We start from the raw sequence: 72,089 nt of genomic DNA on the forward strand, positions 1-72,089 counted from the left end.
CCATTGTCTGAAACAAGTTTCTTAAGGACATCAGGGACCATTGTATCGAACGGCTAGAGCAAATGGGGCCTGATCATATTTGGAGATTAAAGCTGCACATGAAGAACTTTATCTGAAGGCTTGAGCAAATATGATCCGAAACCCAAAACAAAATGAACCGACACTGACCTGAATCAACCAATTTACCCCAAACTGAAAGCAACCCCAGTTAACCTTTTAATGCATTAAATCATTGTCTTTAAATATATTTTTCACAATACACACTGAAATAAATCATTGCTTACTGAAATAAATCATTTCTTTTTCTCTGCATTGCAAATTCTGTTTATCTTGTTGACGTTTTAGTTGTGCCTCCGTTTTACATAAGTTTTGAGGTTTTACATCTAAGCCTTGAGCAGAGAAAGCATGTCATGACATCGTAAGTCAAATACATACATTATAAAAATTCAAAATGTGACGATGAGGTCATTCATCTGCACCCAACCAAAGGAACACCGGTCTCGAATTCTTTGAACTGTGTTTGCAGCCAAACCAACCACTGGCCGAACCTTGGCCAACTCTTTCTCAACTGCTATCCTCCCACTTGTCTCCATCTACATACAACAAACACTTAAATACAACCCACAACCTCAACAGCTAATATCCACTGTAAACCAAAAATGAACTACCTTCTCTACACAGCGTGTGGTATCCAAGAGATGACAAAAATAAGCTAGTTGCTTGTAAAGATCTGCTTCCGTGTACTACATATTTCAAGGAAAAACAATTGTCAGCTTAAATATAAAAAGCTTGTTATGGGGCAAAAATTGTTTAAAGGATTGTCATGAAACCTTTCTCACAAGACGACCATTACAGCGGGGATAGTTTGGACAAACCGTTCCTTTTTCAGAATCACCAAACAGCAGCAGGTTGACACTTCGAGTAGTATGTTTGCAAGTTTCATCATCACACTGAAAGCAAAGTCAAACATGCCATCAGGTCTAATTACTGCTAAACTTGAGTTTTTTATATGTTGTATATATGAAGTTCTATTACCGTCATTAAGCCTTTGTAGTACATTGAAATAAACCCCTCCACTTGTCGTTTAACCTGACAGAGAGGACAAAGCACACATCTTTTACCATGACTATATATTGCATGCAATGTATGTCATCTTTGAGCATGTTAGGGAATGAATGTCATGTTAGAGCAACATTCAAGTCAAAAAAATCAACAAATACCTGGTTTGCTATCATTCCAGGAGACATTCTACCCATGTCACCTTCTTCTGGACATTTGGGGCAGCGCAGCGTTCGCCAGAAATTGCAAGTGGATTCCTCTTGTTGCATTTTTGCTGGTTTCTCACCTACCGCACAGATTGAGCTGAATACAGCAGGGCAGTTAAAAGTGCCTGAACAGCTTGGACATGACAATATCAGTGGCTCACATCCCTGATATCTGCGACACAAACCAATACATATATTATTTCATGGAAGTACATACATTGTCACCGTACTCGATTAGTCAATTTCAATGAGAATTTTTATATATGATCTGGGATGATAAACTATAAGTTATTATGAAATTCATTTGTGCAGGAATAATAAATATAATAGAATATTGCCAAAATTGACAGGATTAACAATATTAAAATGTTTTTTAAAATTATGGAGAAAAGAGCAAAGTAGGAGAAAATAGTTACCTCTCCTCATCATCTACAGCAAACAAGAGAGCATTTCCAGTGTCATTGCTGACAGCCTCACTTGATTTACTTTGGAACTGAAAAAAGAAGAAGATAATATCATTGTTGAACTATCTGCAAGATAGAACATTGATGTACTTCAAAATCAAGCTAGCATGTAGGGATTACCTTTGATGAGTCAAGTCCTAAGCAATCAGCCAACCGCCCTGGGCTTGTTCCTTGTATTGAAGCACATAACCGAGATACAACTGGATGGATCTGCTGTGACAAGTAATAATCAATGTCAATCATCCATTTCCCCTCATCTTTTGTCAACTCATCAGGATGCCTTGCTCGGTAAGCTATTCCCATTGAATTGCTTGAACTAGACCCCTGTCCAAGACAGAACAAAATGGGAAAAGGAAAATCAGATTGAGATGAAATAAAATGGAAGGATCTGAATGCAGCCTATACTCAAAGTTCATATATAGTTCATAAAGAAATTGAAGCACAAACCTGTTCACAGCAAATTATATATGGAATAGTATCACCAGCAGAGCATCCAGTAGAATAACCACTTTGCTTCATTCTGAGGGCCACCTATAAATTGATCCAAGTAACATACATCGAATGAATTAGATACATGGAAGGGAAAATTATACAAGATTAGATAGAGTAAAAATGCATGAAAGACCAGTTATTGTTTGTTGAACTCACCTGAACATGAGGTTGGTTTTTGGCATCTGGGTAGACTTCAGGTGGTTTAGTCAATGTCTTTGTGATAATGTACTTCTCAAGTACTGTTTGTCCATTCCTCATTTCCTCTTGGACCTGTTACAAGTAAACAAGTCGATTATATAATAGCAGTCTAAGCACACTTCACCTTACAAAGTTAAGAAGAATGATGAGTGTAATAAACCATAAGCAGTAGCACCTTCAAACCTTTGCATTGGTGAATGATTCCAAGGAGCTAAGGCTTTCAGCCCAGCACCAAATACAACCAAAAGAACAAAATTAAACTAGAACGCGAATTATATGTATCTACTTACCTTCATGAGAGAGTTATGTATTGATTCAACGACATCCTCACAAGACCTGTGAAATAAGACCCACACTGACAAATGCTCAGTGGCCAAGTTCCGCAGAGATTGCCAACTTGATATAAAAATTAACACAACTTAAAATTAAAAAAATATATAGAATATCACATTACCCTCCTGACAGGATTTGTGTGAGACAGAAGTCACCTAATTCCTTTGACAGTAAGCTCCAGTCACGACGAACTATATCAAGACCTTTCCGCTCAATAACCTATAACTAAAATGTTATCTCTCCAATTCTCTTAAGAGTCAATAGTGAATGTATTTAAAAAATCAAGACTACCTCATATGGTATACCATCCTTGAATTGCACCTTCACAGCGGCATACTTTTTCTTCTTCAGAAGCAACATTCTCTTGTACAGGCCATCAAGGTCAATTTCTAGGCACCTATATTTCTTGTTCACCTTGAAATAAAGAGACGGAGAAGTCATTTTGCAGAAGGTAACAAAAAGAAGAGTTTAAATTCAAAATGCATGGCACATTAAAGCCAGGAAATCAAAATTGACATCAAATTCTAAGGACTATAACAAAACGGCCTACACAGTAATAACTGATGGGGCTATTTTCTACTTTATTAAAGGTTTTAGGATTAAAGCCTTGCAACAAATCTTATAAACCACATTCCTAGCAACATTTAATGTACTTGCATCACATTACAAGCGCAGCAGAGAATGCAAGACGTAACCCACATAAGTGAGAACAAATTGAATACTCAGAGCCTCACCTCCTGGATGACTTTTCCTGCAATTGCTTTTGCTTTTGCAATGTCATCTAATCCACTATAAACCATAATAGAATCTGTATCACCATAGATCACCTGCCAATTACAAAAAATCCCATCTTCAGGAGCATAATTCATTAACATAGACATGATATTGGCACTATTCATGGAGTCTGAATATCAAAGCCCAAGTAATAATAAAAATACCTCTAAGTTTAAATTATTCTGAACAAGATCAACAGTACTTTGTAGAATCTCCCTTCCCTAATCAACAGCAATATAACTTGCATCAAATCACAAGAATATAACCCACAACAAACTGTCTTTTTCTTTGCATTTGTTTGTATGCTACATATAGCTTACTTGTTGCGTTATAAGCTCTGCAAGAGGTTTTGCATAAAATCTTGAATTGGAAAACCCAAGGCATCCATACATACTGCACAATAAACATTATTAGGTCAAGGAACAGTGATGGTTACACCTGTCCTATATGGTTTAACCAAATGAACCTTAAAGAATACGACCAATAATTAAAATATACAACCTATTTGCAGTGAGCTTAAGTGCTTGCTGCTGAATATCAAGTTGCTGAACCTTGATACCAGATGAATTTTTCATCCATGACTTTACCATTCTCCTCCTCTGAACCAAATTTTTCAGCAACTACAGAAGGTTATGAAAAACAAATTATCTATTAATATTTACTCAAGAAGAATTGGAAGCAAATAGACTGTAAAGACGCATCTTTGATGGAGAATCCTAATTTGAACAAGCAGAAGCATTTGAGAGAATAGCTCTTCAAACAATGATCAGGCAGATCACTCATGAGTATCAATACTCATCTCAGATTTCCTTTTATCATAATTTATTGATCACTTAAAATAGTAACAATAATCTGTGATCATAAATAGTTATAAATCATACAATTTCAAAATTCCTTTTAGTTTCAAAATCATCAATACATCAAGTGATTACTTATTCAAACTCCTCAGAGTTTCTCTGTGTTTTCTCAAGATACAACTCAAAACACTATTCAATTTTGAAGACCTCAAACATTTTGGAATTACTAAAAGGAAAATGTCTTCAATTCTAGTGTACACTTTATCATGAATCATAACAAGAGAAAACATCAATGCAATTAAAATGTCTAAAGGGCAAAGGCAACAACCCTCATTAAACTTAAAGCCTTTATATTGGGGATTCACAATTCCAGACAGTTGGAGCATTTACTTAAAGGAGAACTATATTGACAGCTATAACACAAATAAAGAAGCAGATTGTAATAAAGTATCGACAGAACTTGGAAAATCCAGCTGTTCAAATCAGCAAAACAAAGAGGAAATTTTACCTCAGGTAAAACCCCAGTTGTTTTACTAGAGGGTAAACAAGGAACTAATCCATCAGGAAATCTTTCAGCCGTTGTGAAGCATATATTGTATTCCTGTTGGATCAAATTAGTAGCTCATACTAATTAGAAGAGTATACAAAAGAAGAAAATACCACAACCCTGAACATGCGGCAAAAAAATCTGATTGTAAAGAGAAGAGACATGAGGTAGTTATTTTAACTTGAATTATGGATGGGTAAAGGCTATTGAAATCCAGTAACAATACGTATTTGTCATACAATCCTCTTTTTGGCTCCAAAACCAATCCGCCTGCATAGCCAGGACCCTTTTTGCCTTTTCCACGTTCATTATGAGCTTCCTCTTCAAGGTTCACATCATTGTTATCCACATCATCCCTATTCCCATCCTCAACACCATGAGTTATCCTCCTTTTCAAAACTTTTGTTTCCTTAGTGTGAGGTGTAGACTTGTCTGGGACAATGTACTTTTTTGCATGAAATGCGTGCAACAAAAGATACTCTACTCTTTGTGCCCTAGCACCCTGAAAAGGAACATGCTTTTATGTCAAGTCAATGAACAGATATTGAAACAAATGCACACAGGGTATCAAACAGTACTCACCTGGAGAGTCTTTCCCCATAGGTTACCACTGATATTGGTCAGCTGGCGGGTAAGGGGAAGAACACTCAGATGAAACATTAGTTCCATAGATAACCATGCATCAGTCTCGCCATATTCAATCTGAACATGTCACAAGATATAATTAGAAGCATGATAGCTGAGAATAGAAGCACATTCCCTGAGTTTTATTATCCTCAATATCAAACAGTACGGTCCACTAGAAGCTCTTAGCCAGGACTTGACAAATCATTAATTCACTTACAACATATATTGAACACTTCAAGAAAAACATCAAACAGTCATCATGCAAGTTGGGCCCTTAATATCTAATTACAGCTAAGATTTATATTCTCAAATACGTGTTTAACAATGACCTCTATCAAATTTTTTAAAGGTATGACCCCTATAAATGTTATTGAAATTTAGATGTTACCTAATTGAAATGTAATTATACATTACAAAAAGAAAAAGAAAAGTTCAAAACCATACTACTGTAAGACATAGTTACCAGAACCTACAAGTTCCATGAGCAATTCAGATGTTTGGAACATTCTGGGAATATCTTGTGAAGCAATTTCCTTGCGATCTTTGTTGAGTTGAGTCTTTGACAGTTGTGTCAAAGAATAGCTAACCTGAGAACAAAAATTACATGTTTAATAAGCAAAGGTTTCTATTATCTAAAGTTCACATACTGCATGAAGGGTGTAATGAACCAGTTGTCATGCCTCCTTTAATAAGTCACGGGAACACAAATATGTATCACATAAAAGACGACCAGCAATGCATGCCATTATCCCGAGGCTGGCTCCAGACCCAAAGATGGTACTTCCTTTTGTTAACTTGGGCATCACAGAGCGCTTCAGACGACCAATTTTGGACCACATGCTGCTTGGCACTTTACAAGCCTGACTAAGAGCAAATTATTAGTGCTATAAGATTAATGACAAATCATCATATGGGCATTTGATAGGTTTCGAGGCAGATTGCATTTAAAGAATAGGATCAGGAAAGTTGAAGCAACCTATATACGGTTATTGCTATCTAAAGATTTGATAATGCAGAGAACTATAACATCAGGAAAATGAAAATCTAATGGTGGCAAAATACTGAATGCTAGTAGGAGACTCTAGTGTGCATACTGAAATATTTATTAATAGTGATTCAATAGTCATGGGCCTACTAGGTTGTATTAGTTATGCAAATAAGGAACTGCATTAAAATATCATCAAATGCCAACTCTTGCTTAAATATACTTATGGACAGCTGATTGAACCTGCCCAAGATCATTTACCAGTGGCTAAGAACACACACACACACACATATATATATAAAGTAGCTTTAAATTTCTTTTACAGTAAAGCACTTTGTTGAGATTCCCACCTGGGCTCTATGCAGGAGAATATCCAAGTCAAAACCAGATATATTATGCCCAACAAGAACATCGCTGTCCAGCTTGTATAACTCAATCATCAATCGATTTAATAAAGCTCTTTCACTGCAACATCATGTGAAAAAATGCTTCAACAATAGCCACTAAATATAATCATTCAAAGACAATATCATGTCAACAGGCAACAGTTAAAAGGCTTGATGGAAGATAACATATACAACTTACCTGCTTTCAGAGACTAAAACATTTGATCCCACTTTTGAGTTTCTATCTGTCACCTCTTTGGTAAAACCCATTGGAAAAATGCCTCCATCAAGTTTGCGGACAACAGTAAAGTGGCTCAGTAGGCCAGGTTTCTTCCACTCTGAAGCCAACATGGGAGTGTCTATCTGAAAGCCCAAACCACATATAAGACATTATTTTCTTAGGTCAACGCAGCAGTTTCTTTGATAACTAAGCCAGCATATAACATACTTGACTAATATTAATGGAGTTTGAGTATATCAATGATGACATCTTTCTCCTACTTGGATTAAAGATGGACCAAGAAAAAAGAGCATAGAAAACTGTAACAGTAAGTTCTGAGTGTTTTCCTAAATAAGCCTGAAGGGAGATTGAATTATACTAGCAAAACCACTTTAAAAAGTTTTTCACAAAATTGTACCTAAATTCACTACGCAGAGCCTTAAACAGAAAAAGCCTCAACACACACCTTAGCCCAGTGACAGCAGATAATCGATGCCGAGACAATTTCATTTACATTCTGCCTCTCATTGATGACAGTCTTCAAATTTATGGCTGAAACAACTATGGGGGGAATTTCTGTTGTTTTCTTTGATGAAGTTGAAACCCTAATGTCTTTGGGAGAATCAACAACAATTTCATACTTGCACCAGCTGACCTGTAAAAGATTAACCAAACTGGCAACATAAGAATTGAAAACATGCTCAAAGAATTTGCAAAATTAGCTAAAATAGCACTACATATGCTTATGTTCAAGAATCTCACCCTCTGGGGAGCTGGACAAGTAGAATACTTTGAAACTAACAGCCAAGAAGGTCCTTTTACTTTCCTTTTAACAAGGAAAAGCTCCAATGCACTGCAAGTGACAATAACAGACGGTAATCAATCCAGTTTTTCAAGTAAAGAACTCATAGGTCATTGCATTATCTAATCCTTGAAAATATACTTTGGTTAAACGGGAAACTCATCAAGAATACATGTTCTGGAAGATAATTAAGTCAAATCAATTTTAAATTACAAAAATAGCTTAATAACATTATCGTTGCATTTCATAGAAAAACTATTAAGGTTATCACTAGCCAATCAATCTAGTTTATATCAAATAACTGAGTCAATCACCAAAAGCACGTTGACTCAACGCCCAACGGTTTCCCCACAACGTAAGTTAAAAAGGCATTGCAAAAACTAGATGCTAGAGCAACACTAAAGAATCAAGAAAACTTAACAAACAGCCATAACAATTCATATCACTGCATTGGGAAGACTAGAATGAGAAGATTGTACATTCAGCTACAATCCATTACTTTTTCCCTTTTAAGAAAAATGTTCCAACTACTTAACCTGCTGTGAGTACCAAGCAGAGCACAGAACTTTTCTCCTTTTAAATCTGATGGAAGTGGTGGATCCTGAAAAAAGAATAATGAGGACAAAAACAATTTTAAACAAGAGGAAATAATCGACGATGGAGTAACTAGTTTATCTATTTGTGACAAAGGAATCATGGTCTGTGAAAGCTTGCCAGACTCCAAATTCACTTTTAAATACAAAACAAAACATAGTTCACCAACAAAATGTGTGAAAATAAACTCTAGGAGAAACCATGTTATTGTTTGATTTACAGCTCCAGTGATGTACCTTGAATGGGTAGTTAATTTTGAGGACATAATTCTCTCCAACGGGAACATCTGATCTCTCAAATGCATACCGCCTCTGTAATTTGATCACCAATTCAACAAACCAAACAGAACAAGAATGTGAGGAAATAGAAACGGTGGACAAGTACGAAAAGTCAGATTGTTTGAATCTACAAACCTTAACCGGTGCCATGGTAAAACCTGAAACATTAAGGTTTAACAAGTGTTTTGCAACTTCATTCTTCAACCCTGATGCCATGTCCTTGAAGAACAAAATAGGAGAGGCATCAAACGTTCAGTCAGGATCCAAAGAGGTAAAAAAACAAAGAGAGACAATAAGCACAGAGAAAAACTTACATGCAACTTAGTTCGGAAACTGGAAAGAGAAATCTTTGATTCTTCTGCATCTTTCTCAAGTTTCACAATCTCATCATTGTGAAATATAGAATCGTCGGGGATTGCATAAGCACATCTCTGAATATTCTTTACAACCACACAGCAACTTTGGTATCCACTCCCAACTTTGACCTAAATTTATTTCCCATTTCAGACCACAAATAGCATTCTCCATGCTAATAAACAATGAACACAGAATTCACATCAAAATTTAAGTCAATAACAATACAGTTACCTTCCCGAAGAGATAAACAGTACCCATATTAGCGCCATAAAACTCCTCGTGAGCATCAAGTATATAAAATGGCATTGAGCCATCTACGTCAAGCTCAAATTCTGACTGTCTTTCACTACTAAAGCCATTTATACCTACCTCAGAGTCATTGGCATTCCCTTCTCTCTTCACTGCCTTCCACCCAGCCATTGCACTCAAAGCATCGTCCTTCTTCTCCTCCAAAATCTTTGCATTTAATTTACGCACGTTCTCCTCTTTCACTTCCTTCCTTTCCTCGGCGGGCTCTACATTCAATTCAACCTCAGGCTCCAGTTTTTCAACCTCGAGTTCACTGGATTCTACAACCGCCACTTCAATGGTCTCAATGCACTTCTCAACAAATGTCGCCAAACCTTCGGAAACCAACTCATCTTCACTCTTAACATAATTAACCACCGTGGGAGCCACTTTGGAGGGCCTAACAGAAGCCAAAAGACTGCTTTGGCCTCGTCTACGATGTTCCCTGTCAGATTCATCAGGGGCAAACTGCTTGATCACATCATCAACAATGCTTTCGCATTTTACCTTATCAGTTTCTTTACCCTTCTTATTAAAAGCTGATGAAGTAAACATCGAAGAAACCCTCTGTTTCCCCATCATTGCCGCCGCTGCCGACAAGGAAGCGCTGCTTTTGCTTACTATGTTACCATTCTTGTTATTTTCCTTCTTTTCCTTTTTCTCAACCTTTTTTTTCCTCGAAAATCTACCGCCTTCGGAACCATCATCATCTGAAGACAGATAATGACTCGCCTGAGTCCAGTCAACTTCATTCCCGTCATCGCCGTAGCCAAAGTCTCCATATTCATCGTCATTCTCGATGAAATCTTCAGCCTCTTTTCGCCTCTTGTTTACGATCTCCTGGTAAGCATCTTCGTCGCAATTATCGAAAACCGGTTCATCGAGCTTGACGTAGTAAGCAGGCGCGGAGTAGTCAGAGCGACGCCCGCCTTGGCGTAAGGCTTTTAAGCGTTCTAGGGCTCCCGCACGCTTCTCCGCCTCTGCTCCTCGGCCACGGCGGCGACCTCCAGTGTCTGTCGGGTGATCATTCGGCCGTTCAACGTCCATTGATGTACTAGATTTTTTTCTCTTTTTTCTTACGAGGAAAGAGTTTCTGAGTGCCTTTGATTTCAATATTTTTCAGTGAAATTGGGAATATAATTATATATTTTAATATTAATATTATGAATGGCGGGAAAGTTTTAGGGTTTTGGCGCCAAATGCCCTTTGATTTTGATGTTCTTTTCCTTATATTCTCTCACATCCCAATGTTCGCCATCTAACTGATAGTTTTAGGGCAAGCAAAGAGCTGGGCATGGATTCGTTTTCGGTTTTTTTAATTCGACTAAAAAATTATGTATTTTTATCTGACTTCAAAAATATATTGACTCTAATCTAACATGACTTTTAAAAATAAAATTTGAACCTAACTAAACCCAACCCGAAGTAGTATACTTATTAAAAATATAATTTTTATTTAATAAAATTGTAGATTTAATTAAAAAATTAATATATATATAAAGGGATATTATTGTAATTATCTCTAAATAAATAAGTTAAAAATATTTTTTTGGTCAGTTCGGATATTTTTCACTCTAAACTCGAACCTGACCTAACCCAAACATAATCTCTAAACAATTCGATCGAACCTGAGACCTATTAGATTTGAGTCGCATTCCCATCCTTAACGAGAAATGTCAAATAAGGTGATGATAAATATTATTGAATTATATTATTATAATGTTATAATATTTTTGTATAATAATTTATAGCTTTAATATAAAAAAAATGTTGAAATTATACCAATTTTTTCATTTAGGTGTTTAAATTTTTTTCGATCAATCCAGGTGTTTAACGTTACAAACGTTACTGTTTTAAGTATCCGATCGTAATGGTCATTAAAAAATTCTGTTAATTGACATGTGTCTTGTTTATATTTTTAGATAAATTACACAAATGATATGATTATAAAATATTAATTTATTGAGTCTCGAATATTAAAAGTTACAAAATAGTTTCTCGATTATAGAGAGCTTTGTTAAGTCTCTCGACTATTAAAAGTTATAAAACAACCACTCAATTATTCATTATGTTCCAAACTCGTCATTTTTCGTTAAAAATTTAATGACAATCTGAGTTGGACATTTAACATGCTAAATGAGATGTGATAAAATTTGATTTTATAATCACAAATGACTATCATATCTCAGTTAGCATGTTAACATCCAACTCAGACGTCCGTTAAATTTTTAACGAAAAAATATGAGTTTGGAACATAATGAATAGTCAAATGATCATTTTATAATTTTTAATATTCAAGGGACTCAACAAATCATTATCCTATAATCAGATGACTACTTATGTATTTTATCATATATTTTTTAAAAATAATAATAATCTAATGTCCCCTTCTCCCTCGCTGTTGAACTTCCACCCATTAAATTGAGAGTTAGGAATTTAAGATCCCCATATATTAAATTCAAGGTTAGAGATTTAGGGGTTTATATATTTAGGGGTTGAGAGGATGGAAAAGGTGATGATTGATCAGTAAGGGTGCGTTTGGTTCACGGAATGTAAGATTATCAGTGGGAATAAAAGATTACCAGGGAATAGAATTACTGGGAATGTTACATTACTGTGTTTGGTTGGTTTGTCATGAATGTAAGATTACAGTATTTGGCTGGAGGAATAAAAGATTATTGGAATGTATATTTTACCAAATTGTCCTTGTTCTATATTTGTTTTTTAATAAGTGAAATTATAAATATTTAAATAAAAATTATTTATATAAAAATTTTATTTTTTGATAATATATTACTTGAGTATTTAAATATATCATGTATTATTTTTATTTTAATTAATAATAAATTTTACATAATTTATGTAAAAATATATTAAAATTTTACATCAATATTTAACTAAATGTTTATATTGTGGAAATTCTTCATAGATATTCATAATAATAAAAAGATGTAAATTATTTTTGTTATCTAAGATATAATATTTATTATATCTTCTATATACAATAATTTATTTATTTATCTTTTATATTTATACTTAATTATGTATATTTTATCATTATTATTTATCTCATTAATTTATATTACAAAAACATAATTCAAATAAGTAAGAAAATATAACACTAAAAATCATATTGTCTATAATTTTATATTTCACCATCATCCATAATTATATTTGTTAATATTTTAATAAAATATTATTGTCTTCTCATTGTGCTTTAAAGTCCATTATTTTTTTGCAATGCTTAAATAAAATAAAATATTATTTTTTCTGTTGTCTCAATGGATCATGTGTAAATCTTGCATACAAAACAAATACGGTTTAGAGCTATAGAAGTTTTCTCCCTCTCTGGAAACGAAACTAATGGCAAATATGGGTTATGCCATTTTGTAATGTAGATTTCGTTTTTTTTTTCTTGGGATGTTTGCCTTTTATTTGTTAAATATGGTTATTTTATCTTTCGTTTAAGTAGATTCGTCTAAAGATCTAGCTATTTTCCCAGCCTGTATGAACCAAATCTTGGACAAAAGATTTACATATTGGATCCTGCCCCCAACTTGAGTTTGTACATCGTAAAGAAAATTGTTTTTTTTTTCAATTTAATTATAACATTTTGAAATAGTTTACTATTTGGTGAATAATGATTTGGGTACAAAAACCACAACCAAATCCATGGACAGATATGTTATCAGATGCAGGACATGGTAAAACAAATTATATTACACGGCTGGATTCGATTATTAGTTTAACTCTCGAGGTGCATGTCATTTTAATATATTCTATACATAAAAGAAAATTTAAGTACCAAAACAGAGCTATAAACATAATCTTTGGCCACCAGAATCATTTTGTATCGTGAAGTCTTCCTAAAGACAATTGTTGTCTCTCTAATCTAAAAAGGGAGAGGCAGTGTATTACTTTTCCAAGAAGTCAAAATTCATGCAATCAAGAAGGAATTGAAACATAGGATAAGCTGCATACTAACACCACATGTTTTTTGAGTTCAGGTCACAATGGAACCTATTCCCCCCCCCCGAACCAAATCCAATAGCAAAGAGACTAAAACAGACGAATCATGTTAATCTAACTTATCCAACAATTTTTCTTAGTTCAGGTCACAATGGAACCTATTCCATCGAACCCAATCCAATAGCAAAGAGACTAAAACATACGAATCATGTTAATCTAACTTATCCAACAATAGTTTAAACATGGAGAAAGCATCACCTATTTCCAAATTTCAATACTTCATCACACCAAGAACAAGAACAAAAACATCCAGAAACAAGGTTTCTGCAACTTCAAGAAGAAAATATCCCACAATAAGCATAAAAAAGACCATTGTGCTAAAATTCACCCAAAAAATACCCATTTTCATATAGAATCCAACGAAAACCCTTCAAAGAATCACCAGTCTTGCCAGATCTTGCATCAGTCCATGCTTTGGCAATTGTTCTTTTCATATCCTCATCCCCTTCCTCGTACATATTCTGCAATTTACACAAACCGGCAGTAATTTAGACATTGGGAATTTGTCAATAATACACACGCCATGAATAAATCATGGAATAAACTTTACCTTCATTAAGTCCATGATTCCGGCCATGGGATCTCGCTCTTTATCCAAGTTTGGCTTCAACTGTGTGAAAATGAAAAATATTATTAGTGTAGCTTAGTGGCAAAAAAAGATGGAAAGTAATCTTATGATAATCTAGGCAATTACCTTGTCCTCCTTGTAGTGTAGATCAGACCAGTTGCATTTACAAGCTTTGAACAATGTGATGATGACTCTTGTAGGCTTAACTATCACCTTGCACTTCTCTGGTTCGATTTCCTTGTTCAATTTTGGAATAGCACACCTATAGTTTTTACCTTTAATGTCGTGGAATTTAACATCAAAAGACATCGGCTTGAAATCTGCCTGGATTTTCTCCTGCTCGACTCCTTCCAGAGATACGTATATCTGTTGTATAAACACAAGATCAGCCAAAAAAACGAACAAGGCAGAGAATGCAATGAAAATACAGAATAATTACTGCTATCACAAAGTTTAAGAGAAATCTAAGAGAAGCTGCTAAAGGTGTTAATTGTTATCAATCCGAGAAGCTGCTAAAGGCGTTAATTGTTATCAATTCGAGCTCAAGAGAATCAAAATTTGGTTTGAAATAACAATTGAATTCACTTGGGATGTATTACATCCTTTTATTGTGTCAAAAAATTAATAAATTTATCAGAATTTGACCTTTTACTTTATTAAAACTGGAAGTCCATCTCTTGCTAAACACATAAAGTAGAACTATTGAGTTTTGCTAATCCGTGCAAATAAATTATTAAACTACTAGTCTACTACTAAAATTCGGATTAGATTAGCTTCTCATTTTTCATAAACTAGGATGACCAAATTCCAACAACTTAAATCGAAGTGACTAACTTCTCAAATTTCGTAAAGAAAAGATGGAATTAAAATCAGACCAGGATTTTGGGTTCAATAAGTCAAATGGATAATTTATCTTTTCAGGTTGCAAGGTTGCGGATTTGATATTTTATACTAGCGATGAAAATGTTCTAAATCTCTAAAAATATCGAAATTTCTTACCTTGACTTTATCGTTGTCTTGATCCCAGCTGAACGAGGCGAGTGTAACGTAACTCAGTGCTGGGTTAACCGGAGCCTTTGCTGAGGTTGCAATAGGAATTGGAATTTGTGGAGCAGCAGAAGGATAAGCTCCATTTGCATCCTCTTTCAATGTCTGCAACAGAAGAACTCAATAAACAACCAAGAAAAATGCCAATCACCATTGAATATGAAATCTTCTACACTGCGAAAGCAAACCCCGTGAAAAGCCTCCAAGAAAATCCCAGAAACTAGAAATGTTCAGGATATCTAAACTAGATTCAATATGAAGAATCGAATCAAAATAACATGATGATGTTTCATTCAAAACATCAAAATTTAAATATCCAAGAAAAAGGGGGGACCTTTTCCAAGTTTCGAATCTCAAAGGAAATAAAAGATAAAATGCGTGGCTTCTTCGCGATGCATTGAAGCTGCTTAAGCTCCTCCAAATCTAGCGCCAATTCTTCTGCCATTCTTTTCCAACCTTGAGAGAAATCCTGGGCTCTAAGCTTATTCTCGTCATCAGCAGGAGAAGGAATTATCGTCTTTAGAAGGGCTTCAAGCAAAACCTAATACGCCAGAAGTAGAAATCAACGTCAAATTGAAGAAGAAGAAAATTTTGTTTCAGCAGAACCAAGCGGGGAGAAGGATATTTTAGGAAGCAGTGGATGTGAATAAGAAAATACCTAAGGGAGATGGGGGAATAACATTCCCGGACAAACAGGAAAGAAAAACACTGTTGGTATTAATTTTTGACTGGAATTTGAGAATGTGGAGAAACCAAACGTGGGTATCTTCAACCCGGAAAAAAACATTCCCCCTAGTAATGAAATATTCTATGAACCAAACGGGGCCTAAGTGGATGGCGACAAAGGTTGTGGTTGAGATGATCGGCAACTGTTGCAAATAGGGATTGGAATTAGGAATTTTAGAAATGATTTTAGGATTTGAGGATTTTATTTTTTGTAATTTAAAAAATTGGGTTTTAAAATATAATAATGTTTTTTATTTTTATTTTTATTTTTAAATTAAAAAATTAAAATTATCAGACCATGGACCGTGTCACTAACAAAAAAATTTAACGTTGTTACGGTCGTGAAACTTAAAATGATAATATTTGTAACGTTAAGCATTTATATTGATCGAAAATAATTTAAACACCTAAATAGAAAAAATGTATAGTTTGAACACCTTTGTTTATACTAAACCTAATTTATATAATTTGATAATATTTTAATTAATTATCTCTTATAGTAAATTTATTTTAAGTTCCTTTATAATTGTTTCCCTTGGACCGACTCTCGAGTCCAAGGATAAACATGATTTGCTTTTCAATTTTTTTTTATTAATCGACAGAGAAAAGGGTGGCCATGAAGTGGAGCATAATGGTGAGTTTGTGACAACCATCTGCCAAATTTTTATTGCCATAGTTGGATGGTCTTATCGTTAATACAAATCAAGGTCCCTATATCAACTCACCTTTTATTCCTATCTTCATGAACACAGAAAACTCTAGTTGATAGTCGTGTTAAAATCTAAAAAAAATGAAACAAAAACAGGCAAACTAGTGATTTACCATATCTGTAACAAGAGGATTTTAGTCAAAATTGTGGCCAACAACCACCGCAGTTGGACAGGTCTGGCATCCATATTAGCTAAGTTTGAGCTGGACAGTGATGGATTTTCTATGGTCGTTGGAGTTGCAGTAGCAGCTGGAGGAGGCGACATTGGCGGTATTTCGCAGGTGCCAGATGTAGCATTGGCCTGCCAGATACAACAATCAACGGTTAAAGAAACATCAGTTGCAGCATATTAAATGTTTACAGACCTTGCAATAGGCTATATTGTCACATCCGCAAGTGATATGTCCGTTGGCGACATCCACAGCTTCTGCGGCTCCTCCACCATCACTCCTCTGCATCAAAATCAATGAAGTTGTTAAGATCGGTACATCTTATTAAATCGATCGTATAAGATTCAGTTTCAGCTGAAGAACCTGGTAAAAATCAACAGCGATGAAGTTTGGCCAGCGGTCTCCAGCTGCTTTATGGCAAGTGTTGAGCATCCTAACAAGTGGAGCTGAATTTTCTACGCAAGCTGCTGTCTCGTTCGGATTAGTAGGGAAATAGTTTTGAAGAACCAGAGATCTTGATTTGGTATTCATAGAAGATGATTCAGCACGGTTTGGACAGGAACCATTTTTCATCCCATCATCTCCATCTGCAAGTTCAGATTGAAAAAGCCTTTTACATCCAAAAGAATCTAAAATTTGCTTCTAATTCCCACCAAATACACACAGAGATAGGGGTTGAAAAGTGAAGGTGAAACTCACATTGGTTTTCTACAACATATCTCCATTCATAAGCAATCCCCTCGGAAGCCTCCTTAGCTGATTTGGAGGTGAAAAACGAGTTGCTCGTTCTGCTTAACCATATCGTCCACAGTTGGCCAATCTTCGCCGTTCTTCGGCATATTTGAAACCGGAAACCAGTATTGACTTAAGCCGGATGCATTGAAAACTCTTGTTAAGCCTCGTGTGGATACCACATAATCCTCAATAAATATGGTGATAATCTCAGATGGATTTGCCTCTAGAAACGCCTGTATCTCTTTGAGCACATTAATGGCAGGTTGCTGTAGGTAATTAACAAAAAAAATTACTGACAGTCAGCTAAAAACTTGAAAAAGGTAACTTTTTATCTTTGACAAGTACAGGAAACTTGAGAACCAATTGAACTTACAAATGTTGTGGCATTGAAGCATTGGCCACCAAAGGAATGGCATAACCATACATCACCATTGAAGTCATACATATCCAGCATAAGTCCACGAACCCCATTCTACAAGATGATTAATTTCTTCTAAATTAACACAATATTTAATAATAAAAAAGCAACAAAATTGAGTCTATACATTAAAAAATAATAAGTTGAATCAGTCCAAAGAAAGAAAACCAAATAAATCCAATTATAGTTTTTAATAAATTTAAAATAAAAATAAAGTGTTGTGATATGGTGTTGGGCAAATTGTATGCTCTGGGACCTTACTAATCATAGTGCATGTTAAATGTGAAATGCAGGGAAGGATTAGTTGGAAAGCTTATATATATATATATATATATATATATATATATATATATGATCAAAGGAAAGCTTATAATTTAATCAAAAGAATCGACAGCTCATCATGTCATATCAAATTATACTTAATTTTCAGGCGTTTTTCCCGAAAAATCATATTTTCCATTTAATATTTTCGATCAGACACCGTTCACACTATATTTTCCGATCTAACACCTTTTTGCAGAAAGGCGTGCCTCCTACAGCTCATTATACGTTGATTTGGTGTCACGTGAGATAAGGCGCGCCTCCTACAGCGCGCCTTATGGTGACATGGGATATACGTGTGTAAAACGCGGCCCATGGGGCACGCCTTAGGCCACGTAGGGGTATGCCTTAGGCCACGTAGAGGTATAGCGCGGGGCAGGGGTCGCGCCTTACCTGTAAATCTGTCACGCGTCAGAAAGGCGCGCCTCCTGCGACGCTTCAGAAAGGCTCGCCTTAGGTATAATTACCCACCTACCCCGACTCTTCACACCCCAATCTCTCCCTATAAATACCCCCATCCTCAATCACTTTCATCACATCAAATATTATCAGTTTTTCTCAACTTCTCTCAAATACTTTTATAATATCTGTCTAGTGTATATTTTATTATATTTTTTATATTTTGTATTTAATTTATTTAATATTTTACTTAATTAAATTTTTTTGCAGATATAAAATGGAAGACGGTCTACTTCGCTTGGATATAAATCATATATCTCGACACTTTGCTGATATGGTAACATTTTAACGTTTTAATTTAATTTAAATTATTAGTAATAATTTGTTGATTTATTTAATGCATGATTATTAGATTAAGAATTAATTTTTGTAATTATTTAATTTTAGGAGAATGACCGTGTATTAGATCCTTTTATTAGGAACCTTAAGTTAGTGATACCTAGCTGTGTCTTGCCGTATTTAGTAGAGGCTGGATTCGGTTACATAGGTAGATATCAGGGTCACTGTAAGATACAACCAAACCTTATTTCTACCTTAGTAGAGCGGTGGAGGCCGGAGACCCACACATTTCATATTCCGTGCGGAGAGTGCACGATTACACTTGAGGATGTTGCTATACACCTGGGGCTTCCAGTGGATGGAGATGTGATATCAGGGATCGCACAGGATTCTTGGACTACTTTGTGCCGGGAAAATTTAGGACGTGTCCCTGAAAATTTTAACGGTGGTCGGATACCGTTAAATTGGTTAGATGCCAATTTTTGGAAGTTGAGCGAGTATGCCTTTGACGATGAAGTTAAAATGTATGCACGGGCATGCATACTGCAGCTGATAATAGGGTTGCTGATGCCGGATAAATCGCGCAACCAAGTTCACTGCATGTGGTTGCGACATCTTGGCGACTTTTATCTGGCCGGATCACTCAGTTGGGGCTCGACAATTTTGGCTTTATTGTACAGGGAGATGTGTCGAGCCACTGACTACAGGAGAAATGCTATCGGCGGATGTCTCCTGCTGCTGCAGTCTTGGGCATGGTATCGATTGCCCTTTTTATGTCCCGTTGTCAAGAACTCATTCGTATTTCTGATACTATTGAGGTAATTATAAAACTGATTTCGTTTATTAATCATTTTATACAGTTTATAATAAAATTTGTTTTCCTTTAATAGGTGGTCTATTGATAGGAAAAATCATCAGGAGCTACCTGATGATTTAGAAAAAATTAGGGTGCTAATCGATCAGAAGGCTGACACACATGTATGCATTTTAATGTTTAAAAATCGATTTTAGATTATAGTTGTATAATTAGATGATTATTTTGATAAAAATTATATATATTTATTTTAGTTTGAATGGGTGTCATATTCTAATGATGATGTGAGGATGGTGATTCCACCTGAGTTTAGGGGCCCATTAGATGTTTGGATGGTGATGATCCCTTTGATCTGTTATGCGATCGTCGAGTGGCATTCCACTGATCGCGTGCTCCGACAATTTGGTTGTTTTCAACCAATTCCGAAAGAACCTCACAATATGGAGGAGTTGCATAGCATAGATAGACGCGACAAGACCGATACAGATTGGCTGGTGAGGCATCATGAGTGGGTCGTGCTGTGGGAGGATCGACATCGGCGCCTTCCCCTTATAGAGCTCATTTTTACTGACCTCTTGATGGTTGCTGACGGTTATTATGATGCTGACGGTTATTATGATTGGTTCAACAGTAACGGGAAACCGTTTCTGCTTCCCGATGATGCATGAGGGCGGACATTTCCATGACGTCGACAGAGACGTTCACCAACACAGCATCATCGTCCCCCGACTCGTGGACGGAGAGCAGGTGCTTCCGGTTCTTCCTCAGCTACACCAGCAGGACCTTCACAGCAGCCACCGTCTACAACGACTTACATACCGCAGCCATATGTTATGCCACCACCGCCTCCACCATCACCTGTTTTATGACCCCGCCGCCACCACCTTCACAAAGTTATATGACCCCTCCTAGAGGCTATTAATGGGTATATGTTTGTATATCCGACTTGGGGTTCATATGCTAGATATTTGGCGGGTTCAGCCTCATCACCTATGGCCGCAACACAGACACCTCCTGTACAGTTTTCACACTCAGCGATGTCTGGGTTTTATGAGTTTTTTTAGTTTTCGCAGGCCGGTGGGATAGTCAGTCATACACCTCCAAGGTCCTTATTCTATGGAGGTGCTTCATTGTCATCAGCTCCTAATCAACAAAATTTAGCTGCTCAGGACGAGGACGAGGACAATGATGATGGTGATGATGATGACAACGATGAGTCATAACCAGTGATACGAAGAAATCCCCCTTGAGACCGATAGCCACCGACATGCGGAACACATTCGCGTCACAGTCATCTATAGATTTTGTTTTTTTATTATATTTGTATTTAGTACTTTTTATTGTAGTTGTTTATTGGACTTTTTTATTGTAATTTTTTTATTTATAATTTAATACTTACTTTAATTTGTTAATATGGTTGGATTTATTTTAATTTATTTTGTTAAAATTGTTGGACTTTTTGTTAATTTATTTTGCTTAATTTTGTTTATTACCATTTAATAATAGTTTTTGTAATTTGGTTATCATTTACCACTTAATACTTATTGTATTGTTAATATCAGTTATTCGTTAATATAACGCCAACGTCCAATCTCGTATAATTGTATCATTTTTTAATCTTCATCAACGGTTATCGAATAACATTAACTTGAAGTAAATGCAAATTAAAGTACAATAATTATTATTTAATAAACAACTACATCATTTCCTCATCAATTGTTACTTTATGACAACAGAAGTGGACATGTTTTTCTAGTGTGTCATGGGTTTCTACAATGCACACATCTTCTGTCTTGTCTAGATCTTTCTTGAATATCCATATCGCAATGAATTCGATTGGATTTTGGACGACCATACTCCCTCAATAAACTCGGATTTGGTACAATCGGAAGTCAATCTTGAACCTCATCAGGGTCTTTGTCATTACCTATGAGGAAACTCATATTCGTATACCTTAAAAACTTCAGATAGTAGGTATACGAGATCCACAAAATGGTTATAGTCTTGACGTGTATGCGAGCAAGCTGCTATCACATGAGAGCATTGATACTTCAGAGCATGAATAGTCCAGTCTCAGCATCATCCGCACCAGGCTCACAAAACGGTTCTTCTGGTGGAGATGATGGTTCCTCCATGCTCTCCACATTTAGGTCGAAGAACCTACTACTTGCACGTCTTCCCCTTGAACTGGAAGGCATATCGACATTGAGATCAAAAAAGCGCGCAGTCAAATGCCTCCCCCTGGAGCTTGAAGTCATCGTGTCAAATGGAAACTGCACAGATTGTTACGTCGATGACATCTTCATATTAAGGTTAAAGGGATTTGCAGATGAATGCCTTCCCCTTGAACTGGACGCGATGTTGCTATACAAATTGTTCGTCGACCCACCTCGGTACATATCGTAAGGAGTTACGGATGAATGACTCCCTATTATGGCATTAAAATCATTATACATTATTGTCGTCAGGCTGTCAACTTGTTCAGCCAACCTATAGTGGGAGCTTAATGATTGACTCCGAACAACACACATTTGAACAAAATTTGCATATATCTCAATATCAGCGTCTAAATAATTACTTTGAGCTTCAACCATAATTTCAACATCATCATTGTTCAAAAGTTCAAACGTTGTATAAGTTAATGACAACAATGATGTTGGAAATCTGTACTGCAACGACAACATTATTCTATTACTTTCAACATGAATCTTCCTCGAAATCTTTGTTATCAGCTCCTCAAGAGTTATGTTTCTCTTGAATGATATTTTAACACGCTCATTTGATACGAAAACACCGGTTTCATCTTCTTGAATTTCACCATTATAATAAACAATAGCTGAAAATCGCGTCATTCTTTGAGTTTAAAAGTGCAACAATATTATATATGTAAAAAAAACAACTGAAACAAACCCGATTAAATAAATAATATATGAATGAAAATATAACACAATAAAATTTGTACACATAAACGTAAATAGTTTAAATAATATAATTTTATATTATTACTTGTACTGCAAAACTATTTCGACGTATGCTCCTGCTTTCTAATTTTACAAACACAGAAATTAATTGACAACAATTAATATAATATTGTTCAAATAATCATAATAAACAATAAGTATAATAAAAAAATTATCACAAAATTACCTTGTAACAAAAAATCGCACGAACTTCTGAATCAAATATGAGAAGATTGTCGGATTGTTGTATTAATTTTTTTTTGTTGAGAGGAGATATGAGGAGTTACCGAGGGAAAGGGTATTTATAGCCGGAAAAAGCTACAAGACGCGGTACCTGCACCGCGTCTTACATAATTATATCAGATAAAGCTATGACGCGGCCCCTGGTCAGCGCCTAATATAATTGTGTCATAATTAAAGGTAAGACGCGACCACTGTCCCGTGCTATACTCCTATGTGGCCTAAGACATGCCCTAGGGGCCGCGCTTTACACACGTGTATCCCATGTCAGCATAAGGCGCGCCTCAGGGGTCCCGTCTTACCCCACGTGACGTCAAATCAACGTATAACACGTTTCAGGGGCGCGCCTTTCTGCAAAGGGTGTTGGATCAATAAATATAATCTGAACAGTGCCTGATCGAGAATATTAAATGGAAAAGATGATTTTTCGAGAAAAACATCTCATTTTCAATCGAAACGCAGGCACAACTGTGACCGACGTGACATAAATTTAGGTGTGTAAATCTATATAATAATATGTATATTACGTAATAAAAGTTATATGAATGTGATATTTCCAAGATTTTTTTATAACTATAATTATTTGATCTATTACTAAATTAATTTAAATAGAATTGGATACTACATAACTTTAATATAAGATGTTCTTTGCAACTTTGTTTATTTGATTAGTAAGTATCATAATTTGAACCTTTAAATCTCGTCCACCAACTGATTATTGATTCAAATTATTTATTTTATTAACTTAAGGAAAAAGCAACCAATAGCCATGCATTGACCTTCATAAGAAGAAGGCGAAGACCTAATAAAAATAGATAAGCAAATAAAAGAAAAAAGTATTACGCGTGTTCATGGGAATAGAATTTACATTCTCTCGTTTGGTTGGTCGAGAATGTCATTTTCGGTAATTTTACATTATCAATAGTAGATTTTTTGTGTATATTACCGGAAATGTCATTATCTCTATTTCTTTAGGTATTGTTGGATTACCGACGTTTTGAACTAAAATGCCCTTAAATTTTTTTCTTTCAAAAAATATCCTTATTCTGTTATTGAATAATAAAAATTCTACGAATGTTAAATTACAAATTTATTCTTAAACTATTTTAGATTTACAAAAAAAATTATAATTAAATTTTTATATGAAATTTAGGGATTAAAATAAAATTTTACATTTCCATTAAACTTTTTTATATTTTTAATTTTGTAAAAAAATTATATAAATTATATAATTTTTTAAAAAAAAAATATATAAATATTTTTCAACTTGTTAAAAAAATAAATATATAAAAAGAACAATTTGATCAAATATACATTCCAATAATCTTTTATTCCTTTAACCAAACACAGTAATATTACATTCATGCTAAACCAACCAAACATAAAATACAACATTCCCAGTAATCTTATTCTCTGATAATCTTTTATTCTCACTGATAATCTTACATTCCGTGAACCAAACGGACCCTAAGTTAATCGGTGATAGAGTCCTCCTGGTTCGTAGGTGAAAGAATAGCAGATCCAGTCTCCGACTTTGCCCCTTTGAGCGCGAAAGAGTTATGAGCCAAGAATATTTGTTAAATGGCGGCCCATTTACCTAACCATTCACCAAATCCAATAAAGTTAAAAATAAAAGTCCTACAAGACGACATTAAGGGGAGGCTGCCTGCCTCTACCTTAGATTTAGGGGGGAGTGGTCGAATCCGAGTGCATCTGGGTCGGGTATTCCCATTGGCGGCGCAAGTTTGACATGTTAACCCGGAGTCACATGAAGAAGAAGAAGGGGGACATGTTTCTCCGATCTGTTTAAAGGTGAAAAAAAATGTAAAAAACAATCTTGGTTTTTTGTAAATAAAAAAAACAAGTTTGTTTTTTAAAAATTACCCGGAGACTGAAAGAGAAGGGGAAGATGAAAAAAACATGGAGGAGGATGAAACATGAAATATTTGAAGGACTCAATCTCTGCAAATAAGATTAAAACATGAAAGTCATCTGAAAGGGATTGGGGAGGGGATAGAATAAAGAAGAAAAACAAGGGTATCACAATTACATACCTTCATTTCAAGTGGAACCACAGAGAAAACAATTTTGATCTGCGTTGTGGGGAATTTGGCGACGGAGAAAGTGGAATAGCCGGAAAACAACACAGTACGTTTACTCTACTTATCTTAGGCAGCGGCTGTTTGCAATTTAAGCTGCTGCTGCTTTTGAGATTCTTTTTGCATTTAAGCTGATGTCTTAAAAACTAATAAAAAAAATACCCGCTACTTTTCCATCTTGTTTATTCATTCATATGCCAAAATACCATTTCTTTGTCTGGCTTTTTCAATAAAAAGAATGGGTAAAATTGAAAAAAAAATGTCACTATTTTTTTTAAGATTGATTTTTTTAAATTATAAGTTAAAAATTAAATTTTGTTATGGAAAAAATATTTATTTGGTATAGTGGGGTGAGGTTAGGGGTGTGCAAAAAAATCTGATTCGATCGATTTGATCCGTTGATTCGATCTGAAAATTTGGATATCCGATCCATTTTTCAATTTTTGGATAGTTCGGATCGGGTATCCGAATTTTTTTTCGGATTTTTAGATCGAATACGGATCGAGTAAAATCCGATTTCGGATTATCCGAAAATCCGAAAAAATATTGGGCTATATTATTAGCCCAGAACTGTTTGGAAAACCTTGTTCTATTATTGTCTGCCAGGTATCTAACCAGTCATTGAACAACTCCAGTTTATGACCAGGACTTGATTTTGGTCATTGAATTGAAGCGACTGCCCCAGAGATGGACACGACTTTTTTTAGGTTCCAAAGAAATAAGGGTGGGTACAATTTTCTATTTTAGAAAGAAATAGAAACCAAAATTCCTTAAATGCTCCGATTGGGAAATTGGATTTGGATTTTATTTGCAATGTAAATGATAAAAAAATAAAATATATACATTAGAGATAAATAGTTATGATTTAATACAATATAGTAAAAACGTGGAGTGAAGTGGAGCATTAATTTTATGCTTATTAAATGGGTTATTTTAGTATAAGATTGTGAATAACAATGGGATAATTTATGCGTTTAATATCTAAATTATCAATTTTAGTATTTAAATTTTTAATTTTATGTTGATTAATGCTTTTATTATTATGTTGTTTTTTTAATTTTTTGCAAAAAAAAAAAATTGGATTTGGATATCCAAAATTTTCGGATAGGATACAGATCATTACTTTAGGTATCCGAAAATTCGGATCGGATAATATCTGATATCCGATAATGCACACCCCTAGGTGAGGCACTAGGTCTTTTAAGCAAGGTCAGAGGTTCGAATCCTGACGTTTGCGAATTGAGCAAACTGGGTTGGGAGTCGCCCTCGCATCTACAGTATTTAATTTAGATTAGTCAATCAAATAGATCATATACCAATGATTAATTTAAAAAAATCATGTGACACATCTTCCAAATTTAATTAAAATTTGATTCCATCAAATGTCTCTAATAGTAAAAATATATTATTTTTATAGAGATTTTATATTCAAGAGTTACATTGGAAAGGTATATATTGTTAATCAGTTAAGAAAATTATGAATATATTATCTTGTAATTATCCTAAAATTATTGTAATATAATTCAATACTCGTATATATGATTTTTTTTTACATTTAAAAAATTTGAAAAAGTCAAGTCACTCTCGTTGAAGACTTTTATTACTATTCTACCTTGCTAGAAAGCAAAGAAAATTCCAATAGAAACGTCCTCCATAAAATTCTTATATTCCCCAGTACGATATTTACCACGTATGTAATGACATTTTTAAAAATCAATTTACATATGAATGCAGTTAGATCACGACTCTATTCATAATATTTTTTTTCTTCATATTCGGCAAAGTTATTTATTTTAGAAGTTTTTCATTAATAGATTAACTATGAAGGCATGCTGTGTTCAAATTTTATTTTTCATATTTATAATGTCAAAATTTAGATTTTAATTTATTCCTTGGGAAATCAGGAATAATTGATATGATTTTTAACGGTCAATGTGTCCTATTAGAGCCAAATCCATTATCATATGTCTATATTCACTTAGTCTATTAGTCTACGAGTAGTCATATAACTATATACTAACACACACTAAGGGTCACTATAAATTCTCTCGGTCTTGACCAAAAGAAGGATGCAAACTAAATGAAATCATCTCACTTATATTATCCTCTCTACCTCTTCTTGAAGATTGAAAACTTCGACACTGGCTAACAACTGATCCGCTATCAATTCAAACTCTCAGTCCAAATAAAAAATGATAAACCATCTATAGCATTAAATCCATTTGATCCTATTAACAAGTTTAAATTTTATACTTAACATTATACATATACAAAATATATTTTGGAGTTGAATAGTGTTGGTGTTTTAGTGCTAAACTTGTACTCGGCCCGAATCAAGCTTTGAAGAAAAAGAAGATTGAAAAGGTTATTGAATCACGACCCAATCCATCTTTCCTTTTTCATCGGTTGCTAACATGTTTGAGTCCAAAACCAAAGAATAAGCCAATTTATAGAAGTGTGGTTTGAAGGCCTAACCAACAACCCATCCATTCTCAATTTTAAGAGGGGAGAGAGGTCCATATTATTTTGAAGTACTTAATTGATCAACTAACCAAAACAAACCAGTGACGCGCATCACTTGTGCAAGAAGGAAAGCTTGTGAAACTAACTCAGATTGACTCGACTCGAGTTCTGAACGAGTCGTAATAAACTATCTTATACACGATTCGAAAAATTTACGAGCTATTCGAAAAAATATCATATTAATTTTTTATTTTAAAAAAATTTATTAATAATATTAACATTTGTGTTGACTTTTTTTAAAAAACAAATATAGTATAAATGTATTTAATATTATGGTTCTAGTTCGAGTTCGAGTTTGAGTTTTAACCGGGTAAGTTTAAATTTTTTTATATCGAGCTTTTTTTAGTTTTAATTCATGATTTTGAGTTCTAATCGAGTTTGAAAATTTTAAAGTCACAAATTTTGAGTCGATTCGAATTTCATTTCAAAGTTTTTAAATAGAGCCGAACTCAACAATACTCAAACTCAAATCAAATATTTTACTGCCCTAATCGGAACTGACTGCAAATTTCAATTTTCCGTACATGTGGGAAAAAGAAATGAAAAATTTGTCCAAGTCAAATTATAAAAAAGTAAAGAATTGACTGTACAGTATATAATACGAGTAGCCAATCAGAGTTCCCCTAATCATTTACATATAAAAAAAAGAAAAAATAACCTCAGTGACCAAAAATCCCATATAATATATGATTTTGACTAATTTTTTTGGATTTGCCAAAATGACCAACAAAATCGCAATGCGATTTCTAATTCGCAACGCGATCTCCAGTATCGCAAATTAGCCGCGTTGCGATAGTTGAAAATCGCATTGCGGTTTTCCATTTCGCGTTGCGATAGTCTACAGTGTCGTTGTGCGATAGTTTTAAAAATGATATTGCATTTGGTTCTTAAGAATTTTCTCTAAAAAGATAGTATTCGCGCGGACGTGTCGAAGACACGTATTACCACGACCACGACACGAGACGAGACGGCGGCGGCGGCGACGCGCGAGAGTCCCCCTTGTTCTCTTTCACTCAACAAGGAAGTGCAAAATCCAAACCTTAAATACCATTCTCAATAGTGTTTCCAAAACTATGTGGGATTGAGCATTACCAAACTTAGATAATAGAGTATATTATACAATGTTCAGCTCATTAATATGGTGAATACTATAGTAGTTTCAGCTTTTTATACATTCAAAGATAAGCCAAATTCTATATATTTAGTCTTTGCATTTTATTCGACTTAAATAATTACGTGTTGATATATAAAAAGATAGCGAGATCGAGATAATTTGTTTAATAAATTATGTTGTACAATGATTAGACTTAAGAGTGGAGAGAGGATGGTGAGGTGCTTGAAGGAGAGGTAGTGATTAGTAATTGAGTGAGACTAATGATCCTGAATGTTATGCTTGATGATCTTTCAAAATATTTAAAGAGACTCTATTATCTATGAATTGATAAAATAATTTATGAGTTGAACATTGTATAAATATATCTTCCTCATAGATTTTCTTATGTGATATAGTTTGATATGATACTGTAAGATCCGTGATATTACTATTGGGAATGCTCAATCCCACATAGTTTTGGAAACAATATTGGGAATGGTATTTAAGGTTTGGATTTTGTACTTCCTTGTTGAGTGAAAGAGAACAAGGGGGACTCTCGCGCGCCGCCGCTGTCTCGTCTCGGGTCGGGGTCGTTGTCGTGGTCGTGGTAATACGTGTCTTCGACACGTCCGCGCAGATACTACATTTTTAAAGAAAATTCTTAAGAAACAAATGCAATACCATTTTTAAAACTATCACAACGCGAAATGGAAAATCACAACGACACTATAAACTATCGCAACGCGAAATGGAAAATCGCAACGACACTGTAGACTATCGCAACGCGAAATGGAAAACCGCAACGACACTGTAGACTATCGCAACGCGAAATGGAAAACCGCAACGCGATTTTCAACTATCGCAACGCGAAATGAAAAACCGCAACGTGATTTTCAACTATCGCAACGCGAAATGAAACGCGAAATGCAGCGCGAATTTGCGATACTGGAGATCGCGTTGCGAATTAGAAATCGCATTGCGATTTTGTTGGTCATTTTGACAAATCCAAAAAAAATTGATCAAAATCGTATATTATATGAGATTTTTGGTCGATGTTATTTTCTCAAAAAAAAAATCATCACCAATTGCCCACACAACAAACAATTGGATCAGAGCCGTCAACTTTTTATCAAGGCAACTAAACTATTTTTTCTCTTTCTTCTACTTCAGGGTGATCCAGTTCTCGGAAATCGACCAGTCGAGTGGCCTGTTACAAGCCAATTCACGGATCCTTTCCATTGGTGATGAAACGCAACTTGAAAACGAAGAACCAAAGCTTGAATTCTCTTGAGAAGAAGCTGTTGACTGAGTTGAAACCCAGTCTGGAAATTGGAAAGGACATCTCGGTGACTCTGAAAATTCTTCAAACGAGCATCCCGGAGATATCGATGTTTCTTCATCTTCTTCATAACATCCATTCATTTCAATGGTGTCATCGTCATCACCAGCCACAAAAGGATGATCCAGGAGCATGTCTGCAGTCCACCGTTTCTTTGGGTCTTTAACAAAACACTTTCCCAGAAAATCTTTTCCTTTCTCGGATAACTCAGCTGGAATTCCAGGCAATTCATCATTAACTCCGATTTTAAACAACAAAGCCGCCACGCTTGTTCCTGGTTCGAGCTTCCAGGCTGGTTTCCCATTGATCATCTCAGCGACAGCACACCCAAGTGCCCATATATCCACCGGTGACTCGTACACGTTTCCGTTAGCCGACTCCGGTGCAATATTCAGAGGGGTTCCCCTGATTTCCACCGTCCTCTGTTTTTCTCCGTTTCTCTTCGCCAATCCAAAATCGGCTATCTTGACATCACCGTCATCAAATAAAAGAATGTTTTGAAGTTTAATATCACAGTGAGCAAACCCTTTTCCATGAACAAAGCTTAGCCCTTTAAGTATCGACCTTACATATCTTTTAACATCGGATTCCGCCAAGCTTCCGCCGCTTTTCTTAACATGGTCAGCCAAGCTTCCTTTTTTAGCGTACTCCAAGAACAAATTATACTTCTTCTCACCGTTCTCGACGGTAAACTCATCGCCAAAACAACTGATTATCTGTGGGCAAAAACCAAGCTGATCCAGCACTTGCTTCTCGTGCCGGAGAGAAAAAGAGCCGAGAGTTTGAGAAGACTTTACCACCATCAATGGAGATTTGAAAAAGCTTTTCTTCGGCATCATCAAATTGACAGTGCCGAAACTTCCAGAGCCAATCGTATCCCCTCGAACCCACTCCATTTCCAACTACACGATTTCAAATTGGGGTTTGTGGAAGAAATGGAAGGGTCGTTTTGCTTGGTTCTTCGAGAGAGAAAAGGAAGGCCAGGCAAAATGAGCAAAACGGGTGTTACATGGCATTATAGCGGTGGCGCAAACTCCTTTTATACAGAAACAAAGATCTTTTTTATTTATATGGTAGCCGTTCAATTTCACTGAATCAAATATGATTTCAATTTTTCCTCTAAATAATGCACGTGATAGGCAAGTATATATTATTTGTGTTTTTTTAATATTTTTTCCAAACTTGCATACGAAAGCTGAACCGTTGCTTATAAAACGTGGTCGACAGTCATATTATGGCCAGCCAATATGTAAAGTTTTTTATACCCACATGTATTGCGATTGATTGTAATTTACGGCTTAATGTATTAAACTCGTAGGAAGAAAAAATCTTTTTAAATTAACGTTTACATAATAAGTTAAATCAGGTTGAATTGATCGATAATTAAATAAAATATTTAAAAAAAAACGGTCGGAAAATATTTAGGGTTTAATGTATTAATAACCAAAAGATAATGGAAAATACTTATTTTTTTTTTGAAAAAAAAATCAAAGACTAAGAACGTGATTAGGCCAAATTTTAATTTATGAAGTTAATATATTTCAGCCTCCCAGCATATAATGTAGAAAAACAAAGCATGATATAAAATGAAAACTAATTAAAAACAAATTGAAGTTACCTAGTTTAGAGCTATGCAGGGTTGGCAATGGCCTGTGATACATGATATTTTCAAACTATTTAATTTATAAGCATCCGTGATGCAGATGTGAAACACCTTGGTGTCCCAAATATTTGCCTGTGAGACCACATGGCCCAACTCAATCCTACTATATTCAATTCATAACAATATTATAAAACGTGGATTTGATTAGCTTCCACTCACTCTTACAATTATGATTCGTTTCAGATTTATATAAAAGATCTTCTTCATATTTTATGAAAACATTCTGGCTGATTTTGATTTTCAAGAATCAGTGATAGTATATTTTAACAATTAAATTAATAATATATGCGCAAGGAAATGAAGGTAGCAATTAGCTGGCATGAGAAGGTGTGGGTTTCAGATCATATCCACCTGCTGTTTCATGATCCCATTATGACATTCAAAATTACAGTTCAAAATCAAAATTATGGATCAAATTACATTAAAATATTCAGGGGTCACACTATATATAGTGGCAGATGTATCTGGAATTCAAGGCGGACATAAGACCATCTTAAAATCTAATTTTATTTATGTTAATTATTCATTTTTTATAGTGTTTATTTTAAAATTTTATTTGTGTCCACCAATATGAAAAAAATATTCACTACAACAAAACAGGCTTTTTACGACATTTTTTTAACCTTTAGCGGCGTTTATAAGCGCCGCTAAAAACACATGCGGCGTTAAGACAAACGCCGCAAAAACCGTCGTTGAAAACAGCGCCGCTAAAGTTCGCGGCGTTATTTCACAAAAAACGCCGCAATAGGTATTGATATTTAGTGGCGTTTGTGTGACAAACGCCGCAATAAGTGTTGATATTTAGCGGCGTTTGTCATAAAAACGCCGCAATAGGTGTTGATATTTAGCAGCGTTTTTCAGATAAACGCTGCAATAGGTGTTGATATTTAACGGCGTTTGTCATAAAAACATCGCAATAGGTGTTAATATTTAGCAGCGTTTTTCAGACAAACGCCGCAATAGGTTATGATGTTTAGCGGCGTTTTTCGCTAAAACGCCGCAGTAGGTGTTGATGTCTTGCGACATTTTTTTCACAAACGCCGTAGTAGGTATTGATGATTTGCGGTGTTTCTGCTAAAAACGCCGGTACATGTCTGTATATAGCGGCGTTTGTAGGATAAAAACGCCGCTAAATGTATGGTATATTGCGGCATTTTTTTTACAAACGCCGCTAAATAACACATAATTTAACAATCCTAAAAATTATGCTTGATTACCCCAAAACTGTTTTTTCAACCTGTTCCATTATCCAACAAACACAATAATATCAAACTCTATATCCATAACAAACAACATCAAATCCAATATAATAAATAAAAGTTTTCATTAACGTAATATAAATTCAGTTACAGAAGGTTCAGTAGAATGCTCATAACATAAATGTGACTACAATGATGGATTCTGAGGTTGCGTTTTCTGAATCATCAGCATCATATCATTGAGTCGTTTTTCAAATTCTTCACATCTCTTCTGATATGCTGCTTCTCTCTGTACTGTCGTTGCTTCATTCTCTGCTTCCGCTGCTGCTCTGGCTGTTGCTCTCTCTGCTTCCCTTGCTTCATTAAGAAAGAAGATTAATTGGTGATTAATTTTATTTGATAAGTAAATATTTATAAGAAGTCTTGTGGAACTTGGTACAGATTCCTTTGCATCAATAGTTGCTACCAGAGAAGAGGTGAAAAAGAAAATCTAAACATGAACCTGATTCATCAGGACCAGAACAGTAGTTTTAGTGATGAAAAGTTTAGGGTTAGTATCCATTAAACAACTAATTTGTTTATTATACTAATATCCTTAACCACGATAGTGATGGCACAATAGTTCTGAAGAGTCATTCTATCCAAAGGATCAGCTCAAGATAGCCAAGAGAATAACTAATAGGATTTTTGCACAATCCTATTTTATAATTATAGTGTCCCAAAAGAATCCGAGACAGTCCCAAAACCGGACTGTAGAATTTAAATCATTTAAGTTCCAAGCATAAACATGGAAGAATAATTTAAGGTTTACATTTTTTTACATGATAAGATTTTAGGAAGCTCAGATGTTCTTCCACCAAAAATGCTAAAATATCCAATATGCACATGAACAGTCAAAACTGATAGTAAAAGAAAAACAAAATACGAGAAAACACATGAACAGTATGCACATAATTAAAAAGAGAGAAAATAACTGCTTCCTCACCTCAACACGGTATCTGTTTAAAAGGGTTAATATCCAGTTCAATGCTTCAATTCTAGTGGCCTCCCACTGACTATCTAGTTGCCTGATCAGTCAAAACATGGTAATTACTAAAAAATAATTGCAAAGTGAAATAATTTAAAAAGAATTAGAAACTCATTTAAAACACTTTTCTATAGCTCTTCATAATTCAGTATAGCTAAATATTCCTAAAGTGCAGACAACCAGTAACATTTTAAACATAGCATTTTCCCTAGGTAACAAAGACTACACCTCCTCACAATGGGAGAATGACACCCACATCAAAGTTTTCTATCGGATTAGCCCTCAATTGCACGAAGCGATTCTTTGGTTTCACGAGCACCTAATATAAGAATAGTTTATAAAGGAATTGCAGCTGGTTATTGAAGATGCATTAAGGAGACTATAGAAGAAATAAGCTAACCACACTATTTTTCTGTTCTTTATCAGATATACAGGGGAGAATGGCTCCCAGGATGTCAGCATATAACCCTGTTAGCTAATTTTATGTTGATAAAAAACTAACCATATGTTAGTATGTTATACAAGTCGTACATTGAGATATCATGCAAGAAGAAATTGCCATCTTACCTTCGCATGGGATGCATAGTGTGTGACAGATGAGCAAAGAGTTGATGTAGATATTACAACTAGTTGTATCAATAATAGTAAACGCTCAATTATAACCAGGTGCCTATTATTTCCATTTGCAGATGTATTAGCAGATGTAACTAAGGCCGGTTTGTTTTGGAAAATTTAGATTAAGTAATATCAAAATGGAGATCATATTCAATATAGGTAAGAATGAGAGTAATGGTAGAGTACTGGAGTTAGTAGAAAATCACGAAATTCCTTAAACCGATCGTTTTTAGTAACTTGCTTGATGGGCAAATAACAAAATATACAATTTTAAGATGGTAGGTGGTAATGATTGAAAATAATTTGAGCAAAAGGTGCTTAGAAGTTTCAATCTGTACAGTGTATAGAGATATGGATGATTTGGCACATAAAAGTTATTTGATTCAACTAGGTAGAATGAGAAGAGATAGAGTAGAGGCAGAATGACGATTATATTGATTGAACCACAAAGAAGGATTTGAATTGTTTATATCATTAAAAAATTTAGCCCTTAAAAGTGCAATGATGGATTTATTGAATAATATATCCTATGCCGACTAGGAAGTAGTATTTCCTCAAAGCCTATCCAAGCAATAGAAAGCAACACAGACATGGCAAGTGCATTAGTAAACTTTCGGTATAACTCCAATTTTGCCAAGTTTCTCCGCATCTACACCCAAGAAACAGTGGAACAAATGGAAATAAATAGATGTTTTAAAAGTTGTAGCTGGTATGAATAACTTGAAATTTCAAAAGAAAATCAACTCATTTATACAGAGCCTATTACAACCAGGAAATTTCTTGTAACTGAACACCCTACAAATACAGCAGTAAGGCACAGTGAATTTGATTTCCAATAGAGCTTCACACCATGTTGGCAGATACATAGATTTCGTATTAATGTCTATCTGTTTATCCATATATCATTGTGCATCTATATATTAAGTAATAATAGTTGCAAGTAAAAAGAATCATACCTGAAGTTTCTCCAAAGTTTTTGACAGTGATGAGAAAATCCATAGAATAAAACAAGCATCCAAAAGGCAACATGAAGCACCAAAATACTTTGCTTTTCCAGAAAAATCATTAATGTTCCCCAAATGTTCTACTAGCTCAAGTGCCTCCGTCGCAATGAAGTATATCAGACCAAGCAGAACTACTTTGGATGTTAAGCCACCAAGCGTTGGCCTCACTATACCAAAACCCATGGAAACCACCAGGCGAAATTTTTGATCCGAGTCTCAAGGAAGAAAGCTTAACAAGGAAGTAGGGTTAAGAAAAGGTGGGTTGGATTTGGATTTTAGTTATCAACCGAAGATTGTTGGAGAGAATGAGAAAGGCGTATTGAATTAGAGTTTGAATCAGATAACGGCGGGAATGAAAATTAGGTGGGAAAAAAATGGAAAGGGTTAAAGGGGCGTGGGACTTAGAAACTGTAAAATTGTGGCGTTTGTAATACAAACGCCACTAAAGTACGAGTCATTAGCAGCGTTTGTATTCAAAACGCCACTAAAGTACGAGTCTATAGCGGCGTTTGCATTCAAAATGCCACTAAAGTACGAGTCTATAGCGGCGTTTGTATAAAAATGCCACTAAAATACGAGTCATTAGCAGCGTTTGTATTCAAAACGCCACTAAAGTATGAGTCTATAGCGGCGTTTGTACAAAAACGCCACTAAAGTACTAGTCTATAGCGGCGTTTATATAAAAACGCTACTAAAGTACGAGTCTTTAGAGGCGTTTGCATTCAAAACGCCACTAAAGTAGAGTTTATAGTGGCGTTTTGGATACAAATGCCACAAATGTCATCTATAGCGGCGTTTCTAGATACAAACGCCGCTAATTACCTTTTATTTAGATAATATTAGTATATTTTACATATTTCATTTCTACTGTACATCAACTAAATTGACTGATATATGTATAAATAGTATATGGAGAAACATTAGTTGATTTTATGTTAGCTTTTTGGGTTTTCCCCATTTTCAGATAATACAAACGCCACTTAGACATTCCGTTGACTATAATTTCTCTTACTCAAGGCAACACCTGCTCTTTTTTTCTCAAATACGTTAGCTTTTTGGGTTTTCCCCATTTTCAGAAGACCAAAAAAATGAAAAGATCATTAATGATAAGAGGGATCAAACCGTGCAGTTGTGTTATAGTTCGTCGGTGAGAGGCCCGATTTGGTTGCCGGGACATACAAACGACGACGTCGTAGGAATCGTTTGAGAGCTATTGTTGTTCCAGAGAAGAAGCTTTGATGGAAGAAGAGTTTAAATGATTTTAGGGTTCGGGTAAGAAAAAAGGAGGACTATATATTTAACATTTTGCGGCGTTTATACAAAAAAACGCCACTATTGATTACATTATTGTGGCGTTTGTTAAAAAAACGCCACTATTGATTAAAACTATTGCGGCGTTTTTGTAAAAACGCCACTATTGATTAACACTATTGCGGCGTTTGTCTAAAACGCCACTATGCATTATAACTATTGCGGCGTTTTAAGAATAAATGCCACTATATGTGTAATCTATTGCGGCGTTTGTGGTATAAATGCCGCTAATTTACCGATCTATTGCGGCGTTTTGGCTAAAACGCCACTATATGTTAATCTATTGCGGCGTTTGTGGTATAAACGCCACTAATTTACCACTCTATTGCGGAGTTTATTGTAAAAACGCCGCTATATGTCAACTCTATTGCAGCGTTTTTACAACAAACGCCGCTAAAGTATCAATTTGTGGTGCTACGATTGTAAACGTTGCTATATGTTTAACTTTTGTTGCGTTTTCTCTCCAAACGCCGCTAACCGCTACATATCAGTTTTGCTGTAGTGATTATTAATATATATCCACCTCGAAAAATATTTTTGGATCGGTTTCTAATTACTATCAAAACTAAAGTACTCAGGGCCAAAAATACATTAATCCTAACTAAAATGTGAGTGCATGTCCGGCCATCCATTAAAGCAGTAGTTAGTAGCATTCACTTGGAATCCAGATCCTCCTTCTGCACAATGAGGGCGAAAGCCCTTTTCTTTTCTTACACTAAATTTCAAAATTTTATCCTTTTTTTCCTAATGGTTTTTAGTACTCTCTAATGATTCTAAGAATGCTTTGATTGTTCTGATTAATATCATGCAATTACTTATTTAGCTTTGATATAATTTTATATTTGACACAATATTAGTATCCAAATCTCACGAGCGATTAATGAATCATAGTTCTAACCTCATTAATGAATTTATTAGAGGATATGTAAACACAATTAACGAGGTGACATATTTTAATTCACTAATGATGCATGAGCCATGAGATTCATACATTTATACATCAAATATTAATATTTTTTTAGTAATATGAGTGATTATAAAGTAGTAATTGTTTTAAAAAAATTAACCTATTAATAATGTGTACACATCTTACGAATGTAATTGTTCGAACTTAAATTTTCTCTCTATTATTATTAAAACAACTCAATAGGTCTAATATTCACGTCAAGGTGACGAACGTGGTCGATGTAGAGATGGCTAACTGAGAGGACGAACAAACAGGGTTAGAGGCATAGAGGGGGTTAGTGCTCACTCTGAGGTTCAAGTTAATATGCATTCTATGAGTTTGATATTAGATGCAAAGAAACTAGAGATTGAAATATCGAGAATATATGTGAAATACAAAGAGGGCATAAAGGGAAAATAAATAATTTAAAGAGAATCAAAATATTAAAATGGAGAAGATAAAGAAGTTTTCAGAAAGAATTGAACATGTCCTTGTCCAATAACTTAAAGTTCTGTTTATAGGAATATCTCACCACTTGGGGTATGCAAGTGAACTCAATTTGCATGCTAAGTTCTTTTTTTTCAATATTTAAATTTAATATTTTTATTATAATTAATTATCAAAATTATTTTTTTTATCAAACCGGCTAAATATATAGGTTAAAATCAAATATTGATATATATATTTCATAGATAACATTACTTGTACATACTTTTTAAAACAACAAGTTATAGCATATTTAATACCAAACAGAAATAAGATAGTAATTTAAAATTAAACAATCGCAAACTTTCAAAAGAAAATGTATAATTTTAAAGATCATATAAAAAAATCATATAAATTCCAAAATTAAAATTAAATGTATAATCCGTAAAGCATGATATTAAACCTTCATTCAAAACTTGAAGGACGGTAGCACTGTGAGCGAGTTTACCAAAAGCGAAGTAATTTAATCTTGAAATATGTCAAACCTAATTCAATGTCAGTGCTCTCTAATTAAACGCATTACAATTTACAAAACTAACAGCTATATGCTTCTAAAGTGCTTCTCATGCTTTCAATTTAAGTCTCAAATATAGAGAATCGTGGTGGTGGAATGACGAAGTCCAAACTAAGGTAAAGACAAAGTAAACTTGCTTCAAGGAGTTGCTACAATACAATGACGACGAAGAAAGATTGAGAGCTAAACAAAGATACAAGGAGGCAAAGCGGGAAGCCAAGAAAACGGTGGCTAAAGTAAAGGATAAGGCATACGAGGATATGTAATAGAGATTAGACACCAAGGAAGGACAAAACGGCATCTTCAGGCTTGCAAAATCCAGAGAGAATAGGAAAAAAGATCTAGGTAGCACTAGGTTTATTAAGGATAACAATGGTGTTCTTTTAGTGAATGATCATGATATTAAGAGGGTTTGGGGTAGTTACTTCTTTGGCTTATTTAATGACGGTGCCTCTCATTGTAGAGATAGTACCGTTGATGGGTCAGCCGACCATCATACAACGGTCATTGACTACCCTACAAGTAGGATTGGGTTTGAGGAAGTCAAAATGGCTCTTAGAAAGATGGGGATGGACAAAGCTGTTGGTCAAGATCAAATTCTTATCACTGTGTGGTTGACCCTAGGAGAAGAGGGAGTTAAGTGGTTGACCAATAACTTTGATATTATTTTAGAGACTGCCAAGATGCCAGAGGAGTGGAGAGAGTCTACGGTGATACTAATCTATAAGAATAAAGGAGATCCCCAACGTTGTGGCAACTACAGAGGTATTAAACTACTCAACCATACCATGAAGCTATGGGAAAGGGTGATAGAGGCTAGGTTGAGACAGGTTACTAGGGTTTCGGAAAACCAATTTGGCTTTATGCCAGACATGTCTACTACGGAGGCGATTCATCTACTTCGACGGCTTATGGAGAAATATAGGGAAAAAATAGAGATCTTCACATGGCAGTCATTGACCTTGAGAAGGCGTATGATAGCGTTCCCCGCGATACAATCTGGAAGACCTTGGAAACGAGATGGATCCAACTGGTTATATCCGGGCGATCCGTGATATGTACTGTAGATCTACTACATACGTCAGGACTACAATTGGCGACACCAAGGCATTCCCGGTGGAAATCGAACTCCATCAGGGGTCGACTCTTAGGCCTTACATCTTCGCCTTGATTATGGACGACATCTATTGTGCGACACCAGTCAATATCGAAAGACATAGTATTTATGTTCAAACTTCAGTGGGAACCAAAACGATGAAGATGTAGAAATATTCATAGAAGGACACGTTCTCCCATCAAAGGTTATTTCAAGTACCTAGGGTCTATGATACATAAAGATGGGGGTGTAGATGATGACGTTTCACACCGTATAAAGCCGGGATGACTAAAGTGGAGGGTTGTTATTGGAGTTTTGTGTGGCAAGAAGGTGCCTCTAAAACTTAAGGGAAAATTTTATAGAATGAAAATAAGACCAGCACTGCTGTATGGATCAGAATGTTGGGCAATCAAGAAGGATCACGTAAGGAGGATGGAGGCCGCAGAAATGAGAATGCTTCGATGGGTATGTGGTAGGACTCTGTGGGACATGACACCAAACTCTGCTATTAGGATGTCCTTGGGGGTGGGGCCTGTATCCGAAAAATTGAGGGAAGGAAGACTACGGTGGTTTGGGCATGTCCTAAGGCGACATCCATCGGATGCGGTCAGGAGGGTAGAGTCGATTACAGTCGAAGGATTTAGCCCTTACCGAGGACATGACCTCTGATAGGAAATTATGGAGACTTAAGACTAGGGTAGTCGAGTAGTACATGTAACATCAATTGGGTGTATCATCTTTGTCTTCTTTTAATGCCTTTGTAGTAATTTCATGACTTATACTTTTTATATGTTTCTGTCATTGGAATTTATGAAGGCTTAGAACTAAGATAATGAAGTAGTGTTGCCTTAGTTTAGGTTTTAACCATTTGACTTTTTTCCTTCTCTTAGCCTACTATCGTTGAATTCTGTGTATACTGCTCATCATGTTTCCTCTTTTTAAATTTCGTCGGGTCTTACGTTTCTTTCTATATGCAGAGATTTTTACGCAGATATTTATTTGCAGGGATTACTTCCCATTACAGACGCGCATATGAAGACCGCATATGTATTTTATTTATTTATTTAAACATGCATTGCATTTTTTCAATATTCTTTGACTGCTGGAGGTCTTCCACGGAAGCTGCTCTCAACCTGGCGTTGAGGGGCAGCCTACTACCCTACCTCCCCCTTACCCTATTGCATATGTGTAGACACTCATTTTCGTCTCATATATATATATATATATTATAGTTTAAAAATATTTTTAAAACCTATATATAATATATAGTTTTGAAAACATGTTTGAAAACATTTTATTATATAGTTTTTAAAATATTTTGAAAATAAATATAATATACAGTTTTTAAATATTTTTGAAAATATATATATATTATATAGTTTTTAAAGTATTTTGAAAATAAATATAATATATAGTTTTTAAATATATATATTATATAGTTTTTAAAGTATTTTGAAAATAAATATAATATATAATTTTTAAAACATTTTTAAAAAATATATATTATATAGTTTTTAAACATTTTGAAAATATATATAGTTTTTAAAAAATATTTTGAAGAACATATATATATTATATAGTTTTTAAAAAATATTTTTAAAAAAATATATTTTGGGCCCAACCGAAAGACGGTTCCGACAATATGAGAATAGGGTTTTGTTGTCGTTGTTGTTGTAGTAGGAGGCAATTTGCATTAGCTCATTTATATGTTACTTTTAACTATTACCATTAAAATATTCATTAGTAAAGTCAGATATTAAGTGGTTATATTCATGAAAGTCAATAACATAAACTAGACTCGTTAAACATGAGTTAATTTCATGATCAAGTTGTGTGACAGAGAAGTGGAAAACATTCTTATATTTTTCGTTAAAATAAGAGAATTGAAACGTTCAACTTGACCATTGAATATAAGGGAATAATTTGTTTATTTATAATTTTTTATATATAGTTGCTCATAATTATGAATCTATTAAGGGATCTTAGTAGTTAAAGAGAGTGTTATTCTCTCTCGAAATCTTAAGCTCGAGTAACTACGTTTGTATAATGTGTGTTATTAATATATTAAAAAAAATTAAATTGATACTACTTTATCATCATACTATTAAAAAGAGTTGCTCACAATCCTCTTTATTCTTATATTGAAAGTTCATGCATATTAAAGAGTGTTTGAATTTATAATAATAACAATAACTAATAGTATTAATTGAATTAAAATATTATTTATTGAAAAACGAAGCAAATATCGGTATATACGCAACATGTTGGTTATTTTGGTATGACCATAAATTTCATCGTTGACTGAGAATGTTGAAAGGGTTAAAAAATCAATAAAATATCGTGAATGGAAGATAACGTCAATTTTAATGGGAAGTATAAACAAAAGAAATAACGGAAGATTAGAGCAGGAAAAGATACAGCCAACCGTAGCTGAAGCGGACGTTGACTTATAAGTAACAAAAATGAACCTCGACGGTCCATTAAGAATGGTGAATTATAGGCCACCAAGCAAGTAGAACAATTTAGAATGGGGTCCATCTAACTAAGCCTCTTGGCCTCACCACTTACCCAAAGGCTACTTTCTTTGATTTTGACTGTTTGGCACCCTAATTGCAACATTTCTTCGCTTCCGCCGCCACTTAATACATGACATCTTCCTAAAGTGGTGCCGATTTGTTGTGCCTTGTATTTCTCTTTTTCTCTCAGATCTAAAAGTTTCTATATAAATATTTATTGTGTGACAATATCCTACGTGTTAAGTATTTAAAACTTATTTCCTACCTATTTTTGGTTATGATCATAAACTCAAATAACATGTTTTATATGGGAGTCGAAGGGCCAATGAAGGATTACACCGTCAACTAAGTCTCCCAGACATACTATATTAGACTTTGATGATTTGGGTAACAATAATTAATAAGTGAGTGATCATTTTACTACAAATTCATACCGTAAGTGACTATTAATTTTCAAATTCTAATAGTAAAAAGAGAAAGAAGCTAAATTTGAATGAGCGTTGATTGTAATTTAGCATTTAAATAATTGCAAGTTGGCAAGTCTTGGGTGCTTTAGAGTTGAAGTGGGAAAGTAAGAATAAGATAATAGGGGCATTGAGATGGGTGAATGATCAAGGCAGGCCAGAATTCCAGCTTACGGAACTAGGCTTTGGACCAGTCAACCTCATTTCGCTGCTGAATTGGGACGATGATTCTTTAGATAAAAAAAATGTAGTTTTTGTTCGTTGAAAGTTTAGTGTCATTAATTTAAGGGTAAAGTAAGTAATGGTCATTGAACATTTTTGAAGCTTGCATTTAGGTCCCCCAACTTTAAAAACTTGCAATATAGTCCCCCAACATTTATTCCGTTTGCAATATGGTCCCCCAACTTAAACTACTGTTAGAAAATTAGGGTAAATAATATAAACGGTCATTGAACTTTTCAGGCACTTGAATTTAGGTCTCCTAACTTTTAAAACTTGCAAAATAACCCTCAATTTCATTCTAAACCCCAATTTCCAAAGTAATTCAATTTCATTCTAAACCCTAAATTCCAAAATAATTCAATTAAATCTTAAACCCCAAATTCTAAAATAATTCAATTAAATTTTAAACCCCAAATTCTAAAATACTTTAATTTAAGGTTTAGAATGTAATTGAATTATTTTGGAATTTAGGGTTTAGAATGAAATTAAAGTGTTTTGAAATTTTGAACATGAATTTACTATTTGACAATATTTATTTCAATATAAATTTGAGGTTTATTTAACTGTTTATATCAATTTTGAATAACAATATGTATTGATTAAACATCCCAAATAGCAAAATGTAAGCACTCTATTCGGTATTTCAACTTCCCATAAACTCTGCTCATTTCTTCAACTTTTGACTATATGAAATTCGGAACACTCATTTGGAGTATTATGATTTAAGTACCACTATGTTCTTGCATGCTATTTTTTTTATCAGATTTGAGTACCTAACCCTTCAGTGCTTTACAGTGCAATCATTTATGATTCACCTGAATTTGCTTATACAGTGATCATTTATGATTTAGTAGAATCAATGGTTTAGAATGAAATTGAATTACTTTGGAAATTGGGGTTTAGAATAAAATTGAGGACTATTTTGCAAGTTTTAAAAGTTGGGAGACCTAAATTCAAGTGCCTGAAAAGTTCAATGACCGTTTATATAATTTACCCTAATTTTCTAACAGTAGTTTAAGTTGGGGACCATATTGCAAACGGAATAAATGTTGGGGGACTGTATTGCAAGTTTTAAAAGTTGGGGGACCTAAATGCAAGCTTTAGAAATGTTCAGTGACCATTACTATACTTTACCCTTAATTTAATCGTACCAAGTTATGTTTACTTCACTCCATTCTTTTTAAAGTTTCCACTAAGGCCCATTGCTTTGATTTCTCACTTGTCCACACCATTTCTATAACCCTTTAAATTTCATTAATTTTATTTTATTACATGAAATTAAAGTTGTAGAGAATTTATTTATCAAAATCCATTATTTTTATTTGGGAGCAGGTTCGTAGGAAAGAAAGCAGGGTTCATTGGCAGAAAATCACTTGGTTTCCCCTTCACATACCAAAACACAACCTCATCTCATGGATGGCTATTCTGGATCGTCTCCCCACCAAAGAAAGGCTGCTCAGGTTCGGCTTAATCACTAATGACCTGTGCACCTTTTGCTCTGAAGGTAGTGAGACTAAAAACCATCTTTTTGCTGAATGCAAAGTTTCTTCTTCAATCTGGAATTCTATTCTTCTGCTGTTAGGCATCAGTAAACCTCCATTCTCTTGGTCCAGTCTTATGGTTTGGGCGACAACGACATGGAAGGGAAAATCTTTAATTATTGTCATTCTTAAACTGTCGTGGTGTGCATTCATTTACACCATTTGGGAAGAAAGGAATCGTAGGACTTTCAGAGGCATTAGCAAATCAGAGGATGATATAGTTCAATCTATTAAGCAATCTATAGGTCTTTATCTAAGCAATAGATCTATCAATAGATTAGATAACACTAATTTATTTCTTTGTAATCAATGGGGTATAACTTGATTTTGGTGTATAGGTTCCCCTTATTTTGTTCCTTTTATTGGATTGTTTTGTAGCAGGTTTCTGCTTTCTTGGATAATAAAACTTACTTATCCAAAAAAAAGAAGATATTATATCAAGCATCATGTAGTCTATAAAGATTAAAGGTTTTGAGTAATTTGATATTTAAATAATCTTAACATAAGAGAGTAAGTCTCGTATTAAATGATTAATATATTATATGAACTTTGATATCGAATTAATTCATTTAAAACTTCAATTTAGGAGATTTTAAAACTGAATAGAGATTAGTTGCGAGGATTGTCAAATGAGGAGTCCTTAAGGGATAATATAACCTAACCTTACTGGTAGAGGGTGGAAGAATGCACGAACGGATTGATATTAGTATTAGAGAAAATAACCTCAGTGGCCAAAAATCCCATATAATATACGATTTTAACCAACTTTTTCCGGATTTGCCAAAATGACCAACAAAATCGCAATGCGATCGCTAATTCGCAACGCGATCTCCATTATCGCAAATCAGTTTCCAGATTCGCAACGCGATTATGACTATCACAATGCGATTTTCCAATTTCGCATTGCGATTTACGTATTCGCGTTGCGATTTTCATAATTCGCAATGCGAATTAGGAAAAATCGCAATGTGAATACGTAAATCGCAATGCGAATCTTACTATCGCAATGCGATTTACATAGCGCCATTCGTATTAACGCGTATTTTTTTTTCAAATTCCAAAAACGAATTTTTTCTTAATAAATCGGAAACTGAACCGTCCACAGTAATCGCAACTCATAACCTCAAACCTAAAATCACAACACTCAGTCCCATCTCCATCTCTCACTCTTTACGGCAAAATCCGTCCCCATCTCCGAAGATTTCCGTCCCCATCGCCGGCGAAATCCCTCACAACCATTCACAGTCAAAAATCCCTCACAATCATTCAGAAATGGAAAATCAACCTCCGAGGGTTAGTTTTGTTTTATTTTTATTTTGAAAATTTTACATTATTTTAGGTTTTTATATTGAGATTGATGATAAGTTTACTGGTAATTTCAATAATAGATTAACCATTTCACTTAGATTTCTTATTAAATTCATTCGATTGCTGCCAATACTGCTAAACTGTTTAGCCTGTGAAGTTAGTATTTGTCTTTGTTTTGTCTTTTGGTTGAAGTAATGCAGAAGAAGAATAGTTTCGAGAATGAAAATCGCAACGTGGAAATAACTATCGCAACGCGAAATAAAAATCGCAACGCGAAACCAAAATCGCATTGCGATTTTCATTTCGCGTTGCGATTCTCTCGTTGCGATTTTCATTTCGCGTTGCGATTTTCATTTCGCATTGCGATAGTCATTTCGCGTTGCGATTCTCTCGTTGCGATAGTCATTTCAGCGTTGCGATTCTCATTATCTCGTTGCGATTTTCATTTCAACCAAAAGACAAAACAGTGTTGCAAATTTTAGTTTCAAGAATAAACTACTATTTATGTTTATTGTTTTTGGTATATCTTGACAGTGTAGTTTTTGGTATATCTAACTTGGTATGTTTATTGTTTTTGTAGAAATTTTTTTCGGCTTCATTGACATTAAGGAATAAAGTTAGCCTAGCCACTACAATTGCTTCGAAGCTTTCACCTGCACAAAGAAAATTGTTTGAGGAAACCTGCTTCAGGCCATGGCTGAGAGTACAACATCCGGGTGGAGATGCTAATTTGACCCATTTGTGGCTTCAGACCATGACTAGCAATCTACTCGACAGTATACAACGTGGTGAGCAAGAGATATGGTTTCATTTTCCACCAGCGTATACTTGTTTTGGGCGGAAGGAGTTCTGCTTAATCACTGGTCTACGATTCGGACACGATGATGTAGGCCGGTACACTCGTCATATCACCCGCCCATCATGGTTATCCAGGGTTTTTCCTGATGAGTCAATAGAGAAGCCGAACTTACACGTCGACGACATGAAGAAATTGTTTAATAAGAAAGATGATTTTACTCGGATGAATGACGTCGATGTTGTCCGAGTATGCCTTCTACTACTTTTGTATGCCGGCTTTTTAGGCAGAAAGGCCAGACAACCTATTCCTCAGGAGCTAATATTATTGGTAGAGGACCTAAATGCATGGAATCTGTTTCCGTGGGGTTCGTATATATGGAAAGCTACCTGGACTAAGTTGTCATCTGCCTTTGATGACCGCAAAAGTTTGCGGGGCGATGGGTTGAAATACACTTTGTCAGGCTTTGTTTGGGCCTTTAAGGTAAGAATTTCTATATAATGTTTTCAAAATTATAATTAATTATTTAACAATTACTAATGTTTGTTATTATATTGTTTGTAGATTTGGATATTCGAGGCCTTTCCCGCCATGAAGACATATGCAATAAAAACTTCAAATGATATTCCCAGGGCTATTTTCTGGAAGAGGAAACGTCTGTTGGATTGGGAAGACTTAATACCATATGCGACAATAAATAATGTAAGTTAACACAAATACTATCATATATAAACAAGTTATTAATAGTAGACGTTGAACTTTGTTTGAGTTTTTATATTTTTAGGAGGCCAACATTCCATTAATGAGACTGACACCCACGGAGGTTGAGCTTGTCACTGATTGGTGGCAAGCTAGTCAGCGTTTTCTTGATGGCACGAATGATGAGCAGCCTCCACTTCCTCCACTTCGAAAGCCATCACCTCACCCAGAGCCATCACCTGATCGACCCGACTATACACCTCTACAACGAGAGCCATCACCTATCCCGTCACATCATCGAGCCTCTTCTCCACCATCACCTCATGATAGGCGACCGAAAAAGATGCCACGACTTCTATCTCCCTGTTCTCTACCTCCACGGGATGAGTCAAGGGAGTTACGTGATGAGGTCAATGCCTTGCGTGAGGAGATCGGTACTCTACGCGATAACGATGGTGCATGGCGTGTGGAGGTGTCTACTTTACGTGGTGAGGTTGCCGCTCTACGTGAGATGGTAGTATCATTGCAGAATGAGGTTCATACTCTACACAACGAGGTAAGTTTAAGATTTTCCATATTTAACTTGATGATAAATTTACTCGTAATTTCACTTAAATTAACCATTTCACTTAGATTGCTTAGTAAATTTATTCGGTTGCTGCCAATACTGCTAAACTATTTATTAACACTGTGAAGTTAGTATTTGTCTTTTTGTTTTGTCTTTTGGTTGAAGTAAATTTATTCGGTTGCTGCCAATTCTGCTAAACTGTGTATTCTTTAACACTGTGAAGTTAGTATTTATCTTTTGGTTGAAAGTTTGAAATATATTTGTCTTTGTTTTCACTGTTTAAATATCATGTCTGTTTATTTACTGATATTTGTATTTAATTATTTAGCGGATCGATAAGGTGGATGCTTTACGTCGGGTTTTTCTTACACGACAGAGTTCACGCATCAGACGGCGTGCACGTGCTATTAAGTCTCCGTATACCCCAATAGTGCGAAGACACCGCAAGAAGAAGCCCGACTCGCCTGTCATCCCTCAAGCGTCCACTCCTATCGTTGAAGAGGCCCCTATCATTCCTCGAGAGTCCCCTCCCACCGTTCAAGAGGCCACTGTCATCGTTGAAGAGGTCCCTCCCACCATTCAAGAGCCCGATTCACATGGCGTCATATGTAGGATTCTTGAGAAACCCTCTGACGTGCCGGACATGATGGATTCAAGTTGGCTCTCGTATGATTTATCGGCCAGTACCATACCGGTATCTGAAGTGGAGAGGAAACAACTACCAGACACAATTCTGGATAACACCCTTTGGGCTAAGACCGCAGTTGATTTTTATCTACATAAGCGAAGCCAGGGGTGTTTCACTGACATATGCAAGCTCAATGATGATATCTATTTGTTGCTTGATCGGTCTTGGTGGGGCGTATTATTAGGGGTCGAAGACAATGGCTATTTCGATGGAGGGGTAAGTCTTATATTTTTCTTATATTTTAATTTGATTATTTTTTTTTAAATTTATGTAAGTTACTAATATATGTCTTTTTTTGTAAAACAACATATCGATGCGTGGGTGTCACGTCTTCTAATAATTAGGAAACTTAAGGAAAATAAAAGAAATACACGATATACAATTATGCCGACGTCTTTTAACGCCGTTCACTTGAAGAATCAACGAGATGAATCATTTGCGTTGGGCAATGGAAAAGCTAAACTTTATCCTGCATGGTGGGAGGTCGATAAGGTTAGTGTTTATTTTAGATTGAGTTTAAAGGTATTCATAAATAAGTGCACAAATGAATGAATTATTACTTATGATTGCAGGTGTTTATCCCTGTTTTGGAACGTAACCATTGGTTTCTCGTCGAGCTTCAGATCCCATCCCTTAAGGCAATAGTATATGACAGCATGATAAATTACATATTATTGGCTGATTTAAGAGATATTATTAAGGGATGGAGCTCTTATTTGGCTAAATTCTTGGATGCGATAAATTATTGGACTCGTTCTGGAAACAAGAAGCCAAAAAAGCTCAATATTACAGTTACCAGAGACGAGACCGCACCACAACAAACGAAAGGACCCAGAGGGGATTGTGGTCCTCTCGTATGCTTGGCATTGGACCGTTTGATCACAGGAAGTATAAAGTATCTACCTCCCACCGATATAGATAGAGCTGCAGTAGGCTTGTGGTTTCGACATTATATGGCTAGATCGATATATACGAGACGCTGCCTACCTGCATCCGCGTTATAAAAATGTCCATAAACAATTGGTATGTTTATAGGCTTGTGGTTTGAAAATGTTTGGTTAAGTACCTAGAATTCAATAATTTGATGTTTGTAGGTTTTAGATGTGTAGAAAGTGTGTTTGAGCAAATGTTTGGTTTATGCAGGTTAATCTCAGAAGTGAGTTGCGTGAAAATGATGTATGGCTGCAAAAGTTGATTCAATAGTAGAAGTGTTATTTTCTCTAAGAATTATTGCTCATTTTTTGATTGTTTAATTGATTTGTAAAAGGTGATTTGTAAAAGTTGATTTGTTTAATTGATGTTAACATAATTCTTATTTGTGCTTGTTTAATTGATTGAAATGTAATGGTTGATTTTGTTGATTTCAATCTGCATTATGTTGAAGGCAAAAAGTACTATCGTAATGCGAAATGAAAATCGCAACGAGAGAATCGCAACGCGAAATGAAAATCGCAACGAGGGAATCGCAACCTCATTGCGATTTTCATTTCGCATTGCGAAATTCGCGTTGCAATTTTTATTTCGCATTGCGATTCTCTCGTTGCAATTTTCATTTCGCATTGCGATAGTAATTTTCGCGTTTCGATAGACATTAAGATGATTGCCTATTAAGTGATAACAACTGAACAGATCATAGCAATTTTCAAACTCAAGTTACTAATACATGCCTAACTGAAAATGTTAAAAGTTCACACATAAAAACTACATAATACAACGTTTGCATTTAAAAATCACCTAAGTTAACAGTCCCAAAAGGTGAAGCCAGTTGTGATTGGGATTTTAAAGATGATTGCGATTTTGATTGCCTTTTTCTTGACACCATATGAGCTTTGGATTTTGATGATGATCCATATTTTGGTAGAGGAAAAGATGATTGTGATGGCACTGGTGATCCATATGTCAACCTTGTATGACCACTTTCCTTGCATCGACTACATGTCGATCTCTTCTTCTCTTCACCCTTAGACGGTATACGATCGTGACTTTTTGGTCGGCCAGGTAGCCTTCTGTCCATGGCTGGTGGCAAAACTGTTTTAAGTCATCTGGTATGTCCCACTCAGAAGGATGTGGAATAGGGTAGACAATATCGGCATAAGTCTGTCGATATACTTCTGTAGTGTAGCAATCCATAGCGTATGTGCTTGAATCATCTTGGTTTAGATGAAGAGCAACTTTTATAACATGGCCACACGGATAACCAGATGTTTGCCATTTCATACAACTACACGTCCTTGCATTTAGATCGACAAGCCCATTTAAGTTATTATCCAGTACTTCAAACAAAGTGTTTGAACATGGTTCAACTCTCCATGACGTTGACTTCACAACACGTTTCGTTATCTTTTTTTCAGTCCATGGTGTAACACGATGTTCCAATGTTCCTGTAAATTTAAATAAATACTTAGTAAATATATGATAAGTTACGAATTCAAAGAAATAATACCTGCATAGTTTCTTTTCTTGTAGTACCACTGTTGAATAGAGGCTCGAAAAAACTCCATTAACATAGTAATGGGTAATTTCCGGGAATGACGACTTAGAGCGTTGATTGATTCTGCACTATTAGACGTCATGAAACCATATCTTGCTCCAAGTTGATGTACTCTTGACCATCTTTCAAACCCGACATTTTCTAGTGTTTGAGCACACTGAGGCAAACACGTCTTAAACAGTTTATATGCTTATTGAAATCCACTTCCCGATAAGCTTTTACAGCCTTCCAGTATGTCCATTTGTGCTTTTTTATACCAGCAGACCTTGATTTTAGATTTCTATACAAATGAACACCACAAAGTCCATGAAAAGCATCTGGGAAACACCTTCTAACAACGTTGTCAATTGAGTTTGCCCTATCGGATATGATTGTCAGATTGCTAATAGGACCTATGCAATCCCTAAGATGCCCCATAAACCATGTCCATAAATCAGAGGTTTCAGATTTGCCAACCCCGTAAGCTATTGGCAATATCCCATTGTTAGCATCCATGGCTACTGCTAATAAGTTTACTCCAAGGTATCGACCTTTCAAATGTGCTCCGTCAACTATAATAACTGGGCGCATGCAAGTAATAAACGAACGAATCTACAAAATAATATACACAAGAAATATAATCATTTAAATGTGAAATGCATGTAACTAACAGAAATGAGTCAACATAATTATATTGATTTACTAACCACAGCACCAATGGCGATAAACAGCAACTCAAAGCGTCCATCTCTATCTGTTTTGATATGAGTTACCGACCCAGGATTTTTCAGCTTTAAATTATGACAATAAGCCGGCAGTTGGGCAAACGATGCTTCTGGCGACCCCCTCAACAATTCCAAGGCATAACATTTGGCTCTCCAAGCTTGAGAATATGATATACTAATCTTGAACCGAGCATTCATGTCAGTCATAATTTCATGTCCCCGATATACCCTGCCATTCAAAAACATTAACTCAGCCAGAAAACCACCCAACACCTTTTTGTTTGCCTGTCTATGGTGAGGAAAAACTTGGGTTCTTGAACATGTATGTTTATCAATAAAAGTCCTAACTTGAAACATTTCACAATCTTTTATCCTCTTTGCAATCATACGCCACGTACAGTTTTTGTCAATCATACACCTTGTTTCGAAACGATCTTTGCTTGATTTGTTAACTTTTAGTTGATAGCCATCTTCCACACATTTCGTATACAAAGCTATCTTCAAGTCTTCCTTTTGTATCAAAACAATCATCTTTCTTGATACGAATAACTTTTTTGTAACAATCAACTGCTTTCTTTACCAACTCTTCTTCCGGTATCTGAAGTAATTCTGGCATATTCCAGTTATACTCCCGAGGCATTTTCTTTTCTTCGGGTACTTTTTCTTCTTCTTTTTTTTCTTCAGGATTATATGAATTACAGAATGGATGTTCAATATGTTCATTCACAGCCTCCACTTCCTCCTCATTATCATCAACAACATCTTCCTCGGCAACGGTTGTTTCATCATCAAAATTAGGGTATTGACCAATATCAAAATCATTACACGCAGGGTCTGTTTCTTCTTCTGAAACATCATCAAAATCCGAGTATTGACCAATATCAAAGTCCGGGTATTGACCAAGATCAAATTTCGAATACTGACTAGTACTCACAATTTTTTCTGTTGGCTCATCATCGTCTAATTGGTCAATACGAAAACCGGAATTTGGTGCTGAAAGTTGATTGGGATTTGGATTAAAGAAAGGTTGTGGGTTTTGAGAAAAACTTAGTTGATTACTACCCGCTACTGACCCAACAATACTACTTCTAGGTTCAACAACATACAATGTAACATCATCACTTGAAACACTAATATAAGCAATGAATCGTTCAACATCTTCATTGTCGGTTAACAAATAAACTTTACCATTCCTCTGATAAGATAGCCTAAATCCACTTAGGGGCTCTAAATTCAATTTCTTTGAAACACATAACATTAGAGTTTCATAAGTTAACTTTTTTAATAACAGTTTTAGTTGAAGATTCATGGGTAAAGGCATATATTGTAAAACACCATGAACATTCTCACATGACCCTCCAAAACACAAATATATTCAAACATGATCAACATTAGATGATTTCATGGTTGTAAATTAATTTACTAAACAAGCGAGCTGCGAAACTAAGACCTGTTGCCGGATGGGGAAGGATGTAGGAACGGATGTCGCCGGAGAGAGTGATAGATGGAGATGGAATGAGTTGTGATTTAGGGATTTAGGTTATGAGTTGTTGCTTCTGCGTAGATATATACACAAAAAATTTATGTTGCGAAACTAAAACCTATTGCGAACTTTGAAAATCACATTGCGATTCTGTATTATCTCGTTGCGAAAGTAAGTATCGCGTTGCGATTTTCCTAATTCGCAATGTGAATAAGTAAATCGCAATGCGAATTTGGAAAATCGCAATGCGATACTGACTATCGCAACGAGATAATACAAAATCGCAACGAGATTCTGACTTTCGCAACGAGATTCTGAAAATCGCAATCATCTTCAAAATCCCAATCACAACCGGCTTCAACTTTTGGGACTGTTAACTTAGGTGATTTTTAAATGCAAACGTTGTATTATGTGTATTTTATGTGTGCACTTTTAACATTTTCAGTTAGGCATGTATTAGTAACTTGAGTTTGAACATTGCTATGATCTGTTCAGTTGTTATCACTTATTAGACATTCATTTGACTATCGCAACGGGGAAATCGCAACACGAAAATGGCTATCGCAATGCGAAAATGGCTATCGCAATTCGAAATGAAAAATCGCAACGCGAAAATGGCTATCGCAACTAGAAAATCGCAATGCGAAATAAAAATCGCATTGCAATTTTCTCGTTGCAATTTTCATTTCGCATTGCGATTTTCATTTCGCATTGCGATTTTCTCGTTGCAATAGTCAGTTTCGTGTTGCGATAGTCTGTTTTGCCTTCAACATAATGCAGATTGAAAAATCAACAAATCAACTATTACATTTCAATCAATTAAACAAGCACAAATAAGAATTATGTACACACCAATTAAACAAATCAACATTTACAAATCATTTTTTTACAAATCAATTAAATAATAAAAAAATAATAATAATTCTTATTTCCTCATCAATTATTGAATCAATGAATCAACTTTTGAACCCGTACATCCATTTCACGCAGCTCACTTAAAGATTAACCTGTAAAAACCAAACATTTGCTCAAACAAGACTTCCTACACATCTAAAACCTATAAACAACAAATTATTGAATTATAGGTACTTAACCAAACATTTTCAAACCAAAAGGAGTATATATGTTAACAAAACTTGCATTTGACTTACCAATTAACAATGGATACTTTCATAACGCGGATGCAGGTAGGCAGCGTCTAGAATATATCGCTCTAGCCATATAATGCCGAAACCACAAGCCTACTGCAGCTCTATCTCTATCGGTGGGAGGTAGAAACTCTGTGCTTCCCGTCGTCAAACGCGCCAAGCACATGCATACGAGAGGACCACAATCCCCTCTGCCTCCCGGCGATTGTTGTGGCACGGTCTCGTCTCTGACAACTGTGACATTGAACTTCTTTGGCTTCTTGTGTCCAGAATGAGTCCAATAATTAATCCCATCCAAGAATTTAGCCAAATGAGAGCTCCATCCCTTGATAATATCTCTCAAATCAGACAGTGATATGTAATTTATCATACTGTCATATATACTATTATCTTCAGGGATGGGAGCTGAAGTTGGACGAGAAGCCAATGACGACGTTCCAAAACAGGGATAAACACCTGCAATCATAAGTAATAATTCATTTATTTGCGCACTTATTTATGAACACCTTTAAAAAATTTAAAAAATAAACACTAACCTTATCGACCTCCCACCATGCAGGATAAAGTTTAGCTTGTCCGTTGCCCAACGAAAATGATTCATCTCGTTGATTCTTCAAGTGAACTGCGTGAAAAGCCGCCGACATTATTGTATATCGTGAATTTTTTTTATTTTTCCTAAGCTTCCTTATTATTAGAAGACGTGACACCCACGCATCGATATGCTGTTTTACAAAAAAAAGACATATATTAGTGAATTACATTAATTTTTAAAAAAAATAATCAAAATCATATATAAGTCAAATATAAGACTTACCTCCCCATCGAAATAGCCACTGTCTTCAACCCCTAATAGTACACCCCACCAAGACCGATCAAGCAACAAAAACATTTCATCGTTGAGTTTGCTTATGTCAGTGTAACACCCTTGGCTCCGCTCATGTAGATAAAAATCAACTGCGGTCTTAGCCCAAAGGGTATTATCCACAATTGTTTCCGGTAGTTGTCTCATCTCCACTTCAGATACCGGAAGGGTACTAGCCGGAAACTCATACGAGAGCCAACTCTCATCCATCATGTTCGGAACCGGTGGGGGTTTCTCAATACTTCGATATATTACCCCATGTGAATCGGGCTCTGGAATGGTGGGAGGGACCTCTTCAACGATGACAGTGGCCTCTTGAACGGTGGGGGGGACTCTTGAGGGAGGATAGGGGCCTCTTGAACGATTGGAGGGGACTCTTGAGGGATGACAGGTGAGTCGGGCTTCTTCTTGCGGAGTCTTCGCACTATTGGGGTGAACGGAGACGTAATAGCACGTCCACGTCGTCTGATGCGTGAACTCCGTCATGCAAGGAAAACCCGACGTAAAGCATCCACCTTATCAGGCCGCTAAAAAAAATTAATACATAAATCAGTAAATAAACAGACATGATATTAAACAAAGACAAATATGTTTCAAACTAGCATTGTATTCAACCAAGTCATTATTCTATCATAGTTCACAAAATGCTCAGATAACATTCCAGAAGTAAGCACTTATAAAACATTTAAAAGGACAACATATATAAACATTCCAGAAGAAGAATAGTTTACTTTCGCAACACGAAACTTAAAATCGCAACGCGAAAATGACTATCGCAACGCGGAAATGGCTATCGCAATGCGAAATGCAAATCGCAACGAAAAAATCGCAATGCGAAATGAAAATCGCAACGACAAAATCTTAATGCGAAATGAAATCGCAACGCGAAACACAAATCGCATTGCGACTTTCATTTCGCATTGCGATTTTGTCGTTGCGATTTTTATTTCGCATTGCGATAGCCATTTCCGCGTTGCGATAGTCATTTTCATGTTGCGATAGTCATTTTAATGTTGCGAAAGTAAACTATTCTTCTTCTGTAAATTGAAACTTGAATGGATTGCATTACTTCAACCAAAAGACAAAAACAAAACCAAAAACAAATACTAACAAAAACAGTTTAGCAGTATTGGCAGCAACCGAATGAATTACGAGTATGAAAAATCTTAAACTTACCTCGTTGCGTAGAGTATGAACCTCATTCTGCAACGATGCTACCATCTCACGTAGAGCAGCTACCTCACCGCGTAATGTAGACACCTCAACACGCCATGCACCATCGTCTTTGCGTAAAGTACCGACCTCCTCACGCAAGGCATTGACCTCATCACGTAACTCCCCTAACTCATCCCGTTGAGGTAGAGGTGGAGAACAGGGAGATAAACGTCGTGGCATCTTTGCCGGTCGTCTATCTTGCGGTGATGGTGGAGAAGAGGCTCGATGATATGACAGAATAGGTGATGGATGTCGTTGTGGAGGTGTATAGCCGGGTCGATCAGATGATGGCTCTGGGTGAGGTGATAGCTCTGGGCGAGGTGATGGCTCCCGAAGTGGAGGCTGCTCATCAACCGTTCCATCAAAAAAATGCTTACTAGCTTGCCACCAATCAGTGGCAAGCTCAGCTTCCGTGGGTGTCAGCCTCTGTAGAGGAGTGTTGGCCTCCTAACAATATAAAAGCTCAAACAAAGTTAAACGTGTACTAGTAATAACTTGTTTATAAACATATGGTAGTATTTATGTTAACTTACATTATTTATTGTTGTATACCGTAGTAAATCTTCCCATTGCAAGGTCCGTTTCCTCTTCCAGGAAATAGCCCTGGGAATATCATTTGAAGTTTTTATTGCATATGTCTTCATGGCGGGAAATGCCTCAAATATCCAAATCTACAAACAATATAATAACAAACATTAGTAATTGTTAAATAATTACTTATAATTTTGGAAACATTATATAAAAATTCTTACCTTAAAGGCCCAAATAAAGCCTGTCAAAGTGTATTTGGAACCATCGCCATGCAAACTTTTTCGATCATCCAAGGCAGACGATAACTTATTCCATGTAGCTTTCCATAAATACGAGCCCCACGGAAACAGGTTCCACGCATTTAGGTCTTCTACCAATTTGATTAGATCATTTGGAATAGGTTGTCTGGCCTCTCTGCCTAAAAAGCCGGCATGCAAAAGAATTAGAAGGCATACTCGGACAACGTCGACGTCATCCATCCGAGTAAAACCATCTTTCTTATTCAACAATCTTGTCAGGTCTTCTACATATAGATTCGGCCTCTCCAGCTCAAGAAAAACCCGGGATAGCCATGATGGGCGGGTAATGTGTCTAGTGTACCGACCTACATCATCGTGTCCGAAGCGTAGACCGGTGATTAAGCAAAACTCCTCCCGCCTAAAACACGTATACGCCGGTGGAAAATCAAACCATATCTCTTCATCACGACGTTGTATAGTCTCTGGTAGATCGCTAGTCATGGTTTGAAGAAACAGGTGTGTCAACATCGCATCTCCACCGGGATGTTGTACTTTCAGCCATGGCCCGAAGCATGTATCCTCAAACATTTTTCTTTGTGCAGGTGAAAGCTTCGACGCAATTGTTTTGGCCAGGCTGACTTTATTTCTTAAGGTCAATTGAGCCGAATAAAAGTTCTACAAAAACAATAAACATACTAAGTTAGATATACCAAAAACTACACTGTGAAGATATACCAAAAACAATAATAAACATAAAGAGTAGTAGTTTATTCTTCAAACTTAAATTTGTAACACTGTGAATTTCGTATTTGTCTTTGTTTTTTGGTTGAAGTAATGCAATTCATTCAAGTTTCAATTTGCAGAAGAAGAATAGTTTTTGAAAATGAAAATCGCAACACGAAAATGACTATCGCAACGCGAATTTGACTATCGCAACGAGAGAATCGCAACGCGAAACTAAAATCGCGTTGCGATTTGCATTTCGCGTTGCGATTCTCGGTTGATTTAATAAGCAATCTAAGTGAAATGGTTAATCTATTATTGAAATTACCAGTAAACTTATCATCAATTTCAATATGAAAAACCTAATAATAATGCAAAAATTTCAAAAAGAAAATAATTAAAAAAACTAACCCTCGTTGGTTGATTTGGTTGATTTTCCATTTCTGATTGTGAGGGTGGCTCTGAGAGATGGAGATAGACGGATTTCACCGGAGATGGGGACGGATTTCGTCGGAGATGGGTGAGAGAGTGAGAGATGGAGATGGGACTGAGTTGTGATTTTAGGTTTTAGGTTATGAGTTGCGATTACGGGATATACTGTGGACGGTTCAGTGTTCCAATATATTAATATTAGTGTTTGTAATTTAAAAATAAAATATTTGGCCAGGATACTAATGGCGCTTTGAAAATCGCATTGCGATTATGTATTATCGCGTTACGAAAGTCAGAATCGCGTTGCGAAAGTCAGTATCTCGTTGCGATTTTGTATTATCGCATTGCGATAGTAAGTATCGCATTGCGATAGTCAGTATCGCAATGCGATTTACTTATTCGCATTGCGAATTGGGAAAATCGCAACGACACTGTAGTCCATCGCAACGCGATTTTCAACTATCGCAACGCGAAATGCAACGTGAATTTGCGATAATGGAGATCGCGTTGCGAATTAGCGATCACATTGCGATTTTGTTGGTCATTTTGGCAAATCCGGAAAAAGTTGGTTAAAATCGTATATTATATGAGATTTTTGGTCACTGAGGTTATTTTCTCTTAGTATTATTGGGTAAAATAAACAAATACTATTTGATTATAATATTTTTTATAGACTATAAAAAGCTTTAGAAGATTATTTCACTTAGAAAAAAATAAGTTAATCATTTTACGTTAAAAAATTAACACAGATGACATGATAATTTGACGTAATGAAAATTTCACACTTATATTTTTCACATTGTTATAATTTGGTCATAATTCTAGAACAATAACCTCATCAATTATTTTAATATTATACTAATATTTTTTTAATTAAAAGAACGCCACGAGGCTAAGCTAAAGAGGATTTTCTAGCATCTGACTCAATCAGATGAGCAATTACATTCGGTAGAGCATCAAAATAACAAGTTCCAGCAAGAGTTGTAGTAGCCATTTTAGCTAAACCATCAGCAACCAAGTTTTCATTGCGTGAGATACAGCAAAGGCGAGTCTCCCAAGCATAGTTGCGCCAGGCTGAAATAGTTCAAACAAGAGGAAAATGATTGTTGATAGCGTCACTTCCATTAATCAGCTTGAAGGATAGAAGAGAAGCCGAGATTTTTTGCTGAAGCCAACGAGCCAATTACCATTTTGATCGCGTAAAACCCCGCCTGCAGACCTCATCATACATGGCGAAGCCACGCTGCCATCACAGTTTAAACAATACCAGCCATCAGCAAGCTTTGTCCACCCATTCGATCGATGAGAAGCACTAGCAGTGGCACGAACAGATTGAGGCATAGAGTTGAAATACTGAGCCCAACTGGAAGCAGTTTGAAAGATCACATGAAGATGTTGAGCTTCTCCACTGAAAACTCCATTATTCCTACGTTTCCATAGCTTCCAAAGAAGCGAAACGAAAAGGAGAGACCAAGAAATCTCAAACCCTTGAGGAACGACAGTTTCTGACAGATTAGCAGTAAGCCATGGCACAATATCAGTTGTGAAGAAGTTCAAGGAGACCATGGGTGGAAGAATTCCTTGCCAGAAAGTTTTCACCTCGAGACAGTCGCGCAAAACATGAAGGGCAGTTTCAGTAAGAGCAATACAAGAAAGACAGGACGGATCAGAAGTCAGATTTCTTCATCATTATAAGGTTGCCGAGGAGTGAAGAATTCATTTTTTTGTAGGTAAAACACATAACGAATTGTCGCAGAGTGTGAGAGAGGTACGCTTCTTCAATGCTTAGATTGATTTTAGCCTTTGAATTTTTATTAAAAAAAATGGCTCACACACCTAGTGGGACTCAAACCCTCAATCGCTTGATTAGAAGTCAAGTGCCTTATCCATTAGGCCATGGGTGCTGACGAACTTTTACATTAGATAAAATTTAATAATTTCTTAATTCTTGGTTAAAACACACAAACTCTCACTACACTATGTCAAAATGATTTTTTTGAATATTAAAATTTTAAAATGGTTATTAAGCTTACCGAACTGCTACAAAATAGTCATTGTACGTTATAAAATAGTGGTACATTTTGATAAATTTAAGGATTATTTTTTAACTGATTGATAAGTTTAATAATCAATTTTAATAATTTGATAAAGTTTAATGATCATTTTATAATTATTTGAAAATTTTAATGACTATTTTATAATTTCTAAAATTTTAATGACCAAAATATATTAAAATTTAGTTCAGCGTTCCATTTTCATTCCTTGATCTTAATTCTTTAATAAAGGTAAGTTCAATTTAGAATAAACTATAAAAATGGTCCCTAATGTTTGAGGTAATTTTCATTTTTTATTAAAATTTTAAAAATAACAAATTATTCACTAATATTATTAATTTATAACAAACTGATCATTAACATTATTAATTTGTAACATGAAGTTTTCGTTTTTTTCATTAAAATTTTAAAAGTAACAAATTATTCTAAAATGTTATCTATTTATAACAATCCGATCATTAATTTGTAACAAATTAACCACTCTGCTAATGTGGAGGACAAAAAAACTTAGTTGGACCGATAACTGATTACATGAATTTTTGACTAGTCCCTGTGACTTTGGATGTTACTACTGTCTTTTGGTGTCGAGCTCATTCTTCTTCTTCTCTCTCTCTTTGGAAAGCTAAGCAAACAATAAATCTTTAAACTTTTATTTTGAGAAATTCTACAATGCGGCATCTTTAATATACAATTAAAAAAAACGTTATCGATTTTATTATTATTTAAATAATAAAATCGGTAAAAAATTACATAAAATATTATTATTTCTGTATAAAACATCAATATTTTTTAATATTTCCGGTAAAATGGCCAACAAAAACAAAACTAGTAGAAAAAATAACAAAACCGATAGCGCTTTACCAAAACTGCTAAAGAATCCAATAATAACAAAATCGATAAAAATAATAATGTTTTCGATAATTTTTTATCAATTTTATTATTTAAATAATAACATAACCGCTAACATTTTTTTTGTAACAGTATATAATCATTTCCCTCCCCTTTTGGTGCGGGTGTTTTTGCACCTTTCAACTCCTTCCAAACCATTGCTCTCTTTTCCATTCTGTTCCAAGCTTTGACGTTTCCTTGTTAATTGTTTAAGTCACTAAGGTATATGGGTTCACTCTCTCTCTCTCTCTCTCCTTTTCAACAAAAAAAGAAAGGAGAAAAGAATATGCAAGTCTGTCAGTTTCTATTACAGACACATTGTTTTCTTGTCGTTTTATGTTTTTTTTTCTTTTCCTTCTCTTTAATATTGGATTTTTTAGGTTGGCTGCCTTGTTTTTTTTTGTCTTTTGATCTAAATCAACAGTAGTTCAAATGCATTTAGTGTAAGAATTTCTGGGTTTGAAATTTTTTTATCTTTGGGTTTAAAAGATTATCACTTTGGCTGATAAAACCTTGTTTGATCTTCGGCTACATTGTGGTTACAAGTACCATTTTAGCCAAAGGGAATTTACTGTTTTGTTCATCTATGAGTTGTAAAAATCTTTGAGATTTTAACTAATTGCTTTTCCATGACTTCTATCATGTCTGAAATCTTCAAAAATTTCTAGGAAAGGAATGCATATGCATATAATCAGCCTTAGCAATATGCTTAGATCTTCGATTTTTCTTGAACTGATAAAATGGTCAAAATTTTTACGAATTATTTTTCCTTCTTTTTTCTCTATCGAGTCCTCTTCAGACAAGCTAAAAACCCCAAAACTCTTCATAGAAACGTGAACAGTCTTCATGCAAACGAAGATAAAATTTTATACCACAAGTATCCTTTTGCTCACAGATCGTCAAATCTATGAAAAAATCTGGTGGTTTTTAGTGTCGAAGAGGCTTCGTTGAAATCCCCATCTCTGTTCCCTTACTTCATGCTTGTGGCCTTTGAAGCCGGAGGGTTGTTTAGGACTTTTCTTCTCTTTGTTTTATACCCATTTATATGCCTTGCCATTGAAGAGATGGATCGGGTTGAAGATAATTGTATTCGTTTGCTTCTTTGGGGGTGAAGAAAAAAGAGTTTTAAGGTCTTAAGGTGATCAATCAATCAAAGGACCATGTAAGCTGTTAACGGTTCAGCTCAGCTTACCGATTAATGACTATTAATGTTGAGTAATTAATTTGTTACAAATCGATAATGTTAGTGACTAATTTATTACTTCTGAAACTTTATTGGGGAAAACAAAAACTTACTCAAATATTAATGACTATTTATGTAGTTTGTCTTTAATTTTATTATGATATTTTAAGATTATTTTTATTTTTTTATCATAATCTAATTAATATTTTATTTTTTTATTTAAAATTTTTCTGTGTGTAGCTTTGTAAAGTATATCGTATTACCGTGTAGCGATTGTCGACTTTGCATCAATCATTGCTTCCTTGAAGGAGTTTGTCTTCCTGCATTTTCTATACCTCATCTTGACATTCAACACTTCACTTAAACTATAAGAACTTAAATTACCTTGGTTGGAGCTCGTGTGCCCTTCGTCGTTGTCCGCACAAAGGGTGGAGAAGATATAACATAACTTGGATGGGAAAAGTCCAATTGTATCGGGGATATTCTCTATGTTGTACGTTGTGTCATTATTGCTAAAATGTGACTCATGCATTTCCCAAGTAGCTTCGGGAGGAGGTGTTCCAGCCATTCGGGTATTAATGGAAGGAACAGTTTGGCCTTGTTGATCGAGCCTAGAGGTTAGGAGTTGTACATGCCACGTTTGCTGTTGGTCGTGCAAATTACGGATTTCTTCACCGAACTTAGTTTTGTTGATATTATGGTTAGAGAAAATACTTACAAGGATGATCAAAGGTGTCATAAAAAGCTAGAAAGGATTCATAGTATGCTGGTCCGCTAACGTTTTAATGCAGTTCTTCAAAACAAATGAGTTCAATGAATGACTGATTTGAAGGGTTCATCGTGACCGAGTCTTTTCTAATGGAAAGTGTTCTATGCTTACCGTATCAGTTGTTGATGGGAACAATTTGGTTGTATAAGCTATAGGTGGTTCACTTCTTCTACTCTAAACGAAAAGTCTTAGACAATAGTTTGATGGTTGTTAGTCGATGCGAAAGTACTCTCTTTTGTGAGGAAGAATAATAGATGTAGAATATCGATCCATTCTCTCGGTCTAAATCAAAAGGTTTTATAGTGACCCTCAAACGTAAGTCTATGATGACTATCTTTAGGTTGACAAGATAAACAAACTTGTTTGATGGGATTGACTGTTAATTGATTCTAGCAAATTAAGTGAGACATGCTAAAGATCATGTCAAAGAGTTACGATTCCTAGAAGGGTATAAGGCTCTAGGTGCCATGTCAAAGGGTTGTAGTTTCCCGAGGGGGTATAAGGCTTTAGGTGCTCCATGTCCGGAGATGTTCTTTCAGAGATTTTATTGTGGAGGAGTTCCTCGGACATCTTGATGTGCAGAACAGAGGAGATTCAAAAGGGGTATAACAAGGGTAATGAACTTGCAGCTGTGAGTGTAATAAGACCTGTCTAACCTTGGTGGACACCAGATTCTGTTACTGAAATTGTCTCATGTCAATTGTTGATGGGAACAATTTGGTTGTGTAGTTTGAGTGAAAAGTCATAGCCGGTAGTTAGATGGTTATTTAGTCAATATAAAAGTACTTTCTTTTTGTGAGGAAGAATGATGGATGTTAGATGTTGATACTTTCTTTCGAGAAGTTTTATAATGACTTTTAGTGTTGGTATCAGACGTAAGTTCATTATAAATATTTGTAGATTAGCAAGATAGACATGTTTGTTTAATGTGATCTACCGTTAATTGATTCTGTAAATTGCATGTAGCTTGCTAAAGATCATGTCAAAGGGTTGTGATTTAGAGAAGTATAAGGCTCTAAGTGTCGTGGTAATGGGCTGTAAGTTCTTTTGAGGAGTATAAGGCTCTGGGTGCCCCATGTTCGAGAATGTTCTTCCGGGGCCTCTATTATGGAGGAGTACCCCGAGTATAAGGTATTGATGTGCAAAACAAAGGGTGAATTGAAGTTGTAGAAGTAGTTATGATATTAGCCGTTGGATTTATTAGAAAAAAGTATTGATACACGCCCAATGGGACTCGAACTCACAATTGTTTGATTAGAAGTAAAGCGCCTTATCCATTAGGTCATGGGTGCTATTGCACTTCAACGCAAGATAAAATTTAATAACTTTTTAGTTTTGGTTAAAATATACAAATATCACTAAATTATGTTTGAAATGATTTTTTTAGTCATTGAAATTTTAAAAATTATAAAATAATCACTACACTACATCGATAATCGAGTTTATAAACAAATTGATAAACAAACTCGTTTGTAAACATAAATAAATCAAACATACTTATGTTTGTATTTGTTTGTTTATTAAATGAACATAAACAATTTATTCATACTCATTTATTTAACTTAACAAACGAACATAAATGAAGTTATACGAATGATTCACATACAATTTATCGAGCGCTGTGCACATTTACACCCCTACTTGAAAACTTAATCATTTAATTTTAATTCGTCCTGTACAAAATGAGAAAAATATATACATTTTATTTTAGTTTTTATAATTTAACCGAACAATTTAATCACCATCTGTTGTGTGAGGTTTTTATTATTTTTTTATGTAATTTTAGAGATTATTCCAAGAAGTTAAAAGTGTTCCAAGTAGAGAGAAAAAGTATCTTAAAAACTTTGTTAGCTATTTGACATGAACTATAGTAATAAATTTGAAGTGTAAAAGTAGTTTTAATAAGTGGAGCCAAAACCAAAACTGATCTTGTAATACCTAATTATCATACCTCAAATATGAAGTTTTTAGGGTATGAAGGGCTGGCTTGCCAGGAAGTTCTTCCACTGTCACTGCTGCAAACCCGACTCTGCTTGATGCTGTTTACCTTCGTTTCCTTCGCATTCCCATCCTTGATTTTGCATATCTGGATTGCTCATTAAGCAAAACCTAAAAACACAGTAGAAGAAATGCAACGCAAGGCAATGAAAAGTACATAGAGCTGATAGTCAAAGGATACTCCAAACGCATGCCGTCCCCAGCTGGGGACGAGTATAGAATTGTCCCTTGCAAAGAGTTGATTGCCCCAGTTGAACAAGCAGTATCCTGTAAACAGCATTGCATATTATGATTGTAAGCTCATTTGTTTAATTTTGAAAAGAATAAAGAACAAAAAGAAAAGGTGTAAATGTTCATGGCTTCTATTTGCAATGCTAAGAGAAGTGGAGATCATTTGTACATGCAAATTACAGAAATCCACAAATTAATAAAGAAACAAAGATATTGTAGAATATATACCAAAGCTTGCCAAAAGCTGGAATTTGAGTCGGGAAACAAAATAGAAAACAGTGTAGAAACAAGAGAGAAATCAAGTACCTGGAAATCAACAAATGCAACTGAAGCTCCATATGTACTCTGCATTTTCAACTTCAGAAACCCAGGGCATCTGACAGAAGCAATATAAAGTTACGCCTAATGAGCACATTTTGCATGGCTAAACAATCTCCTTTTTACCTTGAAAATACTTGAATTAGTTCTTCCTCTGTACAACTTGCCCCTAGATTAGCCACAAAAAGTGTTGGACACGGGCCCGCAGTCTGCATTTACAAGAGGAGAGAATTATTTTGCTAATGTATATTAAAAGGCGTTTATGAGGCTATCAAGTCATTATTTCAAGAAAAATGAAGTTTATTGGTAAATCAATAATACTTTGCCGAACAAGTTATGTGTCATTGATGAGATTCACTACATGGTTGAAAAATGTGACCTTTTACTCCACAGTTTCTTTTCTTCTATGTTTATTTATAAATAGACTCGATTATTATTTCAATTACAAGCACGATATGTTAGTCTGGATTTATCCTTTTACAACAGGAATTCTTTCAGGAGCCATATGGGCTGGCAAGAAGAAGAAAATGGCGGTGATAATAAATTATTCAAAGATTCTATGAATGTGTCAGCTAAATTTGCATCTAAATGAAAGATCTTATATTATTTCCTAGGTAGGATGATTAATGAAAAAAGAAACATGACGATTTTGTAAGCAGGAATGATGCAGACAAGTTTCCTATAACTTCCAAAACAAAAGGGAAAAGATAAAGAGCAACTCAGTGATGTATTTTCATTCACAAATTTAAGTAAAAAATGGGTTGTTTGTACCGATTTCATAGCTGCTGACCTAGCATTTGCGTCAACATTTCCAGAACTGAACAATTGTGAAACAAAGTATTAGAGAAGCATAATCTCAAAAGAAAATCATTTACTTCAACATTGGGTAACAACTAACAAGGCGTGAGCCCTAGACGACCTTTCATCTGAAGTAAACATGCTAATTCATTTAGAAGCAATTACTTCCATGTAATAAAAATGTGCTCAAGTAGTGCAGATGACCTTTGTGCAGGTGGATAACCAATCATGCTGTAAGCAGAATTACCCACTCCAGACACGTGTACGCTTCCATAACCTGCTAGTGTCCAAGCGTGTAAAACATGTGCAATGTGAGCTTTAAGCGAATGTGTCCTCCGTGTGAGTAAATAATTTGTACTCTCAAGTGTAATATCATGTGAGCAGTAGACAGCATGGATCGAGTAACTTAAGCATATAAAAAGCAATGAACACGAAGCTTAAAAAACTGGGCACACAAAAAAGTCCAAGTAGAATTCTAGGATATTATCTTACTTGGATCACTGGTAGGCCTCGGAATTGATCCCCTCGATTTCTTATTGGAGCTGGTACATTCCTCATCTATTTGTCATAACCAAACCAAGTATATACTATTCAGGTTCAAATGGCCTCAAACATGCAAATGACCATATTGCCGACTAAATAAAAAATAAAAAATAGAGCAATCATCTACCTGTTCTTGGGTGCTTTGATCGAGAATTCGATTTTGCAAAATCAATGAACAAAGCTGATCCTTTCTCCAGATCAAACTCCATTCCCTGCAAAACAATTTCCAATGCCAATTTCGTACTCATTCACAAGTTCAATTGTTCTAACTAAAAAGTTACAATTTGGAATACAAATCCGAAATACGATAATAGCATGAAAATTCTTACATTAAGCGCCTGCATCGCGGCAAGTGCAGACTGTTGGTCGGAGAAAACAGCGAAAGCAAACGGCTGAAACAACCCGAAACAAAGGATGTCAAATATTAAAAAAAGAAAGAAATAATAAAATTCTAGAATTTATGCAATAAGAGAGGACCTGAGAATTTTGGCAGGTGTTAGGGCTCCGAAGATGAGATGATTCATAACCAGGAAATTCGCGGAAAAGATTGTAAATCTCGCGGAGCTTGATGTCTTCGGGAAGGCCAGCGATGAAGAGAGTCCGAACAGAATCATGGAAAGAATATGCAGCGACGTGAGGAATGGAATATGAGGAGAAAGGGGGAGGTGGGGGTAGCGGTGGTTGTTGTTGAGGGTGGGGGAGGTAGGAGTGGAAGTGGAGCGGTGGCGCAGCGGCACCAGGTGGAGGAGGAAGGGGCGGCGTAACTGCAGGAGGAGGGGTTTGGTAGTAAGGGTAGTGAGGAGGGAGATGACCTGAGGGTGGAGGGAAGTAGGCAGCCATGTCGTCCATAGCTTGATTTTTTCTGTATTGGGTCAAATGGCAGAAAGAAAGATGGAGGAAAAAGAAAATGTACCTAATTTAGTTCTCAAACTTTAAAATTACATCTATTTTCTATTCAAAATCTTTTTTTACATCTATTTAAATTGAAGAGTTTATTTAACCTTTTAATAATAATAATATATTTAAAATTTAAAAAACCACTATAAAGTTCATTAAAAATGATAATAAGTTTGTAAGAAAAATAAAAACTATATATTAAAAACTATCAATAAATATTAAAATATTTAAGAGATTATTAAAAACTATAAGCGTATTCAACGAGATTTTAATTGTTTCTTATTAGTTCGAGCAAAAAATTATAAAAATTATTCTTTAAATATATATATATATATATATATATATATATATATATATATATATATATTATATATATATATATTGTTACAATGAGAAAAGAAAATGCTAATTCACAATGAAGGCAGGAGCCTCGAAGGATCGATCAAGTTCTCATCAAGAGTGCACTCCATTTTCGAAAGAGCATCGGCACAAAAGGTTTCTTCTCGATACGTATGCTGAAAATCTGGAATCTAATTACGAGCTTTAAGGTTCCGAATATCTTCAATAATCGCTCCTAAAGGAGACATCACCCTCCTTAAGAAGTTGAAGGACAACTCGAGTGTCAACCTCGTAATCAATGGCACTGTAACCATACTTTCAAGCAATAGACAAACCGATTCTAACTGCACGAAGCTCAGCCGCCACACTTGTACAGATGCCCAAACGTGCCGTGAAACCTAAGATCCAGTCACCTGTTTCGCTTCTCAAAATAACGACTGCCCCTGAGACTCTTAAATTCCCTTGACGAGCGCCATCACTGTTTGTTTTTATTCTACCATTTCTCAGAGGCAGCCATGCCACAAGAAAATGAGGATTCGAAATCCGAGCAGTTTTTCTATTGGCCATTAATACATCTCTTTTTGATGTAATAATATTACGCCATATCCCAAGCTCATCATACACAGTCATCTGGTTCGAAAAGTTGCTTACAATGTACAATCCAAAACCTCCAATTTGGTTTTTTAAGTTTACTCCAATTTTAAAACGATGAGACGAAAATTACACTAAAATGATGCTCTTAAGTTTTATTATGGACTTCAAAATTTGGCTTTCTACATGCAACTAACATAACAAGATGTCAATCATGTCATGTTTATGTTTCTTCATTAATTTTTTTTGGCATATGTTTAAAAGCAACAATTGATTCACATTTTCTTCGTTTCTCTTTACTCCCAACAACATTGTCACGAGTCTTCTTAATCGAATACTTAACTTTCTAATCAGTGAGTTTAAGGAAAAAAGGAAGCATTTTGACGTCCTTAACAAATGCAACCATCCAGACATGTCCATGTGTATAAAGAACAAGACATGACTTGTGAATAGCAATAGCCATAAATGAAAAGCAGTTGGGCAATAATAATATTGAGGGGAATTACATAAAAGCTGCACAATATACTAAGGTGAATACCCACAACCAAAACAATTTCAATATCATTACAAGATCAAAACCAATACCACTCTTCAAGCCTATGCAATGCCAAATATTTCTTCCATAACCCATTAGAAAAAGGGTAATATGTTAGCACGTAGATTGCAATATTCACCACCATTCCATCAATCATCAATTTCATTCACAGAATAGAACAAAAATATTGTATAGGCCTCCCAATACATAAAAATCTCGTTTTAGCTTTGCTTCAACATTCTTAATGTGAGATACGCATACATGCCATTTATATTTAATATGCAGAACAATAGAAAGAAATACTAAACTACTCACTCTATTTAATCCACAATCATACATATCTTCTCCGGTGCATGCTTAACATGCACATCTCTTTTTTCGTTTGTTTTTTAGGGTAAACTACACAAAATATCATTGAACTTTGCCCGTTGATTCGTTTATACCGTTGAATTTTTAGTTTTATCAATTACAACATTGGACTTCAGTTTTATATTCAATTGTCATTTTGTTTTAAGTCAGTATCGAGACGATGACATGAATAATGATTGTTGATGTGGTTTGCTACACAAAAGCGACGCTGTTTCTGTATGATTGTTTTGATACCTAAAATGACATCGTTTTAGATATTGAACTTTAGGGGTGTAACGATTTTGTCACTAAACTTTTAATTAATTAATTTTTTGGTATTGCATTTTTCAGCCACTGCTGGCAACCAATCACGGTCCATCACGATCACCTTTTGTAGTCAAAGATACCAAAACATTTTCATTTCACTCCTCCTTATTCCATTAATCTGAAACCACACGGATTTTCTCACTTACGGACCAACCAAGCTCTTAGGCTCGAGAGCATTGATGCTGTTACGAGATTAGTTGGTTCGTTAATCTTATTCTTCCCCTTCGGTCGCAAGGTAGCCCATGCCATGGAAATTGCATTGGAAAGGTAGAAAACTCTTCAAAGACAGTGTTGACGAGTTTTGCCACTTTCAAATCTTTCTTGCTCATTTCTGTCATTTTCATGCTTATCTTCTTTTTCGTTCTCTGTTTCTTTGGGTTTGAGACTTAAGAAATTAGATATTTATAGTTAATAAGCAAAATTTATGTGTGTTCTGACGGGTGTCAAATGACCGGTCAAGATATTAACCAATATAGTCAAACGGAGATAACTCAACGCCCAAAACGTGTCAAGTTAACTTTTTATGATCAGGATAACCCCACGATGCATGATCGTTTTATTATTTTTTTAATAATGTTAGTAACTATTTTATTACTTTTGAATTTTATTATTTTTTTGATAATGATCTTATTACTTTTGAAATTTTAATGGGAAAAAAATAAACATACTCATATTTCTATATAATATTTTATTTCTATCTTAGTTCTAATTTCTCTTTTAACAATATGAAGTGATTATAATATAATATATATTTAGAATTTTATTTGTTATTGAAGATGCACACAGTTTGTAAAACACAGTTGTTCGAATCTGAATCTTCTATGAAAAATAATATTCTCTTTTATCACTGAGGCTACTCAATAGATTCTGATTTCAAATATACTTCGGTTGATAGAATATAAAATTAGTAGGCAAATTTTACTTTTTTTATCATTTTTGTTTTATTTTCTATTTTGAATATTCAAATTTAAAAAGTTAAGGCATAGTGAAAATATATCAACGACGTGACAAAATGATGGAGGATATAAGGCCCCAATCCTAGTATTAGCAGAGTATGTCGAAGTTTAATAAATGGAGGAAGAAAAACTACATTCTTTTGTATGTACTAGTAGTGTTCAATTGCTATAGAGTACGCTAGAATACAGTTTTCTCCTAGCTTTATTTGAGGAGCAACTAAGTTTTGGTCTAAGCTTTGTCTAAGTCTCGAATAAAGGCATAGATCTAGTTAGTAGATTTCGTCTAAACTAGGCCATAGTCCGTAAGACTAATTGGGAGGTAACTCTCGTTTCTATTGACAATACGTCACTTGTGTGTTTTACAGAGTTCAAAGAAGAGATTAGTGAGTGTTTTTTATCGTCACGGTTTTGATGTCACTTTTGGAGTGAGACTCTCTTCCTTTTAAAGCTACCACTAAACCTGTTGAGGGGGCATCTTCTATAATGGTTAGTTCTGTGGTATTCGCTTTAATTTACTTGAGCAGTTTACTCATTTTTAGAGGCTACCTCAGGTGTTTACACTGTCATGATGGTGTCAATCATCCACGGTAACGATGCAATGACAGGGTTACAGGAGGGAGATATTGTAGAAGACGGCTATCGGATAGAGTAAAATCGCAACTGATAATTTGAGAAAATAAAAATAAAGATAAATAAGACACAAATTTTACGTGAAAAACCCCTAAATAATATAGCGTAAAAACCACAGACGACGGTAGAAGAATTTCACTATGAGAAAATAGGAATTACAACTTCTCTCGATCTACCAAGAAGAAAACAATATTAATTATCTCTTGATAAAAAGGAGAAAACAACTCTCAAGAAACTCTCAAAATTCTCTAGTATTG

General features: G+C 35.1%; 2 protein-coding genes and 1 pseudogene across 2 annotated transcripts; all 3 read right to left on the reverse strand.

The window, feature by feature from the left end:
- Positions 1–320: 320 nt before the first annotated feature.
- LOC120206878 (DNA polymerase alpha catalytic subunit-like) lies at positions 321–10,521 on the reverse strand. Its single transcript, XM_039206451.1, has 30 exons — positions 9,351–10,521; positions 9,077–9,247; positions 8,898–8,981; positions 8,721–8,795; positions 8,427–8,491; positions 7,851–7,941; positions 7,555–7,743; positions 7,068–7,231; positions 6,833–6,947; positions 6,178–6,357; positions 5,971–6,084; positions 5,453–5,572; positions 5,052–5,372; positions 4,832–4,924; positions 4,028–4,146; positions 3,847–3,919; positions 3,691–3,747; positions 3,487–3,579; positions 3,044–3,166; positions 2,874–2,971; positions 2,710–2,755; positions 2,378–2,491; positions 2,177–2,260; positions 1,850–2,053; positions 1,682–1,758; positions 1,221–1,437; positions 1,036–1,089; positions 831–950; positions 669–743; positions 321–593 (listed from the first exon to the last, which is right to left on the reverse strand). The coding sequence occupies exons 1-30, from the start codon at positions 10,452–10,454 to the stop codon at positions 447–449; spliced, it is 4,587 nt and encodes a 1,528-aa protein (XP_039062382.1). The 5' UTR covers positions 10,455–10,521; the 3' UTR covers positions 321–446.
- A 3,215-nt stretch (positions 10,522–13,736) lies between these two features.
- On the reverse strand, positions 13,737–15,496 carry LOC120206810 (calcyclin-binding protein-like). Its single transcript, XM_039206390.1, has 5 exons — positions 15,386–15,496; positions 15,004–15,156; positions 14,131–14,370; positions 13,987–14,046; positions 13,737–13,897 (listed from the first exon to the last, which is right to left on the reverse strand). Exons 1-5 carry the CDS (start codon positions 15,494–15,496, stop codon positions 13,754–13,756), a joined length of 708 nt encoding a protein of 235 aa, XP_039062321.1. The 3' UTR covers positions 13,737–13,753.
- A 1,061-nt stretch (positions 15,497–16,557) lies between these two features.
- On the reverse strand, positions 16,558–30,922 carry LOC120206879 (annotated as a pseudogene).
- Between the last annotated feature and the right edge of the window lie 41,167 nt (positions 30,923–72,089).

The sequence above is a fragment of the Hibiscus syriacus genome, unplaced genomic scaffold (assembly GCF_006381635.1).
Source record: "Hibiscus syriacus cultivar Baekdansim isolate YM2019G1 unplaced genomic scaffold, ASM638163v2 tig00014064_pilon, whole genome shotgun sequence".
Taxonomy (NCBI): domain Eukaryota; kingdom Viridiplantae; phylum Streptophyta; class Magnoliopsida; order Malvales; family Malvaceae; genus Hibiscus; species Hibiscus syriacus.

Excerpts from the sequence above, each read along its gene's own strand:
- LOC120206810 (XM_039206390.1), bottom strand. The coding sequence starts at position 15,496 with ATGGCAGAAGAATTGGCGCTAGATTTGGAGGAGCTTAAGCAGCTTCAA. Across the intron at positions 15,157-15,385 it reads AGATTCGAAACTTGGAAAAG|ACATTGAAAGAGGATGCAAA; the intron begins GTCCCCCCTTTT and ends CTTCTGTTGCAG. Across the intron at positions 14,371-15,003 it reads AAGACAACGATAAAGTCAAG|ATATACGTATCTCTGGAAGG; the intron begins GTAAGAAATTTC and ends TTTATACAACAG.
- LOC120206878 (XM_039206451.1), bottom strand. The coding sequence starts at position 10,454 with ATGGACGTTGAACGGCCGAATGATCACCCGACAGACACTGGAGGTCGC. Across the intron at positions 2,492-2,709 it reads TACATAACTCTCTCATGAAG|GTCCAAGAGGAAATGAGGAA; the intron begins GTAAGTAGATAC and ends TACTTGTAACAG. Across the intron at positions 2,054-2,176 it reads ATATAATTTGCTGTGAACAG|GGGTCTAGTTCAAGCAATTC; the intron begins GTTTGTGCTTCA and ends TGTCTTGGACAG.